Consider the following 72,089-nt stretch of genomic DNA (forward strand, 5'->3'; position numbering starts at 1 on the left):
AGGTGGGATTTGGAGCATGACTTCGAACTATTTGACGTACCCAGGCAAGGGTAGGCGTGATGGAGTATGGACGGGCAATCGTGGTGTAACGAAAGCTTCTCCTGCTTCCGGATCTACCAAGGCACAAGAGGGGACTGCCCGACTTGGTGTAAAGGAGGGGGTGAAACCTGAAGTGTGGTACGATTAAATAGGGAGGGTTGTGTAACGGGTCCTATCACGGTCTCCTTTCCGGTATACCATGGTGGTATGTCGGCGCACGTTCAAGTGTAGTGGAGTCGTGTCTTGTGGGTACAGTAGTACACCTCTGATCAGAGTATAAACTATTCGAATAGCCGTGCCCACGGTTACGGGCGAACTCCCAGCTTCACTATGATTAGTGAACCTCTAATAACTTGAGTAAATTGGTTATCACTCGGGACTACTGCAACGTGGTGTAACGTTGAGTAGTGGTTGGGCCTGTTGCAACGTGGTGTAACGTTGGACAGTGTTGTGGTATTTTACAACTGTTTTTTTATTTATGCTTTACTGTACTTAATTACCTTTGTTCTTTTTAATCTCTGTTATTTGTTTAAACTGCTGCTTTACTGCAACTAACCCTAGCCTGTCCTTGTTAATCCCTATGCATCATTTTGTCTTCCCCTTGTCCGTGTTACTTGTTGAGTACGGTGGTTTGTACTCAGCCTTGCTTAACTTTCCCACCCCAGAGCTAGAAGTCGAGTCCGATGGAGGTGCCTCTCAGGAGTGAGCTGTTCCGCCGTCGAAGTGTTGCCTGTGGACTGGAGCTGTACCCGCTGGAGCTAGTCTACCCCTTTGTTTTTCTTTCCGCTGCATTTCCGTTAGAATAAGTGTAATTTTCAGTTGTTTCTAAGAGCGATGGTTATGTAATCAACATTGTCTTTTTGTGTACCCTGGCTGGTCCTGGACAGGGATTTAATACACAATTAAGTTCAGAAATTCGTGTGAGGAATTTCTGGGCGTGACAGCCGTGAAGATGTACCACAAGTACCACATCCAAGAGTTCATCAAAGCATTCATCGTGACCACCTCACCGACAACATTCTTGGTGATATAAATAAAGGGGTAACAACTCGATCTCGTGTCGCAAATTTTTGTGAACATTACTCGTTTGTTTCCTCTATTGAGCCACTTAGGGTGGAAGAGGCACCTGAAGACGCCGATTGGGTGATGGCCATGCAAGAAAAACTCAACAATTTCACGCGCAATCAAGTGTGGTCGCTAGTAGAACGACCACAACAAAACGTGATTGGTACAAAATGGGTCTTCCGCAACAAACAAGATGAAAACGGCGTTGTTACACGAAACAAGGCAAGGTTAGTGGCGTAAGGTTTCACACAAATCGAGGGACTTGATTTTGGTGAAACTTTCGCGCCGGTTGTTAGACTTGAGTCAATTTGGATATTACTTATGCAACTAACCATGACTTCAAGCTATACCAAATGGATGTGAAGAGTGCCTTTCTTAATGTGTCTATTAATGAGTTGGTATATGTAGAACAACCGCTGGGCTTTGAAGACCTCAAGTACCCAAATCACGTGTACAAGCTTCACAAGGCACTCTATGGGCTTAAGCAAGCTCCTAGAGCATGGTATGAATGCCTTCGTGATTTTCTTGTGAAAAAATGGCTTTGAAATAAGCAAAGACGACACCACTCTCTTTACTAAAAGACATGGGAAAAATTTATTTGTGTGCCAAATATATGTCGGTGACATTATATTTGGTTCTACTAACCAAGCTTTTAGTGATGAGTTTAGTAGGATGATGACTAAGCGCTTTGAGATGTACATGATGGGCGAATTGAAGTTCTTCCTCGGTCTTCAAATCAAGCAATTAAAGGAGGGAACATTCATTTGCCAAACCAAATATGCTAAGGACATGCTCAAGAAGTTTGACATGGAGAATCACTACACCATTACATAGTAGTTAGAACAGTAAAACTGCCCTACAAAATATAATGTAATGGCGTACTTTCTGCCGGCAATGCACAAGTGATTCAACGTCTAACTATCTGCCAGGAATATGCCACTACTAGAGCACTTCATCTGTCCTAGATTGATTTATATTTAGTGGCGAGCAATCTGTCCTCAAAAGAAGATAACACGTCATAGCAACTGCCAGCACTTTGGAACTATCGGATGCCAATTTTTTTGGCGTGGTGACTGAGCGCGAAGGGGAAAAAATGGCCAAAAAAGTGGCGCATAAAAGAGCCACACCACATCAGTGCGTCACTCTTCACTGCTCAGTCCACACACCAAACCCTAGCTCCTCAGTCCACACTGCCATCCTCGTCGTGTTGCCGTCCTCTACTCTGCCGGGCCTGGCCACCGCAGCCATCCTCACCACGCCGTCCACCGCAGCCATCCTTGCCGTGCTGCCCCCCCCCCCCCCATCTCCGTTCAGGTCACCATAGCCATCCTCACTTCTAAATCCCTGATTTGCACCATAAGTCTCATCTCCTAGTCTTCTATAACCCCAAATTGATTTGGTAAATTCATTCCAACAAGCTCCCTTGTCTCAGATCTGCAATAACTAGATTTTTCCCCAACTATGTGGTTAAATTTCATTCAAGATTTTTCTGATTGGGGTTTTTTTTCATAGGCTGATGTAGGGGTGTGGTGAAGAATGACATCGGTGAGGACTTACACACTAATTGGTAGCTGCTCATTCCTTGGTGCGTTTTCTATCTCCTCCATCCCTTTCCCTCCTCTCTATGCGTGGATTTGGCTTGTCCCATTCTGGTTGATTTTATTTGGGCAAAGAAGCATTTTCGTTTTCAGCTAAAAACAAGAGTAAAAGCTTTCCTAATAGCTCCTATTCTAGAGTAGGATACGACAACTCCTAATTGCATTTTTTCTAGAATATGATTTTCCCTGAACATAGAACTATGGGTTCTTTTTGGTCTGAAGAAGGGTAGTAGGAGCTTTTAATTGGTAGCACAGATTTGATTTTGAGTGTCTAGCTAGTAGTTAGGATATACTTATCTCCAAATCGTGATGCATTATTTGATGACAAATTTCTGTAGCATTTATTTGCTTTCATGGTTTACATCCATTTCTGACAATGAAACTATTATGCGTCCTGCAGTTTGAAGGTTTATTAACATTGGATAGTAATCTGTTACCTATGGCTGATTACCTAAGGTGTACGTGTTGAACAACTGCTCCTGAGCACAAAGGCCTGAAATAATAGGTTGGTACTAATCATTATCTTACTCCTACCATGTTTCTGAAATCTATAACCTTGCTATTTTACCTATGCAACATTATTTTTTTTCCACTGACACAACGCTGAGAATAAGTTGACCTGATAAGGGAAAATACCACTAAAACATAAACTTATTTAGTAATGAAATAGTAAAGAAAATGTTTAGTTTCATAGTTACTGACTTTTCTAACAATTTACATAATTTAGGTGACCTCAAAAATTTGGTTGTGTATATTACCTATGGATAAAAGATGGATGGACTTTCCGAGGTACAAAAGAAAAACAGAAATATTTCCACAATGTGCTTCAATTTTTTTCTGAACTTACCAAAAATAAAATTGTAGGCACACATCTGAATATATACAGGGGGTCAAAGAGTTTATAGAATATGCTTTTACCCATTCTGCAAAAGCAAATACCATATTATGTCCATGTAGGAAGTGTGTGAACAGTTGTTGGAAGGAAGCTGATGATATCTATGTCCATTTAATATGTGATGGGTTTTTAGAAGGGTATAAGAAATGGATATTTCATGGAGAACCGACATATTCTTTTGCACAGTATGCACAACAAACTGGGGCTAATGAATTTGTGGTGGAAGATAATTCAGAGGAAGATAATGAGATGTTTGAACTGCTTAATGATGTAGCACATGGATTAGATACAGGGGATTTAGGTGAAAATAATGATAGTTTTGTGGATCCAAGTGAAGGGGAAAATGATTTGCATGAATCATTCTGTGATGCAAGTAAAGAGCTTTATCCAGGGAGCAAAAACTTTTCAAAGCTATGTTTTGTAGTAAAATTACTCAACATCAAATTTCTTGGTGGTTGGAGTGACAAAAGTTTTGACATGCTACTAGAGTTGCTTAGAGAGGCTTTTCCTGAGGGGTCAACAATTCCTAAGAATTTTAACAAAGCTAAGAAAATGATCAGATGTTTTGGGCTTGGATATGTTAACATTCATGCGTGTGAAAACGATTGCATATTATTTCGAAAGCAGTATGAGAATGCAAATATATGTCCCAAATGTAACACTTCTCGTTGGAAAACAGTTAAGAAAAGTCCTGATGGGAAGCGGTTGTATAATGTTCCTAGAAAGGTTCTCCGTTATTTTCCACTAAAGAAGAGGCTTCAAAAATTGTATATGTCTCCTAAGTCAGCAACTGATGCACGGTGGCACGACGAGGCACGCACTACGGATGGATTATTGAGGCATCCAGCTGATTCTCCAGCTTGGAAGCATTTTGACTGCAAACATCCAAAATTTTCTGAAGATAGCCGCAATATCAGGCTAGCTTTAGCTACCGATGGCTTTAATCCATTTAGATCGATGAACTGCAGTTATAGCATTTGGCCTGTTATCTTAATTCCATTGAATTTCCCCCCTTGGATCTGCATGAAGCAACCAAATTTCATACTTTCTCTACTAATTCCTGGCCCTTATTCACCTGGGAAGGATATGGATGTCTATTTTGAACCACTAGTAGACAATCTACTAGAAATGTTTGAGGGAGGTGTTATAACTTATGATGCTTCAAGGAGTGAGAACTTTCAATTGCGTGCTGCCATAATATATACTATTACTGATTTTCCTGGCTTGGGCTATGCTGCTGGATGTGTAACTTCAGGCAAGCTAGCATGCCCTCATTGTAACTCACAAACTTGTTCTATTCGTTTAAAGAATGGTGGCAAAACTTGTTACATGGCCCACCGAAGGTTCTTAGATGCAAATCATAAATTTAGGTTTGATGAGGCATCATTTGATGGAAATGTAGAGTTAAGGTCAGCACCAAAACCACTAACTGGAGAAGAGATTTTGGATCAGACAAAGGATCTACCTATAAATTTTGGAAAGGATCCCAAAAAAAAAAGGCCAAGAACAACAGATAAGGGCAAGGGTACAAAAAAAGAAATAATATGGAAAAGAAAATCAATTTGGTTCCGGTTACCATATTGGAAAGACTTGTTAGTCCCACATAACTTTGATGCCATGCACATTGAGAAGAATGTGTGTGACAACATCATTAACACATTGATGGGTATTGATGGGAAATCTAAAGATAACCTGAATGCTCGATTAGATCTCAAACTTCTTAATATACGAAAAGATCTGCATCCTATTAAAGTAGGAGATTCTTTTTTCTTGCCTCCTGCTCCTTTCACATTGAGTTCTGAAGAGAAGAAATTGTTCTGTCAAGTTCTCAAAGGAGTGAGATTTCCAGACGGTCATGCCTCTGATCTACGACACCATGTACATGTCAATGAGAAAAAGATAATTGGGCTAAAGAGCCATGACAATCATATCCTGTTGCAATACTTACTTCCCCTAGCTGTCCGCAAAGTATTACCAGAAAATGTTAGTGTAACACTGATTCTTGTTAGTAACTTCTTCAAGAAAATCTATTCTCCTGTTATTCGAATAAGTGATATGGAAAAATTAGATGCAGAAATTGCTGAAACATTAAGCCTGCTAGAGACTATGTTTCTTCCATCCTTTTTTGATATTATGGTTCACTTAATGGTACATCTTCCAACTCAAGCAAGGCTTGCTGGCCCAGTTCATTACCGGAACATGTATCCAGTAGAAAGGTGACATGCCAAAACTAATTGTCTATATAAAAAATATTAATATGCTTGTAATCTGATCTAGTGTCAGTTATATGTAGGTTTTTAATGAGGTTAAAGGGATATGTTCGTACCAAGAGTCATCCCGAGGGATCAATTGCAGAAAGTTATGTGTTTGATGAGAGTCTTACATTTTGCTCCCGTTATTTGGAAGGATGCGAAACTAGATTCTCACGAAAACGAAGAAATGGTTCAACTGAGCCTTGTACTTCTACCCATACCATGCCATTCTTTTGCAAGAACATGGGTCGAGAACTATCTGGCAAGTGTATTGTGACCTTAGATTACAAAACATGGTGTCAAGCTCATAGATATGTCTTGTTTAATTATGACCATATAGAGCCATATTTGAGGTAAATTATGCTAATGATATTACTATTATCGCATATATGATTTTTTATTACTGTTTGTACTGAATAAATTTAACCTCTACAGAAAACATCTTGACTACCTGTCGTCACTTGGCCATGAAAATAACAGAGAAATCAGTCGTATTCATTTTGAGAAGTTCCATGAGTGGTTTGGGTTTCATGTGGCAGAATTATTACAGAATGGTGAACAAGTCTCTGAAGAGATTCAAACCCTAGCTAATGAGCCTTCTATAGTTGCAAAGAAATAAGTTACAGTATAAATGGTCATATTGTCCACACTAGGTCTTATGATGAGGGTAGGTCTGTCCAATGCAGTGGAGTGGCTCTAGTTGCTCAGATCTCTTGCTTGTCATCAGGAACAAATAATATTCCATTGGTAGGACATAAGACTTATTATGGTGTTATAACTGAAATCATTGAGTTGGATTATAATCACAAAAGAAGCATTGTGCTCTTCAAGTGTGACTGGGTCGACAATCGTGTTCAAGATAAGTGGGTTAAAGTTGATAAGTTTGGTATCACTGATGTTAATTTCAGGCACCTCTTTAATACTGGTGATAAGTTGAGTGATGAACCTTTCATTTTGGCATCCCAAGCAACACAAGTATACTATGTTGATGACCCTGCATGCAATGGTTGGAGTGCTGTTATTCAGACAAAGCCAAGAGATTTCTATGATATGTCTAATGTATTATTGGAAGATTTGGAGTGTGAAAATGAACATGTAGACCCATGCCTTGATATAAATGGCCAAACCGACATTAGTGTTGATCCTAGAGATGTACCTCCAACTAGATTAGATATAGATGGAACACTTGTTGGATCAAGTGAAAAGCGAAAGTATGACATTTTACCCTCTGCTGCCATCATTCAGTCTAATTTTCTTCAGTCCTATTTGTTGATCTTACACTATGTTATAATTTTGCTGATGCATTTTTATTTGCAGGAAAAAAATGGCAGGCGGAGAAGGCAATAAGTACGAGGAAGAGAGGCAAGAAAGGATAAGGCGAAATAATGAAGCCCTTCAAAAAGTTATTGCTATAAGAAGGGAGTTGGATAACACTCAGGAAGGTAATCCTGGGTCAGGATCTTCTGATAAATCGAAGCAAAAGAGAAAGGTAGTCCTATAACTTGTCATTGCAACATATGCAACCTTGTTGCATAAACATTTTTTTCTATCTTGTAGAGAACAAACACCACAAATAATATGAGTGTTCAAAATGAAACGGGGCATCCAAATCTAAGACCTAGGGTGACAAGAGTGAGTGTTAGGAGTGATGCAGAAGTGTATGATGACACTGAAGGTGCTGATACCAATAGAGGTGACACCTGTCAGAGGCATGATGATCAAATGAACAATTGCAGCATAGCTAATGATGAGCTAGAGGTGGATGAGAATATTGGAGGTACATATAAAATAAAGCACGGTGCATCATTTACTAGAATTAGGAGATTAATGTTTACTCATTGCTATTTAATTATCATACAGACTGTAGTTTAAATGGTGGTCAAGCTAAGAAAAAAAAGAAGGAAGGCGTTACACAAAAAAGTGCAACATCCATAAGAGAGGTGCTGATGAACCACTAATTCAGTTGGTTATCAATGAACATGGACAGCCTGTTGGGGAAAATGCAAAAGAACTATCTAACTTCATAGCTACACTTGTGAAATCCAAGAATTTTTCGTTTGCACACAAGGATTGGAGGTTGGTCCACCCATCACAAAAGTTGAAGCTTTGGAGGGATTTAAAGGTAATTAACTTCTCAAAATCAAATGTCAACTCCTGATCATAATTAAATCTAGAGAACATCTACTTATGCTTGTTCTTTGCATGTAGCTGTTCTATGAAGTTGATGAAAGAGTTCAAGACTGGGTTATGGGAACAGCTGCCAAGATATGGAAGGATTTCAAGGCTGATCTAAAGGCAGCACATTTTGATGAGACAAAGACTGATAAGCAACTCATTGCTATATGTGATGAGAGAGTTAACCCGGCTGATTGGAAATGGCTTATCAACCATTGGAGAAGTCCATTAGCTCAAGTAATTCTAATATAAAATGTCCCTTTATAATGCATGGTATAGAATTCTCTTTAATTTATTAGTTTCATTGTTGCAGGAGCGTAGTCAGAGAGGAAAGGCAAATCAGGCTAGGATGTCTGGGTTACATACTACTGGCAGCAAGAGCCATGCTCGTGTCAGCCATGAAATGGTATATAATTCATTTATGTTGTGACTAATTTCAGAATTACTGAGTGATTATATTATTGTATGATATGAACTGAAATAAATTAGCATATATATAGCACATTGAGAATGGCTATAAACCACGTCGAGATGAGGTCTATATTGCAACACATACTCGTAAAAATGGTATTCCTTCAAATAACTCACAAGATAATATTGTAAGTATTTCTTAAGTAACACATTGGTTTATTCAATAGAAACTATTTTTACTGCATATAGCTAACACAATCTTCATATTTGTAGAAAGCACTTCAGGATGCTGTTAAAGAACATCCAGAGTTGACAGAGAAATCTATAACTGATGGTGACATCATGTCACGAGTATTTGGACCTGAAAGAAATGGATATGTTCATTCAATAGGGAATGGACCAACTCCAGGAGATCTGAAAATGCCTGGAAGAAACAAATATAGATCAACTAAGGTACAAATGGCAATGGAAGGTCAACGACAAGCTGAAGTGGACAAAGAGCACCTGATACAACACTTTGGAGCAATACAATCGGAAAATGATAGAAAAATTGCTGCCCTTACTGAACAAGTGGCAAAACTGACAGAACTAATGCTTGCAAATTCTCAGGATGGACGCCAAGTGCACGTAACATCAAATTCTCCAATACACGAGGTAAACATGTTGAATAAATTATTTATCTTTATAGTTCACTCGCAAGTAGTGGAATCTTTCCATTTTCATTTATTTTTTCCCAACTCTGCAGAACGACCAAGATGAGAGTGACAATGGTGAGACACAATCAGAATACATGCAGCATGCAAAGGTAAAAAAAACTTATATTTTTCTTTTTCACTGCTAAAATTAATGCATATTTTGTTATAACTATATGTGCACATGTAGACGCCCAGTAGGAATGCAACACCTTCACAAGAAGGATATGAAGTACTAAGATCTGAATTCTTACCATTAATTTTCTTCTTTTTCACCTTCTTACTTATCTTTATTTGGCTACACTTCTATTGACGTATTGAATGGTTGCATGCTAGGGTGGAAAAGAAGTTATATTATACAGTTTTATTGGTCCACATGATGTCCCTGTGGCCAAGGCTACTGTCCTATCAACAAACCGAATGACTGTAGTGGGTGGTACTCCACTGGGTGCTCAATATTGTGAAGTTGTGGTTAATCTTGTCTTGAAAAGAAATGCTGCACTTCTTCGTCCATATGGGAGTATGAACGTCATAGCTGATGCTCTTGGGAGATCTATTGCATGCCCACTTCAACATGTAATCATGTAATCACTCATCCAACTTGTCTTATATTAATTTCACCTGAATTTCTATTGTTCGGTTAATGAACTTCCATATATTCTGACATGTAGATGAAAGAAGATAGAAAGTCAGCACTGCAACGTACCAACCATCTTCAAGGTTAGACATACATGGAACTTTAGTTTTGAGATACTCATGTTTCAGTAAAATAAGAATAAAGTGGCTTTGGGCAGAGATACAACTTTAATATATAGGAATTTTTAGTTAGTGGTAGCACATTCCTGTTAGATATTGTTCTACTGAAATACGATTAATGTGACTCAGGACTTTTCTGGCATAATGTTGGAAGTAGCCGATTATAAATTTATCACTTGAATGCCATATTCCTAGAACTAGAAGTAGCAGTTTCATATACTGCTTTACAAGATTGATTATCTATCTCCCTTAATAATGGCTATACTATCAATATTATAAATTTATTAGATACTTCTTCATGCATGATTGTACTATATGTTTCATATTTATTTATATTATTTTTTCTTGTTCAGGTCACACCCATGGAGGTCGTTGAAGCTATCATTTGTAGATGGATGTTTTTTATATACAAAGAAGCCTAATGTTGTGGTAGAAGTTGATGTTTGAATTGTTCCATGTATAAGAATGGCCTAATTTACTTTTGTATGAATGCTGAAAAATTACTATCCCTCGATGTATGCCAGTATGGATGCACATGTGTGATGTAAACAACATCAACATTGACATAGTATAATTTTGTTAAGGAATTGCACCTGTATGGATGCTGGTGTGTATGTTGAACACATGTTTGCTCCCTGTTTTATTGGAATCTAAACTTGACTATTTAGAGGTTTTGCATGTGATGTTTGTTCAAGTTGTAGCGGGTTCTTATAATTTAGACTATTTAAAGTAGACAAGCTTATCTAAATAATAATAATTGCTAATATAATTCAATTAACTGCCGGCAAAACATCTAGGGCAGATGTACCATCGGCTATTGGTGTAGCATGAAGTGCACATCATCCGCCAGCAATCCAAGCTTCTGCCGGGAGAGCAATAAACCATTTAGGGCAGTTAGATGCCGGGAACAAAAATATGTGCCGGGTAAGCTCTAGAGAATCTAGGGCAGCTAACTGCCAGCAATCAGATATCTGCTGGCAAAACGAATTCCCGTCAGCACTTAACGGGGCAATTTTTTAGTGCCGGGAAAACTTATTGGTGGCACATCAGTTGCCAGGAAAATCACTTTTCTAGGGCAGATTTATTGTGGTTGATATTGGACCATGGTGTGGTGAATGCCAAACCGGCCCGTACACCCATGCCTTCAAATGGGCATCTTGACCTCAACGAGCAAGGTAAACACGTCGACCAAAAGGTATACCGTTCCATCATTGGATCCTTGCTTTATCTTTGTGCATCTAGGCCGGACATTATGCTTAGTGTATGTATGTGTGCAAGATTTCAAGCCGCTCCCAAGGAATGTCACCTTGTGGCCGTTAAGAGGATCCTTAGATATATAGTTCATATACCTAATCTTGGTCTTTGGTATCCTAAGGGCGCACGGTTTAATATCATTGGTTATTCCGATGCGGATTATGCCGGGTGCAAGGTGGATAGGAAGAGCACATCAGGAACTTGCCAATTCTTGGGTAGGTCCCTTGTTTCTTGGTCTCCAAGAAGCAAAACTCCGTCGCCCTATCCACCGCCGAGACGGAATACGTTTCGGCGAGGAGTTATTGTGCTCAATTGCTTTGGATAAAGCAAACTTTGCAAGACTATGGTCTAAATGTGAGCAAAGTGCCCCTTCTATGTGACAATGAGAGTGCCATCAAAATTGCCAACAATCCCGTCCAACACTCTTGCATAAAACACATAGATATCCGCCACCACTTCCTAAGAGATCACTCCACCAAGGGCGACATAGAAATTTCTCATGTGGGAACCGAAAAACAATTGGCGGATATTTTACCAAGCCCTTAGATGAAAATAGGTTTTGTGCCTTAAGGAGTGAGCTAAATATCTTGGATTCTCGAAATGTGGCTTGATTTGTTGCATGCATGCATAGCACATTATGACAAATTGCTTATTCAATTCATGAATGATCACGAGTCACTCTTGTGTGCATAAATTGAATCTATGTGCTTTTGAAGCTTCATTTTGTGTAAATGTTGGTTCTAGCACAATTCACATGGATTCATACATGTCCTTCCTAGGAAGGGTAATATGCATGTGCATATTTTATCTCATGCTTCAATATGATAAATTGCAACTTGATATTAATGTTTGTGGTTTAGCTAGTTGCATTCTCATAATGGATTAATGTGTTTCAATCTAACTCATCCAAGTCATCAAAATGTCTTTGGTCGAGTATTCCCTTCGAAAAATAAGTTTTAGAATCCCCCTGGAATCTTCGGAAGTTCCGGTCAGGATGACCGGAAGTTCCGGAGATCTTACAGAACGAAATTCCACTACATTGGAAGTTCCGGTCAGCCTGACCGGAAGTTCCGAAGCCTCAAAATTCGGTTCTGTATCTTTGTCGGAAGTTCCGGTGAAGGGGACCGGAACTTCCGAAGGGGCCTCCAAGTATATAAAGGGGGAGGCCGTGGGGAGGGTAAAAGTTTTTCACTTTTTACCTCTCCCCCACGGTTCTAACCCTAGTTCTTCACCCTTCACCAAAAACTAGGGCTAGATCCAAGTTCTTTGGAGGCTTCCTTCACTCCACGTGGTGTGGAGGCGGATTTGAGGCCTTCAAGGGACGATCCCCATCAAGTTCTTCACAAGTTCATCGTCTCAAGGTACTTTCTTCGGTTTCTCTTTGGTTCTTCCTCAGATCTACATGTCTTGGGACAATGCCTTTGGATTTCGCTTGGTAGAACCATAGATCCGTGGTTATAGAGTATTTTCCTAGAGTTTATTCACAGTTTCCACGGTTGAATCATGCAAATCTTGGGTTTTGGGGTTCGGGTTTGAACTCCTTCGGAAGTTCCGAAGGGCTGACCGTAACTTCCGGTCACCGGAAGTTCCGGCGGCTGCTTCGGAAGTTCCGAAGAGGATTCAACCCCGAGCGCCATCTCATGCTTTGCATTCCTAGAGTCCTCCTATCCTTATTTTCTTGTTCTTGTTTGTGTGAAAGGATCATGGCTCCAACAAAGAAGTTTTCCAGCAGGCAAAAGGGAAAGAGGGTTCTCGCACTCCCACCTCCTCCTTAGAGAATGCCACTGACAGTGATTGGTCTCCCAGCGACCATGAGCACGTCCCTCAAACAGAGAGGGTGAATCTTGGAGGAAGGTTGTCAGAAAGAAGGGCCGCAGCCAAGGTGCCAGCAGGGCGCTTTGATCCAACCAGACAGGGTTTTCGTACTGGGGACGTCGTTGGTCCCCTGTACATTCACAGGCCAGTTGGCAACAGAGGCATTGTGACCAACTAGAACAAGAAGGTGGAAGATCTTGTGAGAGCCAGATCTCAGAGTGGGCCAGATGTGACAAGGTCTGCCTTAGATAGTCGCTTCTGGACCAAGTTTCAGTAGGACTTCTATGAGACAGTGATCATGGCAAAGCAGCACAAGACTGTCCCCATGCAGTGGATAGACTGGGATGGTCTGCGCCGGCTGGATGTTCCCGTGGTCAATGAGATCATTAGCATCTGCAGGCGTATGTACCTCTTAGAGATCATGGAACTTGAGCATGATTGGTGTGAGGAAATAATAGCTCAATTCTATGCCACAGTGTACTTTGAAGGACCTGAGAGAAACACTATGTTTTGAATGACACAGAGAAGGTGGTACAATATCACCTACACTGACTTTGTGGTCCTTTTCGGCTTTGATAAGTACCCTGTCGATATCTACAACAAAGTGCATAACGAAGATGTTCTTCTGACGGGATGTTGTCTCGCATGTATATTCCTGGAGGCAATCCAGACTTGGGGGCAGTAAAAGGACTCAAGCCTACCTTTGTCTATCTCAAGAGGATGTTGAGGATGACCCTTACTCCCAAGGATGGTGATACTAGCCACATCAACTCCTACACTCGCAACATTCTTCGCAGGATGAGGCTCCGAAATCCCTTCAATGTGCCTAGGTTCATTTGGGATGAAATATGCAATACCTCCATCTCTCATAGAAAGGGTTTGGGCTACTCTCCTTACATCATATTTATGATTGAGATTGTCACTGGGACCACCTTTGTCAAGGAAGTGAAGCACACCAAACTTGGTCTTCGCCTGGATCAGCCAATCTATGAGTCTGGAGGAGAGGGGGAGCAAGGAGGCACCAGTCAGGCTGGTGGTTCTAGCCAGGCTGGCGGATCCCAATAGCGTGACATTCCTACTTTCCGGGGTCACGCTAGAGCTTCGAGTCAGCAAAAGTCCTCCTCCCCAACCAAGTTCTTAAAGAAGATCTTCAACATCTGTTCCTTCAACCACAACATTCTTATCAAAAAAAGGAATGCAAGAAAGAAGAACACTCAGAGGTTGAAGGAGATCCAGAAGCATCTCAACTTGCCACATTCTGACACTGGATCTGAAGGCCAAGTGAGTGAGCCAGAGGTGTGGCAGTGGGAGTCTGAAGAGCAGTTTGATCCCGACACACATGCACCCCACAACTGAGTTCTCACCATGTTCCTTCACTTCTTCTCTTTTTGGTGTCTTGATGCCAAAGGGAGAGAAGTAGTCTATCTTCTATCTTCCTTAGTGTCAAGTTGGTTGGAACAGTTGAACTATTTGCATTGCATAGCATTCATCGAACTATCTGCATCACATGTTTAATGTGTATTGTCCATGTAGTGGAACACTTGCTAATTTCTATTCGTTTAAGACTATGTGATGTGATGTAATATCATTTGTGAGCCTGCTATTTCTATTGCTATATCTATGTTTATTCACATTTGTGCTTACTATGAGATGCAAGGTGTAAGGGGGAGTTACTCCATGCGTATAATGCCTACCTTAAGGGGGAGCTCAATCTTTACCTTGTGTCAAAATTTCGTCAATTTTATTCAAATATCTCTTGTGAATCAAATGGTTATCATCAATCACGAAAAAGGGCGAGATTGAAAGTGCATCTACGCCCCTAATTTATTTTGGTGATTAATGACAATCAAATGATGAGGACTAATGACGTGTGTGAGAATGTGAAGGTATAAATAGTCGTCATGAAAAAGTTATTGTTGCGCCGCCCACGTGAAAAGAGAAGTAAAGTCGGTATATTCGTGTTGGCGTGTGTATTTACTTTAAATTTGAGTCAACTAAGAATGCCCTACTATCAAGAGGGATGTGCAAATGAAATCTAGGTATGAATCCGGTGCTCGGAAATATTTTTGAAGTGGATCTTTTGCTATCTTTTTGAAGTTGTGATGGAATTTACGGAAGTTCAGAAGGTACTGTCCGAAGTTCCGAAGGGGCCAGAATCGGTTCTGTAAGATTCACTGAAGTTCCGAAGGAGACCTTCGGAAGTTCCAAAGGGGCCAGAATCGGTTCTGTAAGATTCACGGAAGTTCCGAAGGAGACCTTCAGAAGTTCCGAAGGAGCCATAATCGGTTCTGTAAGATTCAAGGAAGTTCCGAAAGTCTTGACCGGAACTTCCGTTGACTTGACTTTTCACAGTTGACTTTGAATTTTCTAAGTGTTGGGGGCTGCTATTTTGAACTGACCGGAAGTTCCGAAGGAGACCTTCGGAAGTTCCGAAGAAGGAATCTTTTGCCCCCAACGGGCAGAAATTGAGAGGGGGGTATAAATACCCCCCAACCCCTCAAGCTAGGGTTGCTGCTTCACATGTTCATCTCTATGCCCTTGGCTTGCTTTTCTTGAGATTCACTTTGAGCCTTGCTTTCTCACTTCCTCCTCTCCACGGATCTAAGTGATTTGGATTTTGTGTGTGTGAGAGTTGGTTGTTTGGAGTTGGTTTGAGTGCTTGGTGTTGACTTCGTGAGAAATATCGTGAGCACTAGATTCATCCCAAGATCTCCTTGCTAGCTTGTTACTCTTGGTGGTTGAGGACACCTAGACGGCTAGGCGTCGTTCCTCGAGCCACCGAAGCTCTTGTGCTACGCCGGGAAAAGGTTTGTGAAGGTTGGATCTCACCTCCGAAAGGAAAGAGATACCTCGAGTGAGGGGGAGTGCACGAGTGCAACCCCGAGGAAAGGGTTGTGGAACCCGGCTCAAGTTTGAGCTCCTCAACGGAGAGTACAACCCCTCAAGGATTGGAACTTCGGTAAAAAGTCTCCGTCTACACTTGTGGTGAAATCTCTCTAACTTTTTAAGCATTGCTTTTGGTTGCCGCGCGTACTCTAGTTGTTGTTTGTGCAAAGCTTGGAGGTGGTTTGCTTATTTGAGGTTTGGTTGGCTAGATCTACTCCTTTCTCGTTCTAGATCTGGTGCTGTCGGAAGTTCCGAAGATCAACGGAAGTTCCGAAGGCCGGAAGTTCCGAAGCCACTGACCGGAACTTCCGAAAGTCTCAGCTTCTGTTTTTTAGGTTTAATTTTTAAACCGCCTATTCACCCCCCTCTAGGCCATGATATACTCTTTCAGTAGTGCCAACAGTAGGAACTACAGTTTATGGTACATTATAAAAAATAGGGACATTATTCTCTTGGATTTCCGGAGGAGAAGAAACACTCACCCGAATTTCCTCAAGATTAATTTCCCTTTCCTGTGAACTCCCGTTTCATAATTTTCCAAGAAGACAACATGTCTGGTTTCTACAAACTTAGTGACACGGTCTGGGCAGTAAAATCGATATCCCTTAAAATGTGAAGGATAGCCGATAAAATGACAGCTCACAGTCTTGGGGTCTAATTTCTTTAATTGGGGGTTGAATAATTTGGCTTCTACATGGCAGCCCCACACTTTCAAGTAATTTAACGTTGGTTTTCTTCCGGTCCATAATTCATACGGAGTTTTCGGCACCGACTTGCTTAGAACTCTGTTTAGTATGTGTGCAGCCGTTTTTAACGCCTTAATCCATAATTTATTTGATAAGTTGGAGTGACTAAGCATGCTCCGCACCATCTCCATGAGTTTGCGGTTGCGTCTTTCTGCCACTCCATTTTGTTGAGGCTCCCCAGGCATGGAATATTGAGCAATAATCCCATGAATATGAAGATATTGAGTAAATGGACTAGGACTTTGCCCAAATGGAGCATGTTCCCCATAGTATTCACCACCACGGTCCGATCTCACTATTTTAATTTTCGCGTTGTGCTGGTTTTCAACTTCTGCTTTCAATATTTTGAATTTTTCGAGAGATTCGGAACGATCGCTTATGGCGTGAATATATCCATAACGGGAGTAATCATCCGTAAATGTGATGAATGAATCAAAACCATCTACAGATGTCACTGGGAACGGTCCACAAATATCAGTGTGAATTATTTCTAGTGGACTTATCCTCCTAGTGGCTCCTTTCTTAATTGATTTAGCAAATTTTCCTTTAACGCAATCTATGCAATGATCAGCGTCAGAAAAATCTAAGGGGAGTAATAATTCTTCTTTAATGAGATGTTCGATTCTCCCCCTAGAAATGTGGCCTAAGCGACAGTGCCACAATTTTGATGAAGTCCCATTTTTATCATTGCAGGCATTTATGACATTCATCACAGTATGATCCAAAGAGAGCAAGTAGAGTTCGTCTCGCACGAAGGCAAGACCAATTACTTTATTAAGATGCTTAATGTAATAAGTTTTCTTGGAAAAATAACAGTCATATCCTGACTCTTCTAGGACTCTAACTGAAATAAGATTCCTTTTAACGGAAGGAGCAACTAAGACATTATTAAGTATTAAATTATAGCCACTAGGAAGCTTGAGTGCGAGGTCTCCAACAGCCTCCACTTCAATCTCCGCTCCATCAGCTACTCTTAGGATGTGCTCCCCCTTTCTTAGCGTCTAGACGTCATTCAATCCCTATAATGAATTAGTAACGTGTACAGTAGCACCTGAGTCAACCCACCAAGAATTACGAGAAAACTCAACATATAGGGATTCATTAACGTTGGAAATTTCATTAATTTCATGTATACCTTTACGGGCCAACCACTCCTCAGTCTCTGTGCCAGTGTACATCACTGTCATAGAAAGTGTAGTGAGGATTCTTGAATTTTGGCCTAACTGAAGGTTGAGCAGTTGATTGAGCAGCCTTACTCCCTCCTTGTTTCGGAGGGTGAGATGGCTTGCCCTTTTTCTTTGATCCAGAGGCTTCTCCTTGATGGGACTTTCTCTTGCCCTTAGAGTTGACGAGGTTGAGTTGGTCAATATGTTTCTTCCTTTTGGCCTTTTGACGCTCTTCCTCTTCCACTGCGTGGGAGATGAGCTCTGAAATGGTCCACTTTTCTCTTTGAGTATTGTAATGAATTTTGAACGGATCATAATCAGAGTTTAGTGAGTTCAGGATAAAATGGACAAGATAGGCTTCTGAAATTTCCATGTCCATCGTCTTTAGTTGATGAGCCATGTGTGACATTTCCATGATATGTTGTCGGATGCCTTTCTTTCCATCGTAGACAGAAGAGTCCATTTTCATGATAAGAGTACTGGCATAAGTTTTGGTACACGCCTTGTAGTTCGATTCAATGTTTGTCAGGTACGTCTTAACATTGTCAGAGTCAGCAATTCCCCCTATAATGGACGGAGAGATGTTGCTCTTGATGTACATTAGGGACACTCTGTTTGATTTCTCCCAAGCGGCCCACTTTTCGTCGTAAGCCCACTTGAGATTGATGTATTTCTCATCATTCTCATCCATGTAATCAGCTAATTTCGGTTCCACAGGTGGATCCTCTCTAAGTGTAAGATCATTTTCCAACAACCCCAAATTCAGGAGCATGTTGTTTTTCCATTCAGCATAATTAGCCCCATCAAGTGGCTCAATCCTTTTAAGCTGTGACAAAGCTGCAGATAACAATTTATAATATAAAACATTGGCAAAATTTGCTACTAGGCATCGAAAAAACACGTTATTAGCCGGTGGACACCGTAAGATCACGAATTTGCTGTAGGGCACCACAAAAATCTGGTAATTAGCTACCGGGCACTCTGACCAATTTTTTTTTATTTTCAGAGTCAAAAATTCTAAAAATAATGCTATTGCCCTCCATAGCCAAACCGTTATTCGCCCTCGTCGCCTCTGGGTCGCCGCCGTCGCCGCCTGCTCACTCGCCCTGTAGGCTAGGGTTCGGGTGTGGTGCGGCGCCGAGACCAACTAAGTCTGGTTCGACTGGACCCTGTCGACATAACGGGTAATCTCGTCATTTTTAGAATTTTTTACTCCAAAAATAATAAAAAATTGGCCAGAGTGACTGGTAGCTAATTACCACATTTTTATGGTGCCCTACAGCAAATTCGTGATCTTACGGTGTCCACCGGCTAATTACGCGTTTTTTCGATACCCTGTAGCAAATTTTGCCTAAAACATTTGATCAAAATAAAATATTATGTATATAAAAAATACTTCTCTAAATCTAGTCACCGTTGGGCAGAAATAATCAAGGAAGAAATAATCAAATTTAAATTGACGTGAAATTATAAATAACGTTGGTCAATAAATAACTTCACATCATAAGTTCTTTTTAGCAAACTTCCCGTTGGTTCCATTTGACTAGAAATAATTTTCTAAACAATAAAATATATTTTTATCAATTTTTTAGCAATTTTAAACAGCCCAAACAAGGTATAGAGTAATTTCTGGATTTAAGAAACAATAAAAAATAATTAAGGAAATAAAATAATGAATTCGGCCCAAACAATTGCTGAACCGGCCCGCAAAGAGGCCGGCCTGTTCAAGTTGCACGCAGGCGCGCGATGGGTGCCGGCCCAGGTGGCCGAATCGGCTCAATAGGTGGCGGCGGCCCAGGATTGATCATAGCCGTCCGATCGGATCGGACGACTGAGATTCGGCAGGACATGAGCCAAAGAGCCGGTGGGTCCAAACCCTAACCCTAGCCCCTTTCGGACTCCTCTCCCTCCTCCTCTCCTCTTCTCTCCGACAGCAGGCGGTGGAGATGGAAGGCGGCGGAGATGGAAGGCGGTGGCGCGGCGGTCCGGCGGGGACGGCACGCACCAAAGACACGGCCCGTCGCCCGCCGGCTGGGGCGCGAACGCGCCTGGAGGCGGCGGCCCAAGCCTGCCGTTTCCCGTCGGCGCGGAGGCCTGGCGACGGTGGTGGCGCACGCGTGGCGGAGCCGGCGCTGCCGGAGGAGGAGAGTGGAGGCAGCGGCGCACGCGCGCATGGGTCGAAGCCCGCACGGCGGCGTCGGTGTGCGGCAATCACGCATGCGCGCGCACGCACGGGCTGAACCCCGTACGGCGGCGGCGGCGGATGGCGGCCGATCCCCGGTGTGGAGAGGGCGGCGGTGGCGACGTCATGCGATGGCGGAGGCCTACACGACGGCGACTAATCTCACTCCGGTGAGTTTCTTCGACTCAGTAAACCGAATCGGATTTATGGTTTTTGATTGATTGGATTTGGAAATTTTCATCTAATAGATTGAATCGGATTCTAATTGATTTCTAGAGTTTCCTGCAATATGCGAGTAGAGTATAAAACAAAACTATTGCACAGAATGGTAAGGATGAACCCTAGTTCAATCTAATAGAAGAGCAGGTCGAATTCAATTAAGTTGGGATCAAGTTCGAGTAGGAAAGCTCTGATACCACAATATTGGATAATTCAACTCATCCATAAATAACCGATTACGAATTTAAACCCTTATCAATACATGATCACTAGTTAATTAAAATGCGGAAAACTAAATAAACCTGCAGATGAAGCCATCTGATTCCCTTCTTTCCTTTCCTTCAATTCCGTCTTCTTTCCTTCGTCTCCGGTGAGATTAGATCGCCGGTGATCTGTTATGAATCTCCGACCTTCGGGTCTCCAACGGCGCTGCCCTGGAATCACCGCACGAACACCTTCCAGCGCGTTTCTGATCGGGAGAGATTGATTTCGAATTTCTGGTTGTGAGAATAAGCGACACGAGCGTCCCCGTGGGCTCCTCTTCTTTATATCAGACTGGTGGGCCTCGGGGGCTTTTCCTAATTCGATTCTGACCCGTAACCACCGATCACAGTTACGGCCCATGAGGGTTATGAATTTTAGAGTTAGAAATAGATTCCGGATAGGATTACGGTAGTTATATCCTTTCCTAAATATCGGCTAACCGATAAATCAACCAACATGCTCGTTATTCAGAAACACCTATATATCCAGTCAAATAGAACTTCAGAAGTGTATGAACTAGCAATAGTTTGACACCCTGAGATGCTTTTTGACTAATCCAATATATATCTTCTAGGTTTGATGGTTTAAGGAATAATTATACGTTGACAAAGCTGAAAGGTTCTCGCTGTGGGATATTTTGACAAAGCCAATGTCAATGCAACTGTTCCCAAGATAAAAGGAATTAATAGTACTCAAGAAGAGGCAAGATACATGAATAAATGAATCTCTGAATATATGATCGTTCTGGTAGCTAGCAGCTTAACACATCTCTGAACTGAACTTTACCTTGATGTTGCGAGTTGTAAACTTGTGAGCAGTAATAATAAACGGGTCAGTGAAGAGCGCGTCCGTGGCATACGTCTACCTATTCTCTGGTTGGCTCACTGGAGAGGAGAGGGCGACGCAGATGAACCTAATCCTCTCATCTGTGACGGTCTAAAATATGTCTGGATTACTTAGGCCGTTAAAACATAGGCATCTTAATCAGACCTAAAATAAGTCCATTATAGCTGTAATCACACAGCCATAAGCCAGGTACGTACGGTTAGAACCCGTCAAAGATGATACTTATCTCCGACGGATACAAATGTAAGCCCGAGCTAGGCGGCGTTGGTCCTGGTCGTGTTGAGGACGATGGTGTGCGGCGTGCGTCGGAGATGGGCTGGATATGGACTCAATTTTTCTAAGGACAAAATTGCCCCTCTTTAATGACGTTTAATGTGCTAATCAGTTTTTAATCTCAACCATTGTATGCTTTAATTTCTGTGCAGTTTTTTCTCCGTGAAGCGTAGAAGCACTTCTCATATCTTTTTTGTATAGAAGTTTTTATATAAAAATTTTGTAGATATAACTTTTAGCATATAATCGTTATGGATATACTTTTCTAACATGATAATTAGAAAGGAGATATTTTTCTACTAGATACTTTGTGCTAAATTTATTTTGATATATAAATTTTTTATGTATAAACTTTGTGTGTTTAGCGTTGAAGGATTGTCTTAGTAACCGGGATTTATGTGTTTGAGATTCTGGAAGACAAGAAGTATCAAGTTTTACCAAGCACAAAACAAGACAAAAATATCCGAGCGCGAGTGATGATTACCTTCAATAGTATCACGGTCCGACGCGTTTGCTGCCTAGAGCTACCTTATCTCAGCAAATGATTTCTCCTCGCTGTCCTTAGTTCTCTCGAGGATCTTGCTCCCATGTTTCTCCTAAACCAACGAATCAAAATAAAGTAAATTGTGTTGTTTAGTCAAAAGTTAATTAAGTAAAATAAATTATTTAATTAATTCGACGTAAGGCCGTCAATACGTGTTTTCGTGTTCGTCATGTCAAATTCAACTAACTAGACGTACAATTGAAATTTTAGAAAATGGCCCAAAATTTCATCAAATAAAAGCCGTTCAAGGTTTAAGCGAAGTCAACGACTTGGTCGTATTTTTTCTTTAGGATTTCTATCATGGGCTGAAAGCGAAGTTCGCGGGCTTAGGCTAGATTTCCGTCATGGGCCAAAGGCGAAGTTCGCGGGCACTGCCCCTCCCTCTCTCTTCCTACCCGTGTCCGCCAGCCCTCTCCCTCCTCCTCGTCCTTACGATTCCTAAAATCGCATCGACTCTATTCTATGTATTTGTTTTTTATTTATCCTTTCATTTTTAATAGAGATTGGATTCCTAGGTTTGTTAGATCGGTTCTATCTATAATCTCCACTATAAATAGGAGCTTCCACCCCCTCAAATCTCCACCTTGTTGTCGTCCTAATCTCCCTCCCCTCACGAGTGTGTTAGGTATCACTAGATCAAGCATGCAAGAACGAACAAGCAAGGGAAAGATGGAGCGAACTGGCTTAATTGATAGGCTAGTATTGGCTATTACAACTCTTCTCAACCCAACCGGGTGAGCCGCCACCAAGCCAAAGCGATCGTTATCTCCTGTTACTTTCCGTTTTTATACACCAACAGCTAGCTTAGCTGCACGAGCACACGTTCCCGAATACAAAGATGATAGTTGGCACGCAGGACACAAACTATTTTCTACTTGGCCCAATCCAGCCCATAGACACGTGAGTTAGACTTGCGCTGCCTGGACGAGCGTCGCACGTTGCCCTCCTGTTCCTGTAGCGCATCACCGACAACGGATGCATCCACCTTGCTGTTAACAGTCCCCTCCCCTTGAAAATTGGCTTGCCCCCAAGGCAAAGCATCAGGAAAGTGGCGACGTAGATCAGGTTCATCCTCCCAGGTAGCATCTGCAGGAACAGAGTCAGACCACTGAATCAGAAGCTGCGGATATGCAACATTACCTTTCTTGCTGAGACGAGAATCCAGAATTTGAATTGAATAACGAATAGCAGCATCGATTGATGGAAGGTTGGCAGAATGGACAACAGGGGCACTCCTGATACCCTTCAATTGTGAAATATGAAAAACTGGGTGAATGAGATAGTCAGATGGTAGTTCGAGCTTGTAAGCAACTGAACCCACGCGCGCAATACTCCGATAGGGGCTGAAATACTTGAAAGCGAGCTTGTGGTTAGCACGGTGAGCCACTGAAGATTGGACATAGGGCTGTATTTTCATGTACACCCAGCCGCCGACTGAAAATTCCCGAAAACTTCTTTTGTTGTCAGCAAAGTGTTTCATCTGTTGCTAAGCCCGATGAAGGTGTTGCTGCACCAGTTTCTGCATTAGTTTGCGATCATCCAACCAAGCAGTTAGATCTGGAATGGAGCAATCCTTTGAGGAGATGCCAAAGTGGTTCGGTGGATGACCATACCGTACTTCAAATGGTGACTTCTGAAGAGCAGTATGATAACAACAATTGTACCATAATTTACCTAGATGCAGCCAATCAGACCACTTGGTGGGAGTAGCATGAACAAAGCATCAGAGATAAATCTCGAGGCACTGGTTGACACGCTCAGTTTGTCCATCAGACTATGGGTGGTACGCTGAGCTTAGGTGTAAGGAAGTGCCAGCTAGAGAAAAAAGTTGTTCCTAGAGATTGCAAGTGAAAATTTTGTCCCAGTCCGAAATAATAGTCATAGGGAGACCATGTAACTTGTAAACCTGAGACATGAATGCCTTTGCCACATCCAGGGCAGTAAAAGGGTGGGACAAGGGCAAGAAATGGGCATACTTGGAGAACTTATCAACAATGACCAGAATGCAATCAAAACGGTGAGACTTGGGCAGACCTTCAATAAAATCAAGGGAAATTACTTGCCAAGCTCCTTGGGGAACAGGTAATGGTTGTAGTAAACCTGGGTATTTAGACCTGTCAGGTTTTGCCTGAATGCAAGTATGGCATTGTTGAAGCTGTAATTTAATCATTGTTTTCATGTGTGGCCATGCAAAGAGTTGTTTGATTCTTCTATAAGTCACCGGAAATCCAGAGTGTCCACGAATTGGGCTGGCATGTAATTCACTGGTGATTCTGGTTTGCAATTCAACATTGTGGCCAATCCAAATTCTGCCCTTGAATTTAATGATGCCATTTTGCAAAAGATAACCAGGTCTGGCCTCAGGGTTAACAGACAGAGATGCTAACAGCTGAAGGCTAGCAGGGTCCTTCTCATACCCATTTATGACCTCTTGGAGCCACACAGGGGTACAAGTGAAAATGCCGTTAACTTCCTAAAATTGCTGAGATAAGGCATCAGCAGCTGCATTAGCACTCCCTTTTCTATAACAAATCTTGTAATCGAGTCTCAGCAACTTGGTGAATGCCTTGTGTTGCCAGACTGTGTGTAGGCACTGGTCACTGAGATGCATTAAGCTATGGTGGTCGGTCAGAATAGAAAAAGAACCTGTCACACCCGGAGTTTCGTCCTAAGCCTAAATCGTAAAAGAAATCCGTAAATAACAATTGGCTCAATTAACTCAGGAAAAATCCCTCTAAAAGGAATTAACTCAATTAAATCGTGGCTCGCAAATCGACTAACAGGATTTAAATTCAAATTGCAGAAGAATAAAATTTGGTCAAACAAATTAATTTAAAACTCGGCAAAAGTGGGGTTTTCCTTTTTCCCTCCTTTTTCCTTTCTTTTTCCCTTCCTTCTCAAATTGGGCCGAAGTCCAATTTTCCTCCCTCTCTCTTTTTCCTTTTTCTTTTTCTTTTTCTTTTCCTTCCCGGGCCGGCCCAGCCGAGCCGGCCCATCTTCCCGCTCGGCCGGCCCAGCCGCGCCGGCCGCTTCTCTCCCCTCGCGCGCGCTCTCGCCTGGGCCGCGGCTCCGGCCCAGCTCGCCGCTCGCCTGCCGCCCGCGCCGCGAAGTCCATCGCCGCTCCCTCTCCTCTCGCGCCACTGACAGGTGGGGCCCACCTGTCAGTGACTGCTTCGCCGCTCGCCCGCGCCGCGCCGCGTCCAAGTCCGCGTCGCCGCCGCGCCGCAACCGCCGCCGCCGTATCCGCCGCCGCCGAGACCGCGTCGTCGCCGACTCGGTCTCCAACCTCCGCCCGCCCTAGCCGGTCGCCGCCACCCTATAAATCCCGAGTCGCCGCGCGCCGTCGCTCGCTTTCCATCATCGCTCGAGTCGCCGCCGCGCTGCCGCCGTTCGCCGCCACCGCGCAATCTCGTCACCCGTCGCCGGTCGTCGCTGCCTAGCCGCGTCATCACCTCCGCGCCGCTGTCGCCGACCGGCCGCCACCCTCGTCGTCGCCGGTGGACGTCTCGCGCCCGCCGCAGCTCCTCCGTCCTCTCCGCCGCCGCGTCTCGCCCCTCGCCGCCGCCCGTCGATCTCCGCCGCCACCACCGATCTCCCGCACCCGCCCGCGTCGCCACCTTCGCCTCGGTCTCGCCGACCCGTCCGCGCCCTCGCCGCCGCCGGTGAGCCTCCGCACCCACCTCCCCTCTTTCTCCCCCCTTTCCGGCCACCGCCGCCGAGTCGCGTGCCGTCGCCGGACGAGGCCGAAGCCCGCCGCTCCCGTCGGCCACCGTGGTCGTCGTCGCCTCCGCGTCGCCGACGTCTGGCCGCCGTCTCTTGTGCCCGCGCGTGCCGCGCTGCCGCTGCTCGCCAGCCGCCGTCGCCGCTGGTCGGCCGGGTTGCGCCCGTGCGTCGCCGCCCCGGTCGTCGTCACCGTCGCGCCGTCGCCGCTTGCCGGTCGTCGCCGTCGCCGTCGCGTCGCCGTCGCCGTGCGCCGCCGCTGCCGCGTCGCCCGCCGCTCCCGCCGGTCGCCGCCGTCCGTCGAGCCTCGCTCTCTCTGTTCCCTCTCGCTGACGAGTGGGTCCCACCCGTCAGTCGCTCCCCACGCCCGCCTCCTCTCTCCTCCCGTGGGTCCCGCGTGTCAGTCTCTGTTTCCCTCTCTCTCTCACCGACAGGTGGTCCCCACCTGTCAGCCGTCAGTACCCTCTCTCCTCGCTGACGTCAGCAGCCCCATTAATTGCGCAATAATTGATTTAGGACTTTTCTGTTTAGTTAAAAAACCCAGAAAACTTCTAAAATTCATAAGTAATTCATCTAGTCTCCGTTTAGGTCCATTCAAATTTCACTAAATTCATAAAAATATCAAGAATCCATTAGTTTCTTTTGCTGTTTCAGTAGAGTTTGTGCCTGTTTTATTTATTTTTGTGCTTTGTCGCTTAGATTCGGACCCCGCCGAAGAGCCGGTTTACTTCGAGATCGTCGCCGAAGTTCCCCAAGGGCCAGAGCAAGGCAAGTGACACTCATCCTTGAACATATTGAACCCATTATTGCAAATTCCCCGCTTTATTATTTCAAATATGCATTGTTTTAATTAAAGTACTTACTTTATGCTATTTTCGGGTAAACCTTATTAGTATGCCGTTGTTTATCCAACTTTGTTCGTTGCTGGACCAGGGGTAACTTGACTAGAGTTAGGCCTAGGTTAATGCTTAGCCATGCTTAGAACAAATAGCTCATGGGATCACATATAATTATGCTTAATTCTGGATAGCCGAGATAATGATTCACTACCCGGTTCGGGTTAATGTCAACTAAAATATTGATAAGGGTGGGCTGTGGGTGCATGGTTTTGAGAGTCGCACCCATGGCGATTAAGGACCGGTTCACGGGAAACCCTGGAAGTAAATAAGTGCTAACCACATGCCGAAATGGGTAAGGTGGGATTTGAAGCATGACTTCAAACTATTTGACGTACCCAGGCAAGGGTAGGCGTGATGGAGTATGGACGGGCAATCGTGGTGTAACGAAAGCTTCTCCTGCTTCCGGATCTACCGAGGCACAAGAGGGGACTGCCCGACTTGGTGTAAAGGAGGGGGTGAAACCTGAAGTGTGGTACGATTAAATAGGGAGGGTTGTGTAACGGGTCCTATCACGGTCTCCTTTCCGGTATGCCGTGGTGGTATGTCGGCGCACGTTCAAGTGTAGTGGAGTCGTGTCTTGTGGGTACAGTAGTACACCTCTGATCAGAGTATAAACTATTCGAATAGCCGTGCCCACGGTTACGGGCGAACTCCCAGCTTCACTGTGATTAGTGAACCCTAATAACTTGAGTAAAATCTGGTATCACTCGGGACTACTGCAACGTGGTGTAACGTTGAGTAGTGGTTGGGCCTGTTGCAACGTGGTGTAGCGTTGGACAGTGTTGTGGTATTTTACAACTGTTTATTTATTTATGCTTTACTGTATTTAAATTACCTTTATTCTTTAAATCTCTGTTATTTATTTAAATTGCTGCTTTGTCGCAACTAACCCTAGCCTGTCCTTGTTAATCCCTATGCATCATTTGTTCTCCCCTTGTCCGTGTTACTTGTTGAGTACGGTGGTTTGTACTCAGCCTTGCTTAACTTTCCCCAACCCAGAGCTAGAAGCAGAGTCCGATGGAGGTGCCTCTCAGGAGTGAGCTGTTCCGCCGTCGAAGTGTTGCCTGTGGACTGGGGCCGTACCCGCTGGAGCTAGTCTACCCCTTTGTTTTTCTTTCCGCTGCATTTCCGCTAGAATAAGTGTAATTTTCAGTTGTTTCTAAGAACGATGGTTATGTAATCAACATTGTCTTTTTGTGTACCCTGGCTAGTCCTGGACAGGGATTTAATACACAATTAAGTTCAGAAATTCGTGTGAGGAATTTCTGGGCGTGACAAGTTGGTATCAGAGCCTCCTTTGACCGTAGGATCAGCCCAATGGAAACCCTAAGAGCCCTCTGCTTTTCATGTTTGTGCATAGTTTGCGAAAGTGGGAGTGTTTTGAAAATGGGTTAGTGCTTTTCAAAAGCGTGAGTGATTTAAAAAGACAAAACCCCTTTTGTTGAAAAGCGTGAGTAAATCGATTTACGGGTAAAACTTTATTTACTTTCTTTCTTTTATGATTTATTTATCTTGAAATAAAATTTTGCATCTATTGATTCCAAATCCTTTCTTTAGATGGCTGACCACCCTTTGTACCATCGTGGAAACGGGATGACTGGATTCGTGGCAGAGTTGGCAAGAGTCTCGTTCACCGCAGGATACCCTTTGAGCCGGAGTACACCACGATCCATCCTCTTGAAGGCGAGTTTCCCCACCGAGTAAGATTGGAGCTACATGGAATCCCCGGTTTTCTCCCTAACTTGGAAGCAGAAGGAGCTGGAGGATCACATGAGCATGCCTGCCAGGAAGCTGCCTACAGTCTGATGACAACGCTCAGGGCCAGGCATGACTTGACGTTTCGGCATTCGGCTTACCGGTATCACCCTGGTCGTGGACCCAATTCCATGGTCAGTAGGTTTCGGTCTGCCCGAAGTGAGCAAGACCCTACCTTCGGTAGGATGTGCACGGTGTTGCAGGGCCTGGACCAGATGCATCACGACCTCCACGAAGCGTCCAAGGCTCTGAACGACGCCAAGCTCACTCAGATCGTTCGTCTGCAAGATGAGGTCGACCGCTTGAAGAAGGAGAATGCCAGGCTCAAAGGACTCCCAGAGCCCGGAGGTGCAAGGTGTCGCACGACGGCAAGGAAGCGAACCCGTGGGCCGCCCAGAGTTCAGTCTTATCCCGGTGCCCCGGATGGATCAGGACCCCTGATGCAGATGGTGCCAACCTCTCCGACCCCAGTGCCCGAGGAAGGTGTCTCCCCGTTCAACGCAGCAAGGAACCGCAACAGGGTCGTCGCGGTCTCTAGCAGCAGTGAGTCCGCTTCTGGTGAAGACGAAGATGGTCTCCCTAGCAACTCAAGAAGCCGCTCTGAAGACGAGGAAGATCCGTCCCCTGTCGTCGATCGTCGCTCTCCTTCCGTGCCCTAGACGCCGCCCTTAGCTTCGTTTTAGTCGTTGTGTGCTAGTTTTGGTGTGTTAGGTTTGCTTCGCTTGGGGCTAGTGGTGAACCATAGCAGTAGTGGGGTTATGGTTGTGCCGCCAGGAGTTGTGTGGTTTTTAAGTGTGTTTCTTAAGCAAGACAATTACAGTTCACTAATAAAATAAAGCCCCTGTTTGCTTAGTCGTTTCTTTTTCTTCTTTCTCTTTCTGTTCCTCCCGCCCCGCAGATGGTGAACACCCGCCACGGCAACCGCGACACCGACCAGTCCAGCACCGGAGGACCGCCCCCGCCGCCTCCACCAGAGAACCCGTCGCTTGCCCAGATTCTTGCTAACCAGACGCAGATGCTCTCTTGGATGATGCAGCAGATGCAACAACAACAGCAGCAGCACCAACAAATGCTACAGCAGCTTCTAAATCAAAGTCAGAACAACCAGCAACAGCAGGGACCACCCACTGTGCAGTCCAAGTTACCGGAGTTCCTCCGTGTTCGTCCCCCAACTTTCTCAAGCACCACCAACCCCATGGAGGCAAGTGATTGGCTCCACGCCCTTGAGAAGAAGCTCAATCTATTGCAGTGCACTGACCAAGAGAAGGTTTCCTTCGCCGCACATCAACTGATGGGTCCCGCCTCTGCTTGGTGGGATAATTTCCTGGCTACCCGCACTGCTACCACAGAAGTGACTTGGGCGGAGTTCTGTCTTAACTTCCGCAAGGCCCATATCCCTGACGGGATAGTCACCCAGAAGAAGCGTGAGTTCCGCGCTCTGCAGCAAGGTACCAAGACAGTGACAGAGTACCTTCATGAGTTCAATCGCCTAGCGCGATACGCTCCCGAGGATGTCCGCACCGACGCCGAAAGGCAAGAAAAGTTCCTCGGAGGCTTGGATGATGAACTGAAGAAGCAGTTGCTTTCGGGCGACTATGCTGATTTTGAGAAACTAGTGGACAAGGCCATCCGCCAAGAGGACCAGCACCTCCAGATGGACAAGAAGAGGAAGGCTTCGCAGTTCAGGTCTAACCAGCCGCCTCCTCAGAAGCCCCGATTCCACACCGGCCCCTATCCTTCGAATCAGCAGCACGGGCAATCAACCTTCATTGTCCGCCAACATCGTCCTTACAATCCCAACAACTTCTCCAGTGCTTCGTCCCAGCGTGCTCCTACTCAGCGTACTCTTCCTGCACCAGCTCCCCGGCAACAGAATGCTCCTCCACCGACAGCTCAACCTCCTCCAGCCAGGAAGGATGCAGGTGCAAAACCTGGGGTGTGCTACAACTGTGGCGACCCAGGTCACTTTGCTGACAAGTGCCCGAAGCCGAAGCGCAGTGGGCAAAGGTTTGTGCAAGCTCGCGTCAATCACGTCACCGCCGAAGAAGCACAGGCTGCGCCAGAAGTAATACTGGGTACGTTTCCTGTCAACTCCGTACCTGCTACAGTACTTTTTGATTCTGGTGCTACACACTCTTTTATTTCAAGGAAGTTTGTGGGAATGCTTGGGTTAAAAAGGGAAAAGTTAAGAGACCCGATGCGGGTTAATACTCCAGGGCATAGTATGTTTTCGGACCTTTATAGCCCTGTTGTGCCCATAGAAATCCAAGGGACACCCTTTCTAGCCAATCTCATCCTTCTCGAATCTAAAGACCTAGATGTCATTTTGGGAATGGACTGGCTTACCAAGCATCAAGGAGTGATTGATTGTGCCAAGCGTACAGTCACCTTGACCAGTGAAGAAGGTAAAGTGGTGACTTATCAGTCGCTGGAGTCAGTGTCAACCAGGACTTGTTTGAATCAGATGGAAGCCGAAGAACAACCCTCGGAAAAAGACAAAGACCCAAAGAAGTTGGAAGACATACCAGTGGTTTGTGAGTATCTAGAGGTGTTTCCAGATGATCTCACAACGATGCCGCCAGAAAGAGAGATCGAGTTCCGTATCGACTTGGTACCCGGAACCGCTCCGATCTATAAGAGACCCTATAGGATGGCCGCCAATGAGATGGCAGAAGTGAAGAAGCAAGTGGATGAACAGCTTCAGAAAGGTTACATCCGACCGAGTACCTCGCCTTGGGGTGCCCCGGTTATTTTTGTTGAGAAGAAGGACAAAACTAAGAGAATGTGTGTGGACTATCGTGCTTTGAACGATGTCACTATCAAGAATAAGTATCCTCTGCCAAGGATTGATGACCTATTTGATCAGTTGAAGGGAGCCAGAGTTTTCTCCAAGATCGATTTGAGATCAGGGTATCACCAGTTGAGAATTCGGGAAGAAGATATCCCTAAGACGGCATTCACTACTCGCTATGGCTTGTATGAGTGTACGGTAATGTCGTTTGGACTTACTAATGCCCCGGCATTCTTCATGAATCTCATGAATAAGGTGTTCATGGAATACCTGGATAAGTTTGTGGTTGTCTTCATCGACGACATTCTTATCTACTCCAAGTCAGAAGAAGAGCACGAGCAACATTTGCGGATTGTGCTAGAAAAGCTAAGAGAACACCAGTTGTATGCCAAGTTCAGCAAGTGTGATTTTTGGCTGCATGAAGTGAAGTTCCTTGGCCATGTGATCAATGCCCAAGGTGTAGCCGTAGACCCCAGTAATGTGGAGTCAGTGATCAAGTGGATCCCGCCTAAGACGGTTTCCCAAATCAGGAGTTTCTTAGGACTTGCGGGCTATTACCGCTGGTTCATTGAGAATTTCTCAAAGATAGCCAAGCCGATGACACAGTTGTTGAAAAAGGAAGAGAAGTTCAAGTGGTCAAGTGAGTGCGATAGGAGTTTTGAAGAGCTCAAGCAAAGGTTGGTTTCGGCACCCGTGTTGGTTTTGCCGGATCAAACAAGGGACTTCCAGGTTTACTGTGACGCATCCAGATCAGGACTGGGATGTGTGCTAATGCAAGAAGGAAAGGTGGTTGCTTACGCCTCTCGTCAGTTGAGACCACATGAGGGTAACTACTCGACTCACGATTTGGAATTAGCAGCTGTAGTGCATGCCCTAAAGATTTGGCGACACTACTTGATCGGTAACAAGTGTGAAGTGTATACGGATCATAAGAGTTTGAAGTATATCTTTACACAACCGGATTTGAACCTCCGTCAGCGAAGATGGTTGGAATTGATCAAGGATTATGATCTAAGTATCCACTACCATCCAGGCAAAGCGAATGTGGTTGCAGATGCCTTGAGCCGGAAGAATTACTGCAACGCTGCGATGTCCACAGAAGTTTGTGAGCAGTTGCAACAGGAGTTTGAACGACTAAATGTGGGTTTAGTCGAAGAAGGTTTTGTGGCAGCCCTAGAAGCGCAGCCCACTTTGGTGGATCAAGTACGCCAATCCTAAGCAAATGACGCGGAGATAGCCGAACTAAAGAAAAATATGCGAGTTGGTAAGGCTCGAGATTTTTCAGAAGATGAACATGGAACAATCTGGATGGGAAACAGGTTGTGCATACCAGATAACAAGGAGTTGAAGGAGTTGATACTCCAAGAAGCTCATCAAACCCAGTACTCTATTCACCCTGGGAGTACTAAGATGTATCAGGACCTCAAAGAAAAGTTTTGGTGGGTTAGTATGAAGAGAGAGATTGCAGAATACGTCGCCTTGTGCGATGTTTGTCAACGAGTCAAAGCAGAACACCAAAGGCCAGCAGGACTATTGCAACCTCTCCAGATTCCAGAATGGAAATGGGAAGAAATCGGGATGGATTTCATCACTGGTTTACCAAGAACTGCCGCTGGACATGACTCGATTTGGGTAATTGTTGATCGATTGACAAAGGTCGCTCATTTCATACCAGTCCACACTACCTACTCAGGGAAAAGATTAGCCGAGATTTACTTGGCTAGGATCATGTGTTTACATGGAGTACCGAAGAAGATCGTTTCTGACCGTGGGAGTCAGTTTACTTCAAAGTTTTGGCAGAAGCTACAGGAAGAATTGGGAACCCGACTGAACTTCAGTACGGCTTATCATCCCCAGACAGATGGTCAGACAGAGAGGGTAAATCAGATTCTTGAAGATATGCTCAGAGCTTGCGCTCTCGACTTTGGTGGAACTTGGGATAAGAATCTACCGTATGCAGAGTTCTCATACAACAACAGTTATCAAGCCAGTCTACAGATGGCACCTTTTGAAGCATTGTATGGGCGAAAGTGTCGTACACCCCTCTTCTGGGATCAAACAGGAGAACGTCAAGTTTTTGGGACTGAAGTTTTAAGCCAAGCGGAAGAAAAGGTCAGAATAATCCGTGAAAGGTTGAAAACGGCCCAAACCAGACAGAAGAGTTATGCGGATAATCGTCGAAGGGACTTAGCCTTCGAAGCAGGAGACTATGTGTACCTCCGCGTCACACCTTTGCGAGGAGTACACCGGTTTCAGACCAAAGGAAAATTGGCACCACGTTTCGTGGGACCATACCGGATAATGGAACGCAGGGGAGAGGTTGCGTATCAGTTGGAACTCCCCGCTAACATGGCCGGAATTCATGACGTGTTCCATGTGTCGCAGCTCAAGAAGTGTCTCCGTGTGCCTGAGGAACAGACCAACTCCGAGCACATCGATCTGCAGGAAGATCTAACTTATGTGGAGAAGCCAGCACGGATTCTAGAAACTAGTGAAAGGAAGACTCGGAACCGTGTGATCAGATTCTGCAGAGTTCAGTGGAGTCACCACTCAGAAGAAGAAGCAACATGGGAAAGAGAAGATGAGCTCAAGGCCGCCCATCCGCACCTCTTCGCCAGTGCCTCCGAATCTCGGGGTCGAGATTCCGTTTAAGGGGGGTAGGTTTGTCACACCCGGAGTTTCGTCCTAAGCCTAAATCGTAAAAGAAATCCGTAAATAACAATTGGCTCAATTAACTCAGGAAAAATCCCTCTAAAAGGAATTAACTCAATTAAATCGTGGCTCGCAAATCGACTAACAGGATTTAAATTCAAATTGCAGAAGAATAAAATTTGGCCAAACAAATTAATTTAAAACTCGGCAAAAGTGGGGTTTTCCTTTTTCCCTCCTTTTCCTTTCTTTTTCCCTTCCTTCTCAAATTGGGCCGAAGTCCAATTTTCCTCCCTCTCTCTTTTTCCTTTTTCTTTTTCTTTTTCTTTTCCTTCCCGGGCCGGCCCAGCCGAGCCGGCCCATCTTCCCGCTCGGCCGGCCCAGCCGCGCCGGCCGCTTCTCTCCCCTCGCGCGCGCTCTCGCCTGGGCCGCGGCTCCGGCCCAGCTCGCCGCTCGCCTGCCGCCCGCGCCGCGAAGTCCATCGCCGCTCCCTCTCCTCTCGCGCCACTGACAGGTGGGGCCCACCTGTCAGTGACTGCTTCGCCGCTCGCCCGCGCCGCGCCGCGTCCAAGTCCGCGTCGCCGCCGCGCCGCAACCGCCGCCGCCGAGACCGCGTCGTCGCCGACTCGGTCTCCAACCTCCGCCCGCCCTAGCCGGTCGCCGCCACCCTATAAATCCCGAGTCGCCGCGCGCCGTCGCTCGCTTTCCATCATCGCTCGAGTCGTCGCCGCGCTGCCGCCGTTCGCCGCCACCGCGCAATCTCGTCACCCGTCGCCGGTCGTCGCCGCCTAGCCGCGTCATCACCTCCACGCCGCTGTCGCCGACCGGCCGCCACCCTCGTCGTCGCCGGTGGACGTCTCGCGCCCGCCGCAGCTCCTCCGTCCTCTCCGCCGCCGCGTCTCGCCCCTCGCCGCCGCCCGTCGATCTCCGCCGCCACCACCGATCTCCCGCACCCGCCCGCGTCGCCACCTTCGCCTCGGTCTCGCCGACCCGTCCGCGCCCTCGCCGCCGCCGGTGAGCCTCCGCACCCACCTCCCCTCTTTCTCCCCCCTTTCCGGCCACCGCCGCCGAGTCGCGTGCCGTCGCCGGACGAGGCCGAAGCCCGCCGCTCCCGTCGGCCACCGTGGTCGTCGTCGCCTCCGCGTCGCCGACGTCTGGCCGCCGTCTCTTGTGCCCGCGCGTGCCGCGCTGCCGCTGCTCGCCAGCCGCCGTCGCCGCTGGTCGGCCGGGTTGCGCCCGTGCGTCGCCGCCCCGGTCGTCGTCACCGTCGCGCCGTCGCCGCTTGCCGGTTGTCGCCGTCGCCGTCGCGTCGCCGTCGCCGTGCGCCGCCGCTGCCGCGTCGCCCGCCGCTCCCGCCGGTCGCCGCCGTCCGTCGAGCCTCGCTCTCTCTGTTCCCTCTCGCTGACGAGTGGGTCCCACCCGTCAGTCGCTCCCCACGCCCGCCTCCTCTCTCCTCCCGTGGGTCCCGCGTGTCAGTCTCTGTTTCCCTCTCTCTCTCACCGACAGGTGGTCCCCACCTGTCAGCCGTCAGTACCCTCTCTCCTCGCTGACGTCAGCAGCCCCATTAATTGCGCAATAATTGATTTAGGACTTTTCTGTTTAGTTAAAAAACCCAGAAAACTTCTAAAATTCATAAGTAATTCATCTAGTCTCCGTTTAGGTCCATTCAAATTTCACTAAATTCATAAAAATATCAAGAATCCATTAAAAATAGTTTCTTTTGCTGTTTCAGTAGAGTTTGTGCCTGTTTTATTTATTTTTGTGCTTTGTCGCTTAGATTCGGACCCCGCCGAAGAGCCGGTTTACTTCGAGATCGTCGCCGAAGTTCCCCAAGGGCCAGAGCAAGGCAAGTGACACTCATCCTTGAACATATTGAACCCATTATTGCAAATTCCCCGCTTTATTATTTCAAATATGCATTGTTTTAATTAAAGTACTTACTTTATGCTATTTTCGGGTAAACCTTATTAGTATGCCGTTGTTTATCCAACTTTGTTCGTTGCTGGACCAGGGGTAACTTGACTAGAGTTAGGCCTAGGTTAATGCTTAGCCATGCTTAGAACAAATAGCTCATGGGATCACATATAATTATGCTTAATTCTGGATAGCCGAGATAATGATTCACTACCCGGTTCGGGTTAATGTCAACTAAAATATTGATAAGGGTGGGCTGTGGGTGCATGGTTTTGAGAGTCGCACCCATGGCGATTAAGGACCGGTTCACGGGAAACCCTGGAAGTAAATAAGTGCTAACCACATGCCGAAATGGGTAAGGTGGGATTTGAAGCATGACTTCAAACTATTTGACGTACCCAGGCAAGGGTAGGCGTGATGGAGTATGGACGGGCAATCGTGGTGTAACGAAAGCTTCTCCTGCTTCCGGATCTACCGAGGCACAAGAGGGGACTGCCCGACTTGGTGTAAAGGAGGGGGTGAAACCTGAAGTGTGGTACGATTAAATAGGGAGGGTTGTGTAACGGGTCCTATCACGGTCTCCTTTCCGGTATGCCGTGGTGGTATGTCGGCGCACGTTCAAGTGTAGTGGAGTCGTGTCTTGTGGGTACAGTAGTACACCTCTGATCAGAGTATAAACTATTCGAATAGCCGTGCCCACGATTACGGGCGAACTCCCAGCTTCACTGTGATTAGTGAACCCTAATAACTTGAGTAAAATCTGGTATCACTCGGGACTACTGCAACGTGGTGTAACGTTGAGTAGTGGTTGGGCCTGTTGCAACGTGGTGTAGCGTTGGACAGTGTTGTGGTATTTTATAACTGTTTATTTATTTATGCTTTACTGTATTTAAATTACCTTTATTCTTTAAATCTCTGTTATTTATTTAAATTGCTGCTTTGTCGCAACTAACCCTAGCCTGTCCTTGTTAATCCCTATGCATCATTTGTTCTCCCCTTGTCCGTGTTACTTGTTGAGTACGGTGGTTTGTACTCAGCCTTGCTTAACTTTCCCCAACCCAGAGCTAGAAGCAGAGTCCGATGGAGGTGCCTCTCAGGAGTGAGCTGTTCCGCCGTCGAAGTGTTGCCTGTGGACTGGGGCCGTACCCGCTGGAGCTAGTCTACCCCTTTGTTTTTCTTTCCGCTGCATTTCCGCTAGAATAAGTGTAATTTTCAGTTGTTTCTAAGAACGATGGTTATGTAATCAACATTGTCTTTTTGTGTACCCTGGCTGGTCCTGGACAGGGATTTAATACACAATTAAGTTCAGAAATTCGTGTGAGGAATTTCTGGGCGTGACAGAACCCAATTGCAGATAAGATCTCCAATGATCGACAGCTAAGAGAACATCCATACATTCTTATTCATAAGTTGATAAGCCCAGGAATTTGGGACTGAGGGCTTTGCTGACATAAGCAATGGGGTGGCCATCTTGGGAGAGATGCTCCAATGCCAGAGTCACTGGCATCAGTTTCCACCACAAATGGTTTATGGAAACTGGGCATAGCAAGGGTTGTGGCAATAACCAAGGCCTGTTTAAGTTGTTCAAATGCAGCATTCACTTCTGCCGACCAATGGAAAGGTACATCTTTTCTGAGAAGTGGAGTCAAAGGTTTGCTGATGATGCCATAATTCCTGACAAATTTTCTATAATAACCAGTGAGTCCCAGGAATCCCCTTAACTTCTTGACATTATGTGGGATCTGCCAATTTAGTACATCTTGAATTTTGGTTGGTTCAGTGGAAACTCCTTCAGCCCCAATTACATGCCCCAGGTAAGAAAGTTGTCTCTGGGCAAATGAGCACTTACTGAGTTTGACATTCTAGTGATTATCTCTCAAAAGTTGAAAAACCTGCTGCACGTGAGAAATGTGAGATTTGAAATCTAGGCTATATATGAGTATGTCATCAAAGAACACTAGTACAAACTTCCTGAGTACTGGATGTAGGGTGTCATTCATGGCAGCAAGGAATGTAGCAGGAGCTCCTATGAGACCAAATGACATAACCTTGTATTCATAATGTCCAGAGTGAGTCTAAAAGGCAGTCTTGTGCTCCTCTTCTAGAGCCATTCGAATTTGATGGTATCTAGCCCTTAGATCAAACTTTGTAAACCATTGAGAGACGGATAACTCATCCAACAACTCATCAATGATAGGCACTGGGTATTTACTTTTGACAGTCTACTCATTAAGTTTCTTGTAATCAATAACCAGCCTCCATGTACCATCCTTCTTTTTTACCAAAATGGCTGGAGAAGAAAAAGGACTTTGACTAGGCTGAATGACTCCAGAACTAAGCATATCAGCAATTTGTCGCTCAATTTCATCTTTAAGAGCAGGGTTGTGCCTGTAGGGTCGTAGATTAACAGGTTTACTGCCAGGAATCAAGGGAATGGTGTGATCGCAAGATCGTTTGGGAGGTAATCTAGAAGGTTCAGCAAAAATGTCAGAGAATTGATCCAACAGATTCTGAATTTCAACAGGTACTTCTTCAGAAACAGTTGGGGGTTGATATTGCACTTGTACCAAATGGAGGAGAGAACCTTGTTTAATCATGGTCTGAACTTGTTCTCTACTGACAGTAGCACAGGTAGATAGGTTAGCTGTAATACCTTGTATTCGGATTGGTTTTTCTTGATAGCTGAATTCCAGCCATTTTTCATTCCAGTCTACTTGCATAGGACTGAATTGTTGTAACCAATCCATACCCAAGATGATATCATAACTGCCCAATGGGAGTAATCTAAAATCACAGGAAAAACAATGGTTCTGCATGTGCCACTGACAGTTGAAAATTGCCTCATCGCAATTCAGTATATTGCCATCGGCCACTTTAACAGAAACAGGTTTGTCCAACTTACTGATTCCCTGTAACTTGGTCCCCACCTCATGATCAATGAAGGAATGGGTACTGCCAGAATCGACTAACATTAACACTTCTCGACCTTGTACCCACCTGCGAAGTCTCATTGATTTGGATTCAGTTCCCCACAGAGCTTGCTGTGAAATTGTCATCAAATTACTGTTGTCAGTAATCCCATTTTCCTCTAGAGGCATTTCACAGAATGGTTCTTCACTTGTCGGCCTCCACCCTCATGACTTTCATAAATTCCTGCACAACATGAAGTTGAACAGAAGGAGCACATTTGTGATCCTGACCCCATCGTTCCCCACATATAAAACATAATCCCTTGGCCTTGCGGTATGCCTTTAATGTAGCCAACTTGTCCTCTCTGGCCTTGTTACTGTCACTTCCAGACTGAGTGGTTGGTTTAGCTGGAGAAGGGGTATATTAAGTGTGCACTGGTCGATTTGCTCGGGTAGATGTAGGATGGTCTTACCTCTTGCTTCCATTGACCTTGTTCCTTCAATAGCTTCCTCATAGAGCATGGCTACTGAACAAGCTGAGTCTATGTCCAAAGGTTTCTGAATCATAACCACCACTCTAATGTCTCTATGTCCAAAGGTTTTGGATATGCAAAGAGCTGCTGCATAATAACATCAAACCTTTCAACATAGTCAGCTACTGTGGTAGTTTGGTGAATGTGATACAACTGCCTAATCAGTGTTTGCTCCTGATCCTTCAAGAATCTACCCCCACGCGGTCACAGAATTTCGGCCAAGAGATTCCAATCATTCTACCACGAACCGATTGCAACCAAAATGCCGCAGCCCCAACAAAATTCAGTGTAGCCACCTTCACCCAGTGACTAGGATGCACACCATAAACATCAAAATATAATTCACAATTATCTTTCCACAGCTGTGGGTTTTCTCCATCAAACTAGGGACAGGTCATAGGGGGTACATTGGCACTAATATTTGCAGAACCAGGAGGCTAACCTCGTCCATGATATGAAGAATCAAACTTGGGAATGCTGCAGAACTGGGGTTTAGCGTGAGGAGATGGAGTGCCATACCTGTGAGAAGTTTCATACCTGTTGGGTTATTTGATCCAACGTTAATTTCTAATCTTAGCCTAATATTGATCACCTCTGCTAATGCGGAATTATTTTGATCTACTGACCTGATTGAGAAGCCATTGAATTCGAATTTGATCTCCTTCTCTGTTCTTTCATCTCTTCTTCTCTGATCCGGCAACGTGCAGCGACGGCGGCTTGGCAGTAGGCCTTCTTTTCTTGATCTGAGTGTTGACAACCTTCGGGTCCGGCGAGATTAGATCGTCGGTGATTACTTCTAAACCTGCAACCTTCTTTTGAGATCACGTCACGACCCCCTTCTAGTGTCTAATCGATCAGATGATTTGGGTTTTGGTTTTTAGAACAAAAAACTTGGGTGTCCCCTCCTCCTCTGTCCCTCTATTTATATGGCACTAGTGGGGCTCGGGGTAATCTCGAATTTGATACGGAGTCTGATTCTACCGATCACCGAAACAAACTGCTATTCTATCTCTTCTTTTCTTGTCAGAGTAGGACACGAATTTCTTGTTTGAGTACGAGTAGGACACGGTAGAAAAATCGGTTATGGTGGATTCCGAATTTCTTAAACCGGTCTCTATCTCTAATTTATTTTATCCGATGTCTAACCGAATAAATCAACCAACACGATTCCGCCCGCCTCTGCTCGGCTTCGTCGACCTTCTTGAGCAGCAGATCAAGCTTGTCACTCTGCTCCATGATCTTCAGGGTTTGCTTCGTCAGGTAGCGTGGCTTCTCTAAATTACTGATTCCCACACCACTCTTCGAATCAAGCCAACCCGGTCGGGGGAGTCGAAACTTTTGCGGATTCCAGCTGATTTTTCGCAGCCGAATTCCCAACCTTTCCGGTAATTCTACAGCCCGATCAAGAAATTTTGGTGGAACTTGGGATGGCTCTGATACCAGTTTTGTTAGGTATCACTAGATCAAGCACGCAAGAACGAACAAGAAAGAGAAAGATGGAGGAAACTGGCTTAATTGATAGGGTAGTATTGGCTATTGCAACTCTTCTCAACCCAACCATATGAACCGCGGCCGCCGATCACCACCAAGCGAAAGCCAGCGTTATCTCCGGTTCCTTCCTGTTTTTATACACCAGCAGCCAGCTTAGCTGCACGAGCACGCGTTCCCGAATACAAAGATGACAGTTGGCACGCAGGCCACAAACTGTTCTCTACTTTGTCCAATCTGGCCCATAGACACGTGAGTTAGACTTGCGCTGCCTGGACGAGCGTCACATGTTGCCCTCCTGTTCCTGCAGCGCATCACCGACAACGGCTGCATCCACCTTGCTGTTAACAGGGTGCACCTGCCGAGCTGCCGCTGCCATCCCGCAACCGCTTGCAGTCGCCGCCATTGCCTTGCTGCCGGCCGCTATGCGCAGCTTTGCTGCTGTGTAGCCACTGTTCATGCATAGCTGCTGTTCACGTAGCCGCTGCTACATAGTTGTTGTTATTTGCCTCATAGATCGCTGCGCGTAGCCGCCGTTCAAGTAGTCTCTGCCGTGCAAACCGCTTGTATCTATTATATCGTTGTTGCCGCTTAGCTTCGCATGAGTCGTTAACGGGTTATCAATTCATAGTGTGAATTATTCATTTCGTGTGCGTAAGTTGATCGTTTGTTAAAGCCGTTTAGCAAGTCATTAATTTATCTTTTTAGTGAGTCGTTAAATTCTATTTAATGGATCATTAAATTATGTTTTAACGAGTCGTTATTCATGTCGTGTCGTTTCTGCCGTGCATTCCGCGAGTCGTGTTTCAGTGCAGTTTTGCTGTGTGTATCCCTTATTCGTGAATGTTTTTGTCTTTTCATGCAAAGTCAAGTTTCGTTCGATGTTTTCCAGTCCAACCATTAATGGGATCGTCGTGCGAATCCACGATCCGTACCGAGTCGTCCGTTCAGGGTAAGTCATGTTTTCTCGTCACTTTCCCTGCTTCGTTCAGGTTACCATTAAAAAGTAGTTAACTCGTTTCTCAAGTTCAGTGAGAAAACAACAGAAGTTCTAAATATCAAATTTGAAGTCTATATAAGCCCATTTAAATTGTAATTAATCAATAATTTTGTCAAGAATCCGTTAAAAATATTTTTTCCTGTTTCATTGGCCATTTGTGCTGTTTTCAGTGCTATTAATTATTTGTTCTAAATTTTGGCAAAACCGATGGTCCAGTCTAACTACCGACTTCGCACAAACAGGACAGATGCATGAATCAGGAATTAGCACACTAAAACTACACTGAAACACTGAGTCGTGAAACGCACTGCAAAAACAACGACTCGACCAGATTAACGACTTGTTAAAACAAAATTTAACGATCCGTTAAACAAAATTTAATGACTCGCTAAAAAGATAAATTAATGACTCGCTAAACGGCTTTAACAAATGATCAACTTACGCATATGAAACCAATAATTCGCACTGTAGATTGATAATCCGTTAACGACTCTTGCAAAGCTTAGCAGCAACAATGAGCTGATAGATTGAATCGGTTCTCATGGCAGCGACTACGCGAACCTTGGCTACACGCAGCGTTCTATGTGGTTGGCTAACAACAAGTATGCAGCAGTGGCTACATATGAACAACGGCGATGCAGTAGCGGCAGCGGCAGGGTGGGAGCGGCGGTGGAACGGTGGCGGTGGTGGTAGGGAGCTATGGTTGTGGCTCAGCAGGGAGGAAAGTACACGGGTGAGGGGAGGGTGAGGAGGCCAGCAGCAAGGTGGAGATTGGAAGGGGTGGGAGCTACTAATTATATGGGGGATTAGGAACTCAATCCTTGTGAAAAAGGAAAGGATAAAGATAAAAATAAGTAGCTAGATAGAATTGAGTCCACACGATTTTAGGATCATACAGAGGGAGAAGGAGGAGGGCTGGCGGCCATGGCTGGGAAGGGAGAGGGAGCGGCAGCGCCAGGGAAGTCAAGGGTGGCTGCTCGATTGGAGTTGTGGCATCACTGATGGCTTCAAGAGCGGGCGATAAAGGAGCCGATAGAGATGTTGCTGCTGATGAAAGGGCCGATAGGGAGCCAGTTTGTGGTAGGATGGTCCTTTTCTTCTTGTGCCCAAAATGAGAGTGGCCAGCTTCATGTGTTTTGGAGAGGAGGCACCAGAGTTCGGACTATCGGAATGACGTTTTGTATCGGGGGTCACCGAAATGGCGAAATTTCGGAAATATTTCGGACGAAAATTGTTCAAACAATATTTGAATTCAAATCAAACAATACTGCTGCAAGTGGGCGCCGGCAACGTCTGGGAGTCAGGGGGAAGCGTGGAGCGACGGCGGCATCGTTCTGTGGCTGGGGGAGGCGAGGAGGAGCGGCAGCGCGCCGTGGCTGGGGGAGGCTTGGCCGCCTTGGCGACGGCGCGCGGCTGGGGGACGTGTGTCGGCGGCACTCGGCGGCTGGGGAGGTCGGGGATGCGACGGCGACGCGCGGCGGCTGTGGAAGGCCGGAGGCCCGATGGCGCGCGGCGGCGGCGCGCGACGACTGGGAGAGGACCGACAGCGGCGCATGACGGCTGTGGGACGGAGCGGACGGCTGAGGCTGGCAGCGGGCGCCGCCGATGCCGGAAGTGGGCGACTGGGCGAGCAGATTTTTTTCACGATCTGGTTTGCCTTTTGGTGGCCGCCATGCGCGCATCTGGTGAGAGAGAGAGGAGAATTGGGGATTTTGAGGGCTGCTTTAGGGTTTCTATTCAAAATTTGTGTTAATCTTTTTTTAGCTGAAATTTTTGACTGGAGAGACTGACTATCGGGACCCACCGAAACGGTGGAAATTTCGAAAATTTCATTTCGGAATTTAAAACCTGGGAGGCACCTACACTAATGTGGAGCGAGTTTGAAGGGACTATATAGTTGATCACTTGGCCACTCTTGCTATGCAGAGCGAGTTTGAAGGGACTATATAGTTGATCACTTGGCCACACTTGCTATGCAGAGCGAGTTTGAAGGGACTATATAGTTGATCACTTGGCCACTCTTGCTATGCATTAGGGTAGGTAGATTGACATCATGAGTAGATTGATGGAAAAGTTAGAATGGTAACAAATTACAAATAGGGGAGAGAGTTAGTTATACCTCTCCGACTAATTTGACGTAGGCAGGATTGATAGATGCAGAGTAATGAGCTACCATCCAGCTGAACAGATGTTTGCACCATTCTTTTCACCACTTGGCAAAAAGTTTGGTGTTGACGGTATGGACTTCAAAGCCGTCAAGGACGCTAATGGAGAGATCATCAAACAGGGAGTTCATCCAATCATACTCGAACCCGCTAAAGACTTAGGCCCTACTACAACTAATTTGTGAAGTAAAGCTTGATTGGCAATTTGCCACACCCTAATTGGCGAGTGCTCGTTGATGGATTGTACAATTCATAGGCCAGATGTTGAGTCCAACCCGTGGTCATGCCCGTTGGTAGGATGCAAGGGGTGATGGCTAACATGAAGTGTTTGTGGTTGTCTACATCAGTGGCAACGGTCAAGAAATTGAAGTGGACTAGCACTTGAAAGTTATTAGAAGCGAACCAAGTAATAAATTCCCGATCAAGGCGATAGTAGAAGATTTTGAACAATCGGCTCAAATCTTTTGTATCGAGCTTGTTGCCAAGGATCATGGACATCACTTCCCCATGAGAAGTGCAACATCGGCCGACTATTTCTTCATCTTTGGCATAGTTAGTTGAGAAGGAAGGACACTTGATGGCTTTGGCAGTATACATGTTGAGCCATAGCTAAATGTGTGGAAAATATTGAATAGGGAGAGAAATCTATGATCCGTTGTATTCTGTTGTATATTGCATTGACCATCGTGGGTATATTTATAGAGTACATATGAGATAAAAACTTGGAGTACAAGATAAATATTCTATGGTATATGTCTAGGATTTTATCTTTATCTCTAGAATTTCCATTGGACTCTGTTATCTCTAACCGTATGTATCCATATCTCTAACATTCCCCCTCAGTCGTAACGGGAGCAAAGCGAACGATTGCGACTGGATTTGAAATCCTATGTTTCACCATCTTTTTTTTTTTTGTTTCTTCATCATCAATTGCATCTCTACTGGATAGTCCTCCACTTTGGTGATCGTGTCTCCTTTCGTATCGTCTCGGTCCTCCACCTTGGTGACTGCGTCCCTTTCTGTGTCATCCCTTGTCTCTCTCCTCTATTCCCTCCCGCAGTCATAGCGGGAGTGTCATGGACGATAGCGATGATACATACGCTTTTGATTGGAGTTGTCAACGACGATTTGTTGTAATGTTTGTCGAGATAGTCGATCATGTGGTAGCCGTGGTTGTCGTAGACATGGTAGTTGATTAGCCGCATATAGCCGAAGGCGAAAAAAAATTGGAGACGGAGTTGCGATCGTAGATGAGGCACCTTGCAGATGTCAGAGGATGCCGTTGGAAGCGTCTTTGCATATGTCAGAGGACGCCCTTGGGTCATCTTGCATATGTCAGAACGCTGTTGACGTCGGGTCACCAATTTTTGGTTGTACTCCGTACGTCGTGTAGGAGGTCACCACCGCAGTGATGCCAGGTTGATGCAGTCTTTTTCCATCGTAGATGACGCGGTCGATGCCGGCGTCGATGAAGCGTCTTGCAGAAATTCCTCTCAGAAGACGCGAGATGAATGTCCATCGTTGTGGACGTAGCAGCGTCATGTTGTTCCCATGTTGATGTAGACCATCGGCGGTGTTACTTTAGTGCATGTTGATGGTGGATGTGGAGACTTGATGAAGACGTCAGTTGCTTGATGTAGTGCTAGCTCGTTGGTTAATAGATATCGTCGCTCCTCTGCTTCTGCCGTTTGGATTTGGGGATTTTGTAGTCAGAAGAAACCAATCTAATCTAATCTAATCTAATCTATATATGATATATGGTCACTAAAAAAATTAATCTAATACTAATTATTAAAGAAAATCTAATCTATGAATTATCTTTAGGGGTTAACTAATTGAAAAAAGAATACATGCACTGTATCTGTGCTGAAAGCCGATGAAGCGTGGCCGTCGTCTTGCCGTTGAACCGCAGGTCGGAACAATCTTGCCCGCCGGCGGAGTAACGTCGATGTGGCCTGATCATCTTGAATGCCTGAAGCATGGATGCATGTGTCCTTCTCTGGCTGGACGAGCAATTAGCACGGCAGCCAATGGACGAGCGATTTGCATGGCATCAGTGATCGATCGCAGTGCATATTGATGATGGATGGCTGGCATCCTCGTCGTCTTTTCGTACAACGGTCGGTCGGAAATTAGTTGATGGGCTCGCCGGCGGCGAGCCACCGCCGGTGTGCCGGCGTGGACTTGAAATCGATGACTAATGTATCTGTTGTATATTACACTGACCCTTGTGGGTATATTTATAGGTCGTGGGTATATTTATAGGGTACATACGAGATAGAAACTTGGAGTACAAGATAAATAGTCTATGGTATATCTCTAGAATTTTATCTTTATCTTTAAAATTTTCATTGGACTCTGTTATCTCTAACCGTATGTATTCATATCTCTAACAAAATGAACCACCAAGGACTCCCGATATGGCTGATTGGCTGACCGATTGATAACTTGTTGGCGACTTGATACATGAGAGCATAGCTGGCACCGGGTAGATATTTGCCTAAGGAGATGTGCTTGTGGTCATTTAGCATATGCACCAGGCACCAGGTGTAGGTTGTCAGACCTAATGTTGATCCAAAGGAGATGAAACATTCTAACCAATAGTTCAAGAAGGTCACGTGCTTCGGGTTGCCGATGGGGCCATCTTTTCGGTGCAGGGCGAATATCTATCCCATCCACCTATGCCTTTCGTTTCTAGCCGATGGTAAACTTTGAACTTGAGCAACAAGGGGTTGATGGTGAAGGTGGTGTCTAGATCGGTTAGCATGATCACATCAACCAAGGTTGGTGTCATCGGCCCATAAACGAATGAGAATGCATTTAGTGTGTCAGACCAGAAGTATGATGACGCAACCATCAGTGACTCATTCCCTTCTAGATCAGCTAAAGATAAGATGATGCAGCGACTGATGTGGAGTTTATCCCATAGGGCATCTTTGGCGGTCAATACATGATGGTACCAATCACGCCACCCTTGAAGTTGGCCAAGATCTAATGCTATTGTGCCAATAGTCAATGTCCATGGAAGAGTTCTTCTATGGGATTCTGAGGGTTTTGCTATTTATGAACTCTGGGGGGTCTTCACTACTCATTGGACCCAAGTAATAGTGGTTTCAATGGTTCCCTATGTGGATCAAGGTCCGGGTCTTAAGGTTGTACGAGAGACGCAAGGAATAAAGAGGTCCAAGAAAGAAGATGTAAAATAAAGGTATTTGATGCAATGTGAAAGTATAAGCATGTAGGTAAATTTCTAGTTTTTGGGTGTTGTAATAAAGTTGAAAATGAATTAAGAACGGGAGATGAACCAAGAACAAGAATGGATGAGTGGAAAAAAGTAAAAGATGAGTAAACGAAGTTAAACTGAATCAATCGATCGGCCTCCAGGCCCATGGTTGATGTGGTAACTAGCAAATTTGATTTAAAAGTGTAGTAATAGTATATTTGACTTCATGATAACAACAATAATAATCAATATAGATAAATTGGCCAGATAGAACTACTTAGTGATTGATTTGTGTATTAAATATCCAACCTAATTTATTTGGAATAATATTGATAGATCAGACTGAACTGAGACGGTATAAAATATGACTAATAAAAACATTAATAAATCAGAATTAACTAATAAAGTTGCATTGTCCATCATCAGCTATGACTCATTATGAAGAAATATAGACTTGCCTTGACAATCAATCAACTTAATATAACATAACCTTGAGATCGGACTGAACTGAGATAATATAAGGTTATACTTAACTAGGATTGATGGAAAGCCTTAGAATTGAAAAACTACTTAGATATCAATCTAATCAATAGATAACTAAGATATATATATGTGTTGACGTCAAAATGTGAACGCTGACGTGTCACGCACGAAGGCCCAGGAGTCACTCTAAGATTGCTCCAGTGCAGGACCTAAATTCATAGATTGCGCGGGCGTGCCAGTCAGTTTGTTCCTGCAACTGACAAGATAAACAGTAAAACAAGCCGATCGGCTATCGAGCCGATAGGTAACTGAAAAACCAGCCGATCGGACGTTGATGTAACAGTATTTAGCCGATAGGCTGATCGATCGGCTGCTGAAAACATGGATCGGCTTAGAATCCAATACATGTAAACTCAAGTAATTAAAATAAAAAGGTAAATCCTTTGCTACGATCGGCCAAAACTAACTAGCATATAAACCTCGCAAGCCGATGCAGCACAAAATAATTGCTGATCTGAATACATCCAGCTTTTCTTCTTATCGATTGCAAGGTCAAATCGACTAGCATGTCTTAACCCAAAGATTTAGGACCTATACCAAGCCCGAGGCTGACCTAGCCTGACTATGCACCGGGTTAGGCCTTGGACTGAATGTTGAAGCCCGAAATTTTTCAAAAAACTCAAAAAAGCTTGGGTTCGGACCAAGCCCAGGCTCTATTTTTTTTATAAAACGGTGGGTTTGGGCTAGGCTTGGGTCTAGATTTTTTGGATGGGCTTTTTTGAGGGGAATAAGTCCGCTTGAGGTCCCCTCAACTTATCGTTCAATCTATTTTCCGTTCTTTGGACCGCAAAACCGAATACAACCGGTCCCTGAACTATCAAAACCGGCACAAAAAAGGTCCCTCGACGGTTTTGGCTGACTTGGCGCCTACATGGCTAGTTTGACTCGGTCTCCGTCCTATGTGACATTGATATGACGCTTACATAACAATTATATATCAGAAAAACAGTAGGCCCACATATCATTCCTATTCCCCTATCATATTTATTTCTTTTGGGTAGCTGACTGTGGGCTTACATGGGCCTGCCATTTTAAAATCATTTTTTGTGTGCAACTGACATGTGGGCCTACTGTTTTTCTAATATATAATTGTCACGTAAGCATCATATCAATGCCAGATGGACAGAGAGCTAGTCAATAGACGCCAAGTCAGCTAAAACCATCTTTAAAACCACCAAGTAACATCTTTTGCGCCGGTTTTACAGTTTAGGGACCGGTTGTATCCGGTTTTACGGTCAAAGAACGAAAACAGACTAAACAATAAGTTAAAAAGATCTTAAGTGGACTTATTTCTTTTTGGCTCGACCTGGGTTTTAAACAGGCCTAACTGCGTATGAAGCTTAAATTTTGCGTCAACGTCCATATGCTTTGTGCTGCCACATCGGCTTCCATCCATATCTGCAGCATATCTCCTTTACAACGGCTGGTTTGCCGATCTCTTAACGGCAAGCAAATTTGTGCCGTTAACAAGGTCTGATTGCTTGAATACCTGTGGTCAGACTGCGGTTGTTCTTCTGGTCTGACCGAATACACAGTGACGGATGAAAATTTCTTCATGGTAAAGAGTTGTTTTTTTGTGCAAAGTTGGCTTGCACTGTCAACGGTTGTATTTAGTTTGGGAGTGGCACGATATTCCATTCGTATTTAAAAATTAAATAATGTTATTGACTTTTTTTCACATGTTTGATCATTCATTTTATTTAAAAGTTATGTAAATATATGAAAAATGTAAGCTATCATTAAAATATATCTAACAATAAACCAAATCATAATAAAATAAAATAAGTAATAATTATGAAAATATTTTTAATAAAACGAATGATCAAACGTATGCAGGCATCCATAACGTGAGCCGAGAGTGGTACTTATACCCCTTCTAAAAGAAGACATTAGAAAATAAAATAAGATAAGCTATCTTTAGCTACATATAATATCCATATGAATTAAAATATATTATCTCTCGCATCTCTTTTGTGAGAGAATGAGAGCTATTAAATGTAATTTGTGGGTCCTAACTTATATCCGTTGTTAGGTGTAAATTGAAATAGCAAAATATATCTACACGGGTCCCATATATTGAACTAAGCAGTCCATATAACTATGGGACCCACCTTACGGTGTATCTGCACATACCACGTTGAAAATAGAAGAACAAAATGGATACTAGCGGTACGTAAAGATTACGCACGTATCCCAAAGCAAGACGTGCGGTATCTAAAGTCCGGTGGACGTCCACCCGCACATGGATAAAATTCCTTCCGCCATTATTAGCCCCAAGTGGACCGCAGTCCATAGAGAGTGATCGGCATGGGTCACCAGCGGCAAAAACGGCCCACCTCTTTCTCCGAAATCAACGTGCTGCTGCAGCTGTAACTCTTATCCTCTGGGCCCACCTTATCATCTATCCATGTCCTAATCACTTCCCTGTCAACCTAATTAATTACCACGTCGCCACGTATAAGATAATGCATCCGTTCTTCTTGATTTGCTTAGGGCAGAAAACGGGACCGGTATTTCCCGTCCACCCACCGACCCGAGGCTCGTGGAAAAAATACGGGAAAGAAAATAAATACCCGATATTTCCTAAGTTCGAATCCAAATCTATAAAAAAAATATAGGTTAGAATATAAAAAAAGCTTTATCCACCACATTTTCCATATGCTAAAAAAAGTAATAAAATATATTATGAGTCCACCTATAAACCTAAAACATATACTATGAGTCCTTATATAAACATGATAAAAATCAGTTAATCACTTTTTTACGAGCTCATAAGTTGTATTTTGTATATTATTGTTGTAACTCACCGTAGTTAGACTATATATATATATATCACGGTGAGTTGCAACTCACGGGCAGCTCCGTGAGTCTAGCCAAGGTGAGTTGCAACTCACAGGCAGCTCCATGAGTCGAGGTCCAAAAACATATCAAATCACCTCTAAATTTTGATTTATATGGCTCACTCGATCTTTGTATCGAAATCTTGTAGCACATAAAATTTTTTTATTTTTGGAGATTTTTAAGTATTTTTTTGAGATTTTTAAAAGTGTTACATGACACATTGATTATTTTATTAATATAGTACAGTGACTTTTAAAAATCACAAAAAAATACTTAAAAATATCTAAAAATGAAAAAAATGTGTACTACAGGATTTCGATACAAAGAATCTAGTGAGCCATATAAATCAAAATTTAGAGGTGATTTGATATGTTTTTAGACCCCGACTCACGGAGTAACCCATGAGTTGTAACTCACAGTAGCTAGAATATATATATATATATATATATATATATATATATACACACGCGTGGATTAGAGGTATTTTGAGAAAAAAAAATATGGGTTATGATACGGGATAAATGATATATTACCCTAGCACTATCGGTAACTGGTTTCGAGTTCAAAATAAAATATAAGAAGGTTACGATCTAATCGAACCGGACCCAGTTTCACCCCTAGATTTGCTCGTCTTCTCGTATATAGATCAAACAGGATACTGTTTTAACTTGGTACATTATTTTGATCTCGAGTTACCTTCGTACCAAGCATTAAAAAAGAGAGGTATCCTAATTATCTTTTGGTTTAAGGTAGTTGACTTTTAACATATGGTAATTATTGAACTTCATTTCAGTCATAATACCAGTCAATAAAAATAAATGATAATTATGTAATTTAATTAAATAATACGAACAAACTCACCCAATCTAAAAATTAACAATATTAAATATAAAAACTTGAAAGACAATACAATATAAGAGTATCCAATTATAGCCAGATCATTTAGGGTTTTAAACATTTGAAATTGAATTGTTAGAAAACAAATGAACTTATTAAATTAATAAAAATGAAGATATTTTATGACAAACGAAGTATTCTGTTAGAGAAGGTTAATAATATAGCCAGCAAATAAGCTATAAAACTTTTTATGGTTTTCTCCTCTAAGTTTATCTATATAGTAGTTAACTATTTATTATTAATATATATAACCTACTTATCTTTCATAGAGTCTCTTGGTTATTATATCCAAACCAGATGTAAGCTTATAACCCGTTCTCTGCTCTCTTTTTCAACATTTAGCCGACTTATATATTATTATTATACTTGTTGTTGTTAAAAGATAAATTCTGTACCAGTAAACCTGCAATTATTGCACACTGCCTTGTCTCGAAAAAACTAGTAGCAAAATAAAGCGCCCGCAGGAAATGATGCTGCCTATTTATTCCCCACGACTCTACCTCATCTCTTCTCCTTTGCTTCTCACCTCTCTCTCCTCCCCTCTCTCTCTCTCTCTTCTTTGGGATCTTTGATTTGAGGGGAAATTCTTGGACATGGACGACGACGGCGACTGGATCACGGCGAGATATCTCCTCTCGTCACTCCTCGGGAGGAACCCCCTTGTCGTCGACTACGTCGATGAGGAGTCCTTCCCCGTCGAGGAGCCTCCCCCGGCGGCCGCCGGAGAAGGAAGGCAGGCTCAGGCGGTGCCGCAGCCGCCGGTGGTCCGCGCGACGGCGGGCGTGGCCGGGACGGTGTGCTCGGTGTGCACGGAGGAGATCGCGGTGGAGGACGCCGTGGTGAGGCTCCCCTGCGCGCACTGGTATCACGCCGGCTGCATCTCGCCGTGGCTTGGGATCCGGGGCACCTGCCCCATGTGCCGCGCCGAGCTGCCGGCCAACGACGACTGCGCCGAGGAGGAAGGCGGGAGTGCCGGGCGGGAGAAGCCGCGCGCGGCCCGTGCCGGGACCAGCGTCGCCGGCGGCGTCAGGCGTGACGCGTCGTCGTACGAGCTGATCGCCGGCGGCGGCGGCGGCGTGCTGTCTGGCTGAGTCGCTGCGCGTTCGTGCCCGGGAGAGAACGCGCGTGGACCGGGTTGTTCTGTTCGCCCATCGCTTTTTCTTTCTGTGTACATAAAGAAATTGATTATTGAGAGGAACAAAACCTTAATTTTAATCCAAAAATTAAACGTTTGCTTAGTTCAGTAGTACTACTGCTACTTAGCATGGCGTTGGTGAGTCGGTGTTGCGAAATTGCGACGAAAAGAAAACCGGTGGTTTTTTTTATTTAATACCAAGAAAAGCGGTGGTGAGTGTGCGCGTAGAACACGATCCAAAAAACAAGCAAGCGTCGAGATGATCAAGTGGGAACCAGATTCCTTCCTAACCATTGTGTCGGCACCAAAATGTTCTAATGATCTCTACCCTGATACTAGAGTTTATTACGTATACCGGTTTATTCATATTTTTATCAATAACACCGTTGACTTTTAAAATCACGTTTGACCATTCGTCTTATTTAAAATTTATATCCAAATATAATTAAAGTTTATATAATAATAAATCATATTATAACAAAATAATTAATAATTATATAATTTTTTTAATAAGACGAATGGTTAAACGTGGATCTAAAAGTCAACTGCGTCGTAAAAAAAATATGGAGGGATTACTTTGGTCTGCTAGGATATTTTCACATGCCGTAGAGATCCAATGCGACAAAATTTAAGGGTTGGAAAAGTATAGAACGTACCAGGAATAAGCAAAAGGATAAAAGTAGATAATTCTGATAAATTAATTGGTTGTTTCAATTGGTGTTGGCCGCATATCTTTAGGAGATGTGATCTTTTGTCTATATACAATTAGGCTTAGTAAAACATTAAGATTCAGCAAAGCTTTGTCACTCAGTTTTCATTATTTTTAAAGTTGGTTTGAACTTGCTTTAAATCCAACATGGTATTAAATCTGGGTGTCAAGCCATTGATCAATTAGTTCATTAATTATATATAAAGATAGATGTTCATCACTTTCTCGTTATTTTCCATGCAAATTAATTATCAATATTGGCTATATTGAAATTGTTACTGTTTTGTAAATATGCTGTCGTACCAAGCAGTTTGCACATATTTTGTACTTAAGAATCCCCAGAAAATAAAAATTTATTCTTAAAAGTGAATGAAAAAGAAAATAAAAATTTCCACATATTAATGGTGAACAAGTGATGATGCTGTGCAGACTTGCATCACTGGTTGCTTGAAATACAACTAATTGATATATTCCGCGTTTTGTTTTTATTAATTTGCAGATTAGTTGACTAGTTGTATTCAGATGGAAAGTGGCTGTGGCCCTGAGGATATAGTGGTAATTAATAATTAAGAGCCCAACGACCCGGTTGCTTGTTCCGCGTTTGGGTTATAGCTTTAGCTAGCTGGTACTACTAGTATAGTACTAGTAGTAGTGCACCACTGATACATAGTTGTACATAGATAATTCCAACTTATGTTGATCTGGTCTAAGGTGATGTTTAGTTGCCAAAATTTTTTTGATAAAAACATTATATTGATCGTTTGACCGGATGTCAGAAGGGGTTTTCGAACATAAATGAAAAAACGAATTTCACGGCTAGCCTAGAAACCGCGTGACGAATCTTTTGAGCCTAATTAATCTGTCATTAGCACATGTTGATTACTTTAGCACTTATGCCTAATCATGGACTAATTAGACTCAAAAGATTTGTCTCAAGATTTCTTTCGTAACTGTGCAATTAGTTTTTTGATTCATCCATGTTTAATGCTTTATTTAGGTGTCAAAAAATTCGATATGATGTTTTTAGAAAAAAATTTGGAAACAGGCCTAAGTTTTGAATACTCTTTTTGGTTTTTTATTCAATGCTGTTGATTTTTGGGTATGTGTTTATTCATTTATCTTATCTAGAAATTTTATATAATTAACAATTATTTTTATAATTTAATGTATTACTAAAGAAATTTAAGGATGAATTATAAATTTTCATATTTAAACAAAATTTTTAAATGAGACAAACGTTCAAACATAAATTAAAAGATCAATGACATCAACTTAATAAAATATAAGAGGGAGTATTACAATTACGGGAAAATTGCCAAAAAAAAAACCTTAAATGTCATTTGAGTTTAAGACTCGTCCCAGCGATGATTTGCTATAAATGGCCACCTCTAATACAATTTTATTTGAGATTCCCTCGCACGTTATCGTGTTTATTTTCCACGTGATATATATATATAACGTAAGACATCTTTTGATTGATGTGGTCTTCGAAACCTACAAGTTTAATTTGGTAGAAGCACATGTAATGGCTTATATATGAACATGTTTTTTTCTCAACAATGCAGACGCAGTGTCATATTGAATGCAATTAGACGGGCAATTCCCCATCTTTCGACTGTCGGTCCAGACTAGCCATCACAAATGATGTCACGGCTCCTCTCAATCTGTTTGTATTCTTCCTAACACATTTAGGTGGTGTTTAGATTGAGAAAATTTTTGAAAGAAGTGTCACATCAAATGTTTGACTGGATGTCAGAAGGGGTTTTCGGACACGAATGAAAAAACGAATTTCATGGCTAGCCTGGAAACCGCGAGACGAATCTTTTAAACCTAATTAATCCGTCATTAACACATATTGGTTACTATAGCACTTATGGCTAATCATGGACTAATTAGGCTCAAAAAATTTGTCTCAAGATTTCTTCTGTAACTGTGCAATTAGTTTTTTTGGTTTATCTATATTTAATGCTTTATTTAGGTGTCCAAAAATTTGATGTGATGTTTTTGAAAAAAAATTTAAGAATTAAAAACAAGGCCTTAATACAGGAGGTTAGCGGCCATGAGGATGCTCAGCGGCGGAAGGAATCTCAGATTAAAATAAATTATAAAATGTGCATTCACACCAAATTGTTTTATAGGAAATATTTATCTCAATGTGATGTTTAGGAGTAGTTTTTTTATTTTTCTTATCTTATAATAATAATAAATCTAGGACTATGTGTCGTAGTCATAAAATATTACTTATTACCTATTGCATATATATTAAATTATGTTGTTAATTATTAACTTAAAATAAATTTATCGAATTATATATGATAATGTTTAGACTTGACATACTCTCAGATAAAATCCTAAAATGGCCGCGACATAGCACCTACACCTACAGACCATTATATCGTTTTTTTTTTCTATCGTCCTCTGCATGAATTGTTTTCTGATCTCCAACTCCAACGGTACGGGGCTTAAAGCCGCGTGTTATCCTGATAGAGCTGGAGATAGCTAGGGATAGACGTATAGAGCCATGTGAGACAGAATCAGGCAGCCTCATATTTTTAGAGTTGTAAAAAGAAAAGGTCAAATAACATATTTACGAATAAACTTTTTATATATGTGTTCTTAATGATCTAAATTAACTTTGATAAAAAAATCTCTCCAACATTATGGTTGAAAATTTAAGTTTGGGTTATAAGCATAACCTAAAGCCAAAACATGGGGTGGTTGCAAAATATACATTCCAACATGAAAAAAAACAATTAACACGTACAACAAGATAATGCATATGCAACCGGCTAAAAGAAATCCATTTGAATTATATACAAGGAGAAAAAACAAAATCATACGTTGAAAGGTGCAAAAACAATAATATATCTCATTTTTCTTTTGGTTGTACCTATATATGGATCAATTTGCGCTTATATACCTTCCGAGTACCAAGTACCCTACAACCCTCCCTCTGTTAAGTGGAACTGTTTATTTCTAGGACTTTTAAATTTAGAAATTAGCCTCACAAATAATCTAATTTGGAATTCCCTCGTATCGAGATTTGAACTCAGGATGGTGATACTTGGGTCATTACAACCACCGGATCATGTTCTTTCGTGTTGGATAGATGTTCATTGAAAAATATAGCGTGTTATCTACCTACGATTTTTTGTTTGATTTTTTTTTGTTTTTGCGCGCATGCTTCTAAAGTATTAAATAGTGTATTTTTTAAAAAAATATTTATATAAAGAAGTTCATTATCTTGTCTTTCTAAAATAGAATTTTAACTTTTTAGTAACTAATTCTATCGTTTACACCATAAAATAACTACACAAAATTAAATATTTTTTAATCTTCCATAAAAAATCTCTAAAAGAACACTGTAAGCTACTGTTACTTCGGTTCTGATGATTGATCTGTAGAAATCAAATGGTTTGAGTTATTTGTTCTACGTATATGCAGCTCCACAATACATATACATATTGTGGGACGAGAGAAACACCAATAAGTCTTCTGGCAAGCTCCACGTGGTGGTGGGCTACTAGACAACTTGGGTTTGAAGCTTCACTTCTACCTACTTAATTGATATTAGGTCTTTCCCTAATATCTATTTTTTTCCAAGTTTTTCATATTGTCGGACGAGATTCCTGGTTGTCTTCTAACTTGTTCTTTTAATCCGTGGACAAGAGCCACTGCAATTTTTTTATAGCGAGTTCATACCATTGCCGGTACGTACCCATGCACGGAAAGAGACGGATAAAATTAGGGCATCTTCAATGCGGTGCTAAATAAAGGTGCTTAAATATGTTTTTAAGTATAGTGCTGAGCTAACGCTGCTTTTAAGCATTAGCATTGGAGGTGCCCTTAGGGTGCTCGTCGCTGGATGCTCATCACCATTACGTTTAACGGTTGGAAATCCACCTTTGCCGACATTTTTATAGCTTGATCTAACTTTTTTTATGACGCAAAAGCTTAATTTAAATTAACAGTTTACTCTAACCAGCTGTATTTCATCAAACAAACGGATGCCACTGATGACATAATTTTTTTCGTCAGTTAGTAGAAACGATGGCGAGAGTCGCATAACTTGCGTACGTGGCATGTGGATGCGCTGTGTCATCACTGAGATAAGTGCCCAGTTTAGCCAGGTCACTGCTTGGGAAGCATTCAAACCACTTAAGTTCACTACGGTGGGCGCTCGTGTGTTCGTTTGATTTGATAGGTGCTGTGTGATGATATCACTGGCCAGAACGACAGAAACCTAGCTATATTCCGACGACGGTGACAAGGCTTGGCCAGATAGATATACTGCCCAATAATTGGATGGCATGTATATGGGCAATATCGTGTGCGCTAGCGAATGTCACTTTCTACCGTATATATATATATATACCGTATTTCAGGTAGCTAGCTGCTCCCCCCGCGAATAGAAAAACAAATCCTCGTATCTCGAGGTAACTTAGCCCCCTAAAAAAAAACTGTGTACCTCAAGTGGATTATTCCCGTATTATTTCTTGGCTTTTCTATGAAAACGTTTTCTACACGGTCTGTGTTTTGTGAAATTCATTATTCTACCTTTCTATAATAGATTTTCATTTTTATTAGTTAATTTATTCTTTTATACCATTAAACATCTATAAAAAATCATATAGTCTTTTGTCACCAAAATAAGACAATCATTATCCCTAGTTAATATAAGTGCACAATTGACTTGGGGGTGGACAAGATTATTAAGGGATAATATTTCTCGATTCACAAAACCATGGTGATTAAGAAAGTTGTAATTAACTTCTTTAATGAATAAAATTTAAACTCTAAGAATTGGTTTGTTATATAACAAAGGAACTAGCTATTACAGTAAAGCCGTGTTCGGGAGGGGAAGGAGTTTTAGTTATCTGGCGCATAAAACATACTATAGATTAGAACATTATTAATTAATTATTAAATATAAAAATGTAAAATAGATTAATATGATTTTTTAAATTAATTTTCGTATAAAATATTTTATAAAAAATACACCGTTTAGCAATTCGGAAAACATGAGCATGAAAAACAAGAGAATCTGGGGTAAGGAATGGGAGGGCCGACCTCCATATGCTTGCTCTAGAAAATACCATGTAGGATTAAGCGACGAAGTGAGGGAAGAGAATAAAAGCCATCTCTTATGCAAGAGGCCACCTCAATATTTGCTGTAGGAAAAGTTCAAAAAGTATCGTGAAAGTAAAAAACTAAAGTAGTACTGAAGTTTATGTATTAGAAATGATATATTGTTGACAAGATGGCATGAAATTAGACATAGGTTTTATTCCCTAGTTTTTACACGCACGCTTCCTAAACTTTAAATACTATATTTTTTTAAAAAAAGTTTATATACAGAAGATCATCATTGTAAAATATATTTTTAATTTTATAGTAGTTTATTTTATTATTTATATAATTAAATAATCAAAAAGTCACGTAATCTTTCATCTTTCGTGACCACGAGAACACCGGCAGTTATAGCCACCTTTCTCATAAAATTTGCTGACAGGCAATGTTTGCAACAGGTTGACTGTGGTACTTGTCTAGCCAGCAGCAAAAGAGAAATGACATTAATAAAATATTAATTATTATAAATTTAAAATATATAACATTAATAATTAACTTTTATATAGCAAGTTTTTGAAAATATATAAAAAGAAAGTACTTTTGTTGTTCAAGTCTTGTCATAGCAAACCAAAATACCACCTTAAAGAATTAATTAGAACATGGCATCATAATTTTACCGTTTTGAGATGTGTTCTAATGTTTCACCTATTTTGAATGATTACACCTCAAAACTCTGTAAATTGAGGTCTGTGACTTATTTAAATTTTTTTCGGTTTTTTAATTGACGTCATTGACTTTTGAATTACGTTTGACTATTCGTCTTATTAAAAAAGTTTATATAATTATTGATTATTTTGCTATGATTTGATTTATTACTAAGGCTGTTTGGGGAGCTTCTCCTAAATGCAGCTATTTCTAAAAGCTGCTTTTACCAAAAGTTGTCCCAAACGATATATAGCTTCTGAGAATCTGTAGTTACAGATTATAGAAAGCGAACTAAGAAGCCACAAGCTGGAGAAGCTGGGTTTCAGAGTTTTTAGATTCTCAGAAACTGGCTACCAAATAGCTGCTTCTTAGAATCTAAGGGTCGTTTGAACTTTAGGTTTTAGATTTTAAGAAGTAGTTGTTTGGTAGACAGCTTTTGAGAATCTAGAGAAGCTCTGAAACCGCTTCTAGCTTCTTAGTTCATTTTCTAGAATCTGTAACCATAGATTCTTAGAAGTTGTGGACCGTTTTAGGTAGCTCATGACAGAAGCAGCTTTTGGGAAAGGGGCAATTGCATAATTGGTCCTACTTTAGAGTCCAATTACGGATTGAGCTCTGTTTTTTTTACTTTACAGATTTAGCCCCAGTTTTTAAAATTGAAACTTCCGTTTGGCCCTACTGTTAATTTATCGTGAGTAGTGTAAATAAAAAAAGAGAAAACATGCAAAATGACAATAATACCCTTCACTACTATCTAACTCTATCTGCTCCCCTCCCTCCAGGTTAGAACAGCGGCGGCGCTCCGGCGGCATGGGCGAGCGGCGAGCGAGCAGGCGCACGGTGGGCGGGCTAGGTGAGGGAGCGGGGCGGGCGGCGAGCAGGCCAGCGCGCGGTGTGCGGTGGCCAGCGCGAGGGAGCGGGGCGGGCGGCGAGCCAGCAAGTGGGCGGCGACGCGGCGGCTAGGGAGCACGGCGGGTTGGGCTACGTCGGCTGCAGCCGGAACCCGGGCGCCGCGTCTACGTCGACGGTGTGCAGCGGCGAGGTCAACTTCAGCACGACGCGTCTACGTAGGTCGACTCCTCGCCGCCGTAGCACGACGCTGGCGCCGACACCGTCAGCATCGACAGCACCGGCGCCAATCTCGGGCACCATCTGATGGTTCTCGTTGATCTGCATGCATGGCCGGCCAAGAATCAAAAACAAGCACGTGTTGCACGTTATATACGCTTCAAGAATTAATCATAACATTTTAATTATCTTCTTGATAACTAGATAATTAATTAAACTATGTCAATTTTGTTTACCACAAATTTTTAAATTTTTTTCAAACTTTAATCAAATATATTTTAAATCTTAGTCAAATTTATCAAACTTCAGTCAAATATCAATCAATAAAGACTCAAGTATGTTAAATACAAGTTAAATATTATAAATATTTCTTAAAGTACACACATGTGTACAAATAATGCCAAATATGCAAATAATATTAACAAAACATGGTCAAATGTGCAAGTGTAAAGACGTCCACTTTTTCCTTACTTAACACCGTTAACCTAACTTAACGGAGTAGGGTCAAACGGGAGCTTCGATTTTGAAAACTGGGGATAAATCCGCAAAGTGAAAAAAACAGGGCTATATCTGCAGTTGGACTCTAAAGTAGGGCCAGTCATGAAATTACGGAAAAAGGTGTGGCTAGAAGAAGCTCCCTCAAACAGGCCCTGAAGCTCCCCAAACATGCCCTAAAGTAACTTTAAGTATAATTGTTAATTTTACCTATTTGGATAAAAAAATTAAATAAAATGAAATATCAAACGTAATTTTAAAGATCAACCGTAAATTTAAATAAAACGAAAGACCAACTGACTTTGACTACCTTACTTTTGGATGAACCGTAATGCTCCTTCTTCATTGGCTATACCGACCGAATTGGCCAAGCCAGGCGCAACCAGATTCCTCTCATTTCTCCTAACCCTAAAGCTAGCCACAGATGCAGCCACGAAGGCGATGATCCGATGAAGTCGATGTCGTAAGCCAAGTAGCGGCAACAACGATGATATGGACAAGTACTGGCAATGACATCCACAACACCAACGACTCCAGAGGAGCAAGCGGCAGTAGAGAAGCAAGTACCGACATTATCTGCCGGTGCAGTAAATAGGGTATAAATCATGTGTATCCTTTATGATGATCGAAAATATCACATATTCGCTCTGTCCCATAAAAAACAAATCTAAGAGGAGATGTGACCATTGTCCAAATTCATTATCCTAGCAGGGGTCACGTCCCTTCGTAAGTTTGCTTTTTATAGGATAGTGAGAGTAGCTAAGTTGGAGATATATAGGTGACCAGGAATGGGTAGGGACATCCATGTGGATTGAATTATGGTCCAGATAATGAAGTGTTTTGCAATCCGACGTGAGGAAAAGAAGGTTATGGTGAGTCTAAGTTCTATTTGGGCAAGAATGTATCCCTGATATACATGCAAGGCTCGTGCTAGAGAAGAGGATCAAGTTGGTAGCTATACAATCTACGCTAATACAAGGGGTTTATCCAGCTTTGGACCTTTTCCTGTAGGATCGAAACACAAAAATTAAGCCTACCGGGGGGTTAATGGTAGCAACACCAAAAACCAAATCTTTTTAGCGGAATTAAAGAGACTAGTCATTGTCGTTGCCTTGCCACTAAAAACATAACCCAAAGATGGGATACAAGTAGATCAACTTTATTGCATCAAGTTGTGTTTATAAAGCGCATACAAAAGCACTCTTTTTAAACCCTAATATTTTCTCTGATTGTATGAAATAGGATGTTATGTACATCGCTTAAAAACAACCAATATTAGCTAATATTGGCTTAATATTATGAAGACAAACGATTAAAGAGCAGTGCATTCAGAGTAATGATTGAGAACAGTGGCAAAAGACATCACAGACAATCAGTTTTTCAAGACCAGCATATGAAGTTTTAGCTATTATTCAACACATAAATATCTGGATTGCTAGATGCGAACGCAGGTGAATCCCATTAGCTTCATCAATATTGCAAGCATCACCGGCATCCGAGCTTGGAATAATCTTGATGCTCTTGCGGCACTAAAGTGTTTAATGGACAATGACAACAAGTTTTGCGTCTTGATCTTGGATGATTCGGGGGAGGTTGGTGAGCCGAGTCTCCTCATCAATTGTTTCTTGTGTGTTTTCTCGAGCTAAGCCTATGCTATCAGATCGACTTCTTTCTTCTTCAACTCCTCAATGTGATCTTGGGTTTTGCTTTGGGGTTGCAATCAATTCATCAAGTGTAGTCGTCTTTGTCGATAGCTGATCTACTGGCAATTCCTGAGTTAGTTGATTCTGGCTCGTTCGATCAACCATGCGTTGCCTTGTCTTGGTGACTTGAAAGTGGTGAGATTCCAAGAATGAGGTTGTCGTTAAGGAGTCTATGAGGTCTTCTAGAAGTTGATGTTCGATTTATCCAAATCTTGATCTGACCGGACTAAAATCTTCTACCAGAGCATCAATCGGATTCTCAAGCTGATGCATGATGTTAGAAAGTTGAGATCGAAGATATTCAGAGTTGGTTATCTACGTTGGCTTGCTATAGGTGTCCTCTTCACCCTCATCAACATATTTGCCTATGTTGAAAGAAAAGAGATCATCGAGAGGATGCAACAAAGGCAAAGAGGATGAAAAATATGTGTGATAGATTGATAACAAGTTGAGATGAGCATTACTATCGTCCAACAAGTGGTACCGGGCGGTACCAGTACCGGTAAGTACCCATTAAAATCTAACCACGATTAGGAAGGACAGGATGGGCCGCGAGCGTTTGCTGCTTGTGTCGCCGCCGGCCGTCACGGCGACGCGTTGCATGCGATTCAGTTGAACCCGGTGAGGCAACGAACGAGCCAGCAAGGATGCAGCGGGAGGAAGCAGCAGGATGCCATCGACTTCATTTTCCTTCCTGAAAACTTCTTTTGCAGCAGAAATGATGGCGCGAACATGCAAATACGAAATGCTTATGCGATGAGGCAATCCGACGACGTACGTAGATGAATGATAAAGAAAAGTAGAGATCAACGCAAGCAGCGGCGAGCGGGCGAACTCACGAGGAGACGAGAGTTGAGGCCGAGAAGATTGACCAGGAGATCTGCCGGCCGTCGTAGGGAGGATGCAGCGGGAAAAAGCAGTAGGACGCCGGCACCGCTGCTCACGGGATGGATGGAGAGCGGCGCAGGGCGGCGGTGGGCGGGTGAACTCACAATGAGACGAGAGTTGAGGCTGAGGGGACGGACGGGGAGATCCGCCGGTCGTCGCGGTGTCGCTCTAGTTGCTGCTTGCGCACCTTGAGGCCGCTCTCATTGACACCGATTGAAGAGAAGAGACAAGAAAGATCCAACTCATACTCGAACGTGAAATTCTAGTACTACCCCTTCTAGCCCTCTCACAACAGAAGTACTGTGCTTTTAGGTCTTCGGTACCACGCACTACCAGCCGTTCGATCCGTACTATCCAACGGCCAGAAAATGGTACCGCCCAGTACCGTCCTAATCTGTTGGACGGTAAAATTTCTCAGTTGAGATAACTTACCTTAGTGGTTGTTTGCTCAGGTTGGACATCGGCTGCAACGTAGCTAGCAATAATCTCAGTATCACCACTAGTAATTGGGACTTATGCTTCAAGGATTCAGTGGTAATATCGGCATGAGGAATAGAGGTGTTTGGTGGTGAAGGATGACGGTATTGTCTCAGTGGTTGTCGGTAGTGTTGTGGTGGAAGTATCAGGTGAAACTTTGTTTTTGTTGTGTCCAGGATGAGTTGCCAACTTCTTGTGTTTTTGGCCTTGAGGAGGTGGACCTTGCAAGAGAGTTGATGGAGTGTCGACCCCGAGATGAGATGTCAATGGAGGCTTGCATGCTATCGACTGACAACTTTGACTTGACTCTAGAATGATTTGATCAATGGCTTGCAGAATGTAATGAAAGATGTAATTTTGAGAGAATTGACATATTAATTAAGACGGATAGACATTGTTACCTCATCATCTGATTCTTCATAATCAGGGTTAATAGAGGCAGAGTAGTTTGCAGCGACCAGGCTAAAGATATGTTGTTGCCATTTGGAGAAGAGTTTGGTGTTCGTACAACAAACTTCAAATCTGTTTAGATCTCTATTTAGTAGATGTTCAGTTAGAGTATGCAGTCTATTGCACTCAAGTACACTTGTCACGTGGCCTCTAGATTGCAGCTTGTGATGCAAAGTAGATCGATTGGCAGCTGACCAAAGCCAAGCTAGTGGTCACAAACTAATGGGTGATAAAAATTGTATGATGGTTACTGAGTCCGGCCCATGGTAATCCCAATCGGCAGGAGGCATGAGAGGTAACTGATAGGAATACTTCTGCTCTCTCCATCATAGTCGACAGTATTAAAGCTGAACTTGAAAGGGACTTGAAATTCTATGGTATCGTGGTAAGCAAACAAAGTTATGGCCTCTTTGATGAGACTGTAGTACAAGCACTTGAATCATTGGCTCAGGTTTACTCGAGAGAGTTTGCCTTCTAGAATGACTGACATAGCTTTGCCGAAGGACATACATTGTCAGTTGGTTCCTTCATCTTCTGCAAAGTCAATCAACAATTCAAAGCTATCAAATGATGGGAGATTGACGACCTTGGCAGTATGCAGGGTGAGCCACGATTGAATAAACCACCAAGGACCTCCAATTTGTCCGACAGATATGCCCGATGAGATCTTCTGAGCAACATGATGCATCGAGAAATAAGTGGTGCCTACCAGATGCTTTCCAACAGGGATATTTTCAATCTTATTCTGTTTTGGTTAGGTCCAATCTATAGGCTTATATTTATTAAATAGTTTTTATATATTGTTTTATTGGAGTTTTAGCTAATGAATTATCGTGTTACTGTATAAAACACACGTGTTGAAACTATGGGGTGGCTAGCAAGGTGCTACAATAAATGGTAAAACAATAGACAATGGGTTACCTAGGTTCAGGTTCTTACTATGAGATAATACCCTACTACTGCTTGGATTTTGTATTTCAATGAAGAGTAGTTCAAAAATGAACTTGCCAATCTAATAAGTCGCGTCCCTTTGGGGACCCCCTGGCCTCCTTATACCGAGGGACCGAGTTACAGAGAGAAACCTAATATGATAAAATCAAGCCTATCAGGCCTAGATACAGTCAGATCTGACAAACCTACCTAGTACAAGAATACGTTATCCTTCCTTACTCGGCACTACTTTCAATATATGGATATGGACAAGTCACAGAGTCATGCATAGTTGCGCAGATTATCCATTTGGATTATTGATTATCAGGAATATCTTCACACACTGCGCTTGACATCTCCCAAGTACCGCTTGCTCCAAAACTAATTGTAGAGGTCATGGAGGGCTCTAAAAAAAGAAAAACTAGGTGCATCAAATAGATGCACTTATTATGTATAGCCCCGACTCTATGCTTAAATAAGAAAATGATTTAAACATATAGTCTAATAAAGACTATATTCTAAAAAAATAAAGTTTAGGTGCATCCTAATATGTGTACCCCCTGACTCGATCTATGCTTAAATGTGAAACAATCAAAGAGTCTAATAAGGACTTTAACCTAGGGCGTACTCGGAATTTCGAGCATCCCAACTCGAGCAATGCTCTCCTGAGTGCTTACATACCCAAGTAGTACCAACTCAAGTTGTTCTCTCCCGAGCGATTTGAACCCAACTAGTTTGGAGGGAAAAAATGCCATAATACTTTAAATAGATAGTTGAAAAACTAGTCCCACCAATGAGTAGATAATGCATTTTAAAGCACAATCATAAAGGCCGAGTAATTAAATGTCGAGTCGATTGCAATTTTAGTCAAGAATTGGACACATGCTTATCCAATATTTTTAAGTGCTCGGGTTGTGTTAACGCCAGATTTTAGCAAATTGCTGTTATGGATTGAAACACAGCTAGAGACTGAATCGGATAGGAAAAGATGAATCGGCTGGAGGTAGGAATCTAGAAACGGCAGGGATGCAGCCGATGCAGTCTGAATCGGACAAGAACTGGAGTCCAATTGGGCCCAAAGCTTAAAGATAGATTCGGTGTTAGCTATGAGTCCGTGTTAAATAATTAGTCCTTAGCTTAGAGTTTTTTTTATGATTTTATTTTTAATTAAAGTCCGAAGGTTAGAAGTTAGTTAGTAACGGATTCTTATCCGGATAGATTAGTTAACACCTGAGGTTATAAATATGTGTACTCTGGGTCCTTGTAAATTATCTTCAGATCAATCCAATTTGGCGCATCGCCTCAAACCCTTCGACTTGCTTGAGCTTTCGGCGCGAGGTTTGTCAGCTTCGCAATGTAAGTTCTTGTTCGTCAAAATCCGTCGATCAACTGGAACAAGACTGTCTCAGTTAAATCTGATCTCCTGCCTGGTTGATCGGCGGGCTGAGTTGTATTATTGCTTTGATCGGTATAGCTTGAAGTAGTAGCTCTCGATCAAGTCCTCGCGAGTTCTTCTGTTTGAGTTGTCGGTATTATCTTGAGTAATCTGTTGATTGGTCCATTAAACCCATCGATCTTCATGTTGCTATAATTGTATCATTCTAGTTTGCATAATGTCTCGGTTAAGTCTGATCTATGTTATTTGGTGCGATATGCTTATAGAGATCTATCCGATCGGCTGGGTTTAACAGATTAGTTGCCGGATTACGTCGGTTTGCAGTTTTGTTATTTGCATGCTACAATGATTAGCTGATTTCACGCATGGTTATGTTTAGGTCTGTACTGTCTCGATTAGCTTCGGTCTTCTAGATCTGGTGTAAGCATGCGTGCTGTTGTTTATTATTGTTGTATGTTGGCAATTAGTATAGCATTCCGGTTCGTGTTAAATTCTATACCTACTCAACTATCGGTCGTTGATTTTACGCGAGATAAGTGTTGAGTCAGTCCGAACGGCTGTTAATCTTAAGACTGTCTCGGTTGGGTCTAATCTTTTAAGATTAATTGGTTGGTTGGTCTGTTTGGTATTTATCCTACTTTTGACTCAGCCGATTGAGCACATCCTCATTATTATGAAATTCCTGTAAAGCCAATTGTCTAGTTCATCGGCTAGGGTCCTAGGATGGTATCGGTTGTTCGGCCTATAGCGGTTTCGAGGCTAACTGTTTTCCATGTTATATCTTGTCAGTTATAGGATCAAACTGACTGGCACGCCTAGCATTTCTAAGAATTAGCTCATGCACTGGAGTGGTCTAAGATTGATTCACAGGTCTACATGTGTGGCTGTTGATTGTTATTTTCAGCGTCAACACATTTTTGGCACACCTAGGACCGTGCTAAGAAGAACCCGATTCAACCACGCACTAGTCAAGCGTTCATCAAGACAAGACAAAAGCGATGGCTGCGAAAGAAGTCAGCAGATAACATCCTCCCTGTCACTTGGGAGAATCTCACCGACGAGCAGCGGGCCCTAGTACAGTGACACATGGACAAGTTCCAGATGATGTGCCTCGAGTCCTTCAGCATGACTCGGGGCGGCCCAGTGCAGAAGTCTCGACTCCCGACACCCAACTCGGAGCCAGAGAAAGGCTGTGACCCGCCTCCGGAGAACCAGCCGAACCTACAGGACATGGTGGATTTGGCGTGCATCATGCACTCATCAACCAGTCGAGGGTGCTGGTAAACACGCTGTCGGGACTAATTCGGCAGGTAGCCGATGGTGCTCCAGATGGAGAGTCACATCAGAAGGGGCCGAGATACTTCCTTTACGGGGAAAGGCCCAAGTATTGGTCGTACAGAGATGAAAAAGATCCAAGAGACGAAGAGCCGATACCGCAGCATCCCCGTGTGCAGCTAGAGGAGCTTCTAGAGAGGCCCAGGCAACCATACCAGGAGAGGACGCCGCGCAGGTATGCTCGGTACGCCGACCAATACCACAGGGTGGACCAGCAGAACCAGCCGCCTTCGGTGTGGCCACATCAGCAGGAGCCGATGTACGACAACCGGTTCCGTCAGCCCGACCCAGCGCCCGGGGGGCAGTTCAGAGACGAGTACTGGATGGATTGCATCGCGGAATTTATGCAGGAGCGCTTCGGCCTAAGGCCGAGGGAACAAACTACGATGTATCGGCGCCCATATCTAGAGTGGTTTGAAAGAGTGCTGTTACCACACCGGTACAGAGTACCAGATTTCTCCAAATTCTCCAGGCAAGATGGTACGTCAACCATCGAGCATGTTAGCCGATTCCTAGCCCAGTGTGGCGAAGCATCGGCTGAAGACGCTCAACGTGTTTCTTCCCGCTATCACTGTTCGGGTCAGCTTTCACATGGTTTTCATCGCTGCCTCCCAATTCGGTGAGAAATTGGGCTGACCTCAAGAAGCAGTTCCACAAGTACTTCTTCGCGGGAGTACAAGAGATGACTTTGACCGATCTCACCACCGTGAGGCAAGACAGATGAGTCGGTCCACGACTATGTACAGAGATTCCGCAATGTAAGAAGCTGTTGCTATCGGCTGAATTTGAGTGACCAGCAGTTGGCCGAGTTAGCGTTCCAGGGCTTGCTCGGCCAGTCAGACTCTGAGATCGACGAGTCTGGCAGAATGGACCAGGAACAAGAAACCAATTAATTGTCCCTGTGTAAAAGGAGCAAAGGAGATAGAACGGTTCGACTTCGATGTTAACAAGGCCGACAAGATCTTTGACCTCCTACTGCAAGAGAAACACATACAACTACCAGCAGGACATGTCATACCATCGGCTGAAGAATTGAACAAGAAGAAATATTGCAAGTGGCATAATTCTGTCTCCCATCGCACTAATGACTGCTAGATTTTTCGGTGTCAAATCCAAGCGGCTGTGGAACAAGGCCGCATTAAGTTCGTAGAATCCAAGAAGCCAATGAAAATAGACGGGCGTCCGTTTCCCGTCAACATGGTGCATGCCGGCATCAGCTACGGGTCAAACAGCCGCTCAAGGAGGTGTCAGGGTTCAAACGACATCACGTCTACCTCAATGATGAACAGGTACCATCGGTGCTACGAAAGCGATCAAAGGCGCGATGAACGGGCCAGGTATGACGATCATTGGGATTGTCCTTTCTTCCAATACTGCTGGGAAGAATGAATCCGGCTGCCGTCTAGGGAGGACTGCCCCGAGTACAACACCGAGGAGTGGGACCACACCAGCCGGCGCCCACAGCCCAGGAGGTCAAGGACGCCACCAAGAGAGACAAGGCACCACGTGCCAGTACATGACAGGTTGGGCCCTCGGGAGCAAGCCTACGGCGAAGAAGAACTTTTGTAGTACTATGAGGACCAAGAGCAACAGCAGCTGATGAAGCCTAACCAGTGGTGTCCGAGTGGTCTGTTCACCAAGAACCAAAAGAGACGTCTCCAGTGCCTTCACCAACGCGAACTAGAATAGCAGCAGGTCGAAGAGCAGTCGCCGGCACCCAAGAGGACGCGTAAAGAATGGCGCGTCAAGTCAGAGGTTCACAAGCCATCGACTGATGTGAACATGGTTGTCATACTCCTAGCAGAGTACATGACCGATTGGTCCGATGATGAAACACAGGAGGCAACTGCCCGGCTAGTACTACCACCATAGCCAGCTATCTTTGAGAAGCCAGTAGAAAGAGACCATCGGCACGTTAGGCCGCTATACATCTAGGGGCACGTCGACGAGAAGCCGATGGCCAAGATGCTGGTCGACGGTGGCGCGGCGGTCAACCTAATGCCGTACTCCACCTACAGGAAGCTGGGCAAAACCCCCAAAGATCTCATCAAGACCAACATGATGCTAAAAGACTTCGGGGGCAATTCATCGAAAGCCAAGGGGTGCCTAAATGTCGAACTCACAGTCGGAAGCAAGACGCTACCGACCACTTTCTTTGTCATCGACGATAAAGAATCTTATAGCTTGCTCCTTGGATTCACACCAACTGCTGCATCTCGTCAACCATGCATCAAAGCCCGATACAGTGGCATGGAGACCAAGTGGAGGTGGTCGCAACAGATAGGTCAGTCAACGTAGCCACCACGGATCTCCCCACTAGGGAATCAGAGGGCTACGAATGTATCTCCGAAAAACCCTAGTCAGGGGAATTCATGAGTGTATCGGACATTGGGATTCAGCCGATGCGCGATCAGGAGTCCTAGTAAACACCCTGACCGGGGCAATCGACAACTTAGATGGGAAACTAGGCCAAGGGTTTATGTCGGCCGATAAATTAAAAGAGATAGACATAGGACCTGGAGACAGGCCAAGGCCGACATACATCAGTGCAAACCTACCTCCAGAATTTCGGGAAGAATTAATAAAGTTGTTAAAAGAGTATGTCGATTGTTTTGCATGGGAGTACCATGAGATGCCAGGACTAGCCAATCGATCATTGAACATCGGCTGCTGATTAAACTAGGCTATCGACCCTTCAAGCAACCACCACGAAGATTCAAACCCGACATGTACAAACCGATCAAGGCAGAAATCACCAGGTTGTATGACGCTAAGTTCATCCGGCCTTGTCGGTATGCAGAGTGGGTCTCCAACATTGTCCCGGTGCTCAAGAACAACGGCAAGCTTCGGGTATGCGTGGATTTTAGAGATCTAAACAAGGCAACTCCGAAAGACGAATACCCGATTCCAGTTGCCGATCAGTTGGTGGATGCAGCCTCAGGACACAAGATGATAAGCTTCATGGACGGCAACGCCGGCTACATCCAGATATTCGTGGCAGATGAGGACATCCACAAAAAAGCTTTCAGATGCCCGGGAGCAATCAGCCTGTTCGAGTGGGTCGTAATGACATTCAGACTCAAAAGTGTCGGGGCCACATACCAGAGGGCCATGAATTACATATTTCATGACCTGATCGCTCTCTGGTGGAGATCTATATAGACAACATGGTGGTTAAGTCTGGTACAGTTGAAGAGCATCTGGGCAACCTTCGGGGCGTGTTGGAAAGAACGAGACAGTACGGGTTGAAGATGAACCCAACTAAATGTGCCTTTGTCGTGTCGGCCGGAGAATTCTTGGGGTTTATGGTGCACGAGAAAGGAATCGAGATAACCCAAGGATGTCTTCAAGGGATAAATGACACAAAACCGCCGGAGGACAAGACAAAGTTACAATCCTTGATCGACAAAATTAATTTAATTCGGAGATTCATATCAAATCTATCCGGGAAGATCAAACCTTTGTCTCCGCTGCTGAAATTAAAAGTCGATCAAGAATTCTCGTGGGGGAAGAGTCACCAGAGAGCCTTCAACGGGATCAAAGAGTAACTAAAGAAACCCCCAGTCATTATGCCACCCAAAAAAGGGGTACCCTTCAAACTTTATTTATCAGCCGATGAGAGGACAATCGGCTCGGTGTTGATACAAGAAGTAGAAGGCAAAGAAAGGGTGGTGTACTATTTAAGCAGAAAGCTGTTGGATGCCAAAACCAGATACCCAGAAGTTTAGTGGTTATGCCTGTGTCTGTACTTCTCGTGCACCAAATTGAGGCATTACCTGCTGGCGGTCGAGTGCACAGTTGTATGCAAAGCCGACGTAATCAAGTACATGCTATCAGCCCCAATTCTGAAGGGAAGAATGGGTAAATGGATTCTGGCACTAATGGAGTATGACTTGAAATATGAATCAACCAAAGCAGTAAAGGGACAAGTGATGGCCGACTTCATAGTTGAACACCACAAGGAGGCCAATTGCGTCGAAGTCGTGCCATGGACTATCTTTTTTGACGGATCCGTTTGCAGGCACGGCTGCGGGATCGGCCTGATGATAATCTCGCCTCGGGGGGCATGCTTCGAGTTTGCATATACTCAAGCCGTATCGGACCAATAACCAGGCCAAGTACGAAGCACTGGTCAAAGGGTTAGAACTGTTGAAAGAGATAGGTGTCGAGGCAATTGAAGTCATGGGGGATTCCCAGTTGGTGATCAAGCAGCTATCCAGGGAATATGAATGCAGGGATGATATCCTCAGAACCTACTACGAGATAGCCAAAGAGTTGCTAGAAGACTTCAAGCAAGTTACGCTGACCCACATCCCTAGGGAA

At 43.7% G+C, this 72,089-nt stretch overlaps 3 protein-coding genes across 9 annotated transcripts in view; all 3 read left to right on the forward strand.

The window, feature by feature from the left end:
- Positions 1-2,270: 2,270 nt before the first annotated feature.
- On the forward strand, positions 2,271-10,508 carry LOC102710555. 7 transcript variants are annotated; one of them, XM_040527427.1, is made up of 14 exons: positions 2,409-2,503; positions 2,617-2,689; positions 3,103-3,207; positions 7,167-7,338; positions 7,407-7,626; positions 7,710-7,971; positions 8,058-8,261; positions 8,338-8,430; positions 8,525-8,623; positions 8,709-9,089; positions 9,181-9,240; positions 9,464-9,703; positions 9,799-9,847; positions 10,237-10,508. In XM_040527427.1, the coding sequence occupies exons 7-14, from the start codon at positions 8,097-8,099 to the stop codon at positions 10,257-10,259; spliced, it is 1,110 nt and encodes a 369-aa protein (XP_040383361.1). In that variant the 5' UTR covers positions 2,409-2,503; positions 2,617-2,689; positions 3,103-3,207; positions 7,167-7,338; positions 7,407-7,626; positions 7,710-7,971; positions 8,058-8,096; the 3' UTR covers positions 10,260-10,508. The 7 variants fall into 7 exon arrangements, 6 of the variants coding, with proteins under 6 accessions (XP_040383361.1, XP_040383359.1, XP_040383364.1 ...); XM_040527428.1 differs by lacking the exons at positions 2,409-2,503; positions 2,617-2,689; positions 3,103-3,207 and adding exons at positions 5,638-5,813; positions 5,891-6,202; positions 6,285-7,060 and having other exon boundaries at positions 9,464-9,711; positions 10,237-10,279; XM_040527426.1 differs by lacking the exons at positions 2,409-2,503; positions 2,617-2,689; positions 3,103-3,207 and adding exons at positions 5,639-5,813; positions 5,891-6,202; positions 6,285-7,060.
- Positions 10,509-51,872: 41,364 nt separating this feature from the next.
- On the forward strand, positions 51,873-52,944 carry LOC102705185 (E3 ubiquitin-protein ligase RNF181-like). Its single transcript, XM_006660376.3, has one exon. It carries the CDS (start codon positions 51,999-52,001, stop codon positions 52,494-52,496), a length of 498 nt encoding a protein of 165 aa, XP_006660439.1. The 5' UTR covers positions 51,873-51,998; the 3' UTR covers positions 52,497-52,944.
- Positions 52,945-69,722: 16,778 nt separating this feature from the next.
- The window catches only part of LOC102703896, a 3,198-nt gene continuing 831 nt past the window's right edge, over positions 69,723-72,089 (forward strand). The window contains exons 1-3 of the mRNA XM_015840784.1: positions 69,723-70,050; positions 70,567-70,829; positions 71,880-72,089. The exon at positions 71,880-72,089 is cut by the window's right edge and continues 831 nt beyond it. Coding sequence (XP_015696270.1) covers positions 69,723-70,050; positions 70,567-70,829; positions 71,880-72,089 — 801 coding nt within the window. The remainder of the gene's footprint in view (positions 70,051-70,566; positions 70,830-71,879) is intronic.

This window comes from Oryza brachyantha, chromosome 9 (assembly GCF_000231095.2).
Source record: "Oryza brachyantha chromosome 9, ObraRS2, whole genome shotgun sequence".
Lineage (NCBI taxonomy): Eukaryota > Viridiplantae > Streptophyta > Magnoliopsida > Poales > Poaceae > Oryza > Oryza brachyantha.

Coding starts and splice junctions, on each gene's coding strand:
- LOC102710555 (XM_040527425.1), top strand. CDS start 5,653: ATGGAAAAATTAGATGCAGAAATTGCTGAAACATTAAGCCTGCTAGAG. Junction 5,814..5,890: donor AACATGTATCCAGTAGAAAG/GTGACATGCCAA, acceptor AGTTATATGTAG/GTTTTTAATGAGGTTAAAGG. Junction 7,061..7,166: donor GGATCAAGTGAAAAGCGAAA/GTATGACATTTT, acceptor TTTTATTTGCAG/GAAAAAAATGGCAGGCGGAG.
- LOC102705185 (XM_006660376.3), top strand. CDS start 51,999: ATGGACGACGACGGCGACTGGATCACGGCGAGATATCTCCTCTCGTCA.